Below are 72,089 nucleotides of genomic sequence, written 5' to 3' on the forward strand. Positions count from 1 at the left end.
TGTTACTGAAAAGAAGTGTCTGAATAAAACTTACAAACCAAGCAACAGCTATAATTGTTGTACTGGTAGCCTTTGCACCAGGTTGTTCAAATGTTCACTGTCAGTAAATCAAGAGTAATTGTAAATGGTGAACAACTTCTGAGATTAAAAAAAATAAAAAAATAAAAAGTGTGTATCATTGCCATTATTATACCCCAGAAGAAGAAGCTGCATGCTTTGTGAATGCATACTACCCCTTAAACAAAAATACACCGTGTGCAGCCTAAGTCAAATCAAGCTAGTTTATTTTATTCCATAATATTAACAGGTATAAAACTAACAAAATGTCCCTTTGGACAGAACATTTTCTACAGGGTGAGCTAGTTTGATAAACATGCACAAATAAGAGACATTGGACCAGAAAAAAAACAAAACAATGCATTGTCACAATTAAAAACAAATAAGTTAAAGCTTAAACATCAAAAAATAATAATGTCTGCGTATCATTGTAAAACAAGTAATAGGTCTCAGTCTTGGTTTATTCATGTAACTAGGTAAACTAACATGACGTGTAAATGAAGCATATAACTTATGTGAATAAATATCATAATTAATAGGGAATGTATAGGTCCTTTAGGTCCTGTCGATCACATCAACCCACTTCACTAGCTGCAGGCAAATTCAAATCTGGACCTTGAAGCCAGTTCCACTGCTGTTTTCCGTTGTTTTCCTCTAATCAGGCACTGATTTAGACGTGGGACACCATGTGGGTGCAATTCATTTCCCAGGTAGAACAGGTCATGGCTACGAGGACACAGTCTTTTCACAACACTTTGATACAAAGTGATTTTTGTAGCAGGTTAGGAAAGCATTTTCGCTAACCTTAACCTCAGTCTCCTAACCTGCTACGAAAAAGTCACTTCGGTATCAAAGTGCCGTGATAAGCGTTTCCCCATGGCTAGAACGGATGCAGCTAATGTCAAAGTGAGATCAAAAGTTGAGTGTTCGATGTGGCGCTGGGCGAATTTTTGCTTTTTAGCTAACCCTAACCTATTTCTCCTAACCTGCTACGTACATTTTTATAACCTGCTGCGTAAGTTCTCCTAACCGGCAAGAAAAAGGTCCCTTCTGACATTCGCTGCATCCCATCTAGTCAACCGATAGAGCAGCACTACTCTGGACCTCTAGGCTCAGATTTGAATACCCCTGCATTAGGGTACTGTTTTTTGAATTAGCATTTTTCTAATATTGCCAATATGGTGTCCAGTACAACTCTATCGCCGTTTAAAACTGAGCGACTCCACAACATGAAATTACTTCCTGTAACGCCCATGACAAAATTTCACACCATCGTCAAAGGGAGTCGCAAATTTGTCAACAAGCTATTTGCGGAAAGTAATCGCATGTTGAGTTCCTCAATTACGAACAACTCTGGCGGTATCAAGCACTGACTAGCCCAGAGATAATGTGGTAGTGGAAACCACGCTATTGAATTTGAGCGCATTCAACAGTCTGTCTTAGTTGTAGGTCAAATCACACCTATATAAATATGTGAGTACGTATGGGTTCTAGTCTGTCGACCGTGTGTGTGTGCACGTAGGGGTTCTAGTCTGTCGACCGTGTGTGTGTGTGTGTGTGTGTGTGTGTGTGTGTGTGTGTGTGTGTGCGCACGAAGGGGTTCTAGTCTGTCGACCGTGCGTGTGTGCACGTAGGGGTTCTAGTCTGTCGACCGTGTGTGTATGTGAGTACGTAGGGGTTCTAGTCTGTCAACTGTGTGTGTGTACATAGGGGTTCTAGTCTGTCGAGTGTGTGTACGTAGGGGTTCTAGTCTGTCGACTGTGTGTGTGTACATAGGGGTTCTAGTCTGTCGACTGTGTGTGTGTACATAGGGGTTCTAGTCTGTCGACTGTGTGTGTGTGTACATAGGGGTTCTAGTCTGTCGACTGTGTGTGTGCACGTAGGGGTTCTAGTCTGTCGACCGTGTGTGTGCACGTAGGGGTTCTAGTCTGTCGACCGTGTGTGTGTGTGTGTGTACATAGGGGTTCTAGTCTGTCGACCGTGTGTGTGTACATAGGGGTTCTAGTCTGTCGACTGTGTGTGTGTGTGTGTGTGTGTGCGTGCATAGGGGTTCTAGTCTGTCGACCGTGTGTGTGTGTGTGTACGTAGGGGTTCTAGTCTGTCGACCGTGTGTGTGTGCATAGGGGTTCTAGTCTGTCGACTGTGTGTGTGTGTGTACATAGGGGTTCTAGTCTGTCGACCGTGTGTGTGCACGTAGGGGTTCTAGTCTGTCGACCGTGTGTGTGTGTGTACATAGGGGTTCTAGTCTGTCAACTGTGTGTGCACGTAGGGGTTCTAGTCTGTCGACTGTGTGTGTGTGTGTACATTGGGGTTCTAGTCTGTCGACTGTGTGTGTGTGTGTGTGTGTGTGCGTGCATAGGGGTTCTAGTCTGTCGACCGTGTGTGTGTGTGTGTGTGTACGTAGGGGTTCTAGTCTGTCGACCGTGTGTGTGTGTACGTAGGGGTTCTAGTCTGTCGACCGTGTGTGTGTGTGTGTACGTGGGGTTCTAGTCTGTCGACCGTGTGTGTGTGTATGTACATAGGGGTTCTAGTCTGTCGACTGTGTACGCGCATAGGGTTTCTAGTCTGTGGACTGTGTACACACAGGGGTTCTAGTCTGTGTGTGTGTGCGTACACATAGGGGTTCTAGTCTATGTTGAGTGTGTGTGTGTGTACACATAGGGGTTCTAGTCTATGTTTCTATACATGTGCAGGTCTGTTCTCTAGTCTATGTCAAGGTCAGAGTCATCGCTCTGTGTGATGGCGGCGTTGCGGATGGTCTTAGCGACAAGGACAGGTTTGTCCGGCAGCAGCCCATACTCCTGCAGCAGCGCCTCCACATCCACAGCATAGAAGTCCTCTCCTAGCTGGTCTGTGATGCGCACAAAGTTCCCAATCAGGTCTCCTCCTTTGTACACCAGCAGGGCTGGCAAGGCGCTGCCCCTGAACTGGGCACTGGTGCCGATAACCGACCCACGCACGCTACAGAACTTGACCAGGGGGTATTCCTGTGCCAGGCACAGCAGGCTGCCCATCATGGCCTCGCAGGCAGGCACCTCGCCCTCGTAGATGTGGATCATAACCAGGCAGGCCTTGTCCTCCTTGTCCACAGCCTCCAGGAACTCCTCACCACTGTTGAGCTCGTAGACCTGCTCGAAGCGCTTACCGCGTAACACCTTCCGGCGCATCTCCTCGATGCGCTGCTTCCTGTACTGCTGGAGGAAGTCCTCGTCATCCTCGTCTTCCTGGAGCATGTTGTACTCCTGCATGGTCATCTGAGGGATGCGGAGGACACACTCAATAACAACTTTTCTGAAAAACTCAATTCCATTTTAGAACTTTTATTTGTGTGTTGGCGTCCTCAACTCAAACGTATGTCATATTGGTATACGGAACTATTATGCTGCAAAGCGTTCAGTATCCCTCTCCCCTTCTTCACTCACCTTGTGCTGGATCTTGTCCTGCATCTCTTTCTGTTTAATGGCGTCGGCTTCGTCGTCCAGGTCGGAGCGGCAGGTCATGGACAGCTTCTTGATGAGTCTCTCCATCTCCTCCTTCTGCTCCTGCTTCTGCTCCACCTTCAGCTGTTTGTACTTCCTCCAGTCATTAATCACCCCCTTGGGCCCTGCACAAGTACCATCATCATCATCACTTTGGTACAACTGTGCCAATGTACAGATGCAGCTGCCTACAACAACACTTCTTCATAGTCATGGTTGCTAGACGACTGGGGCATCTTCAACAAAATGTACAAATTGAAAACATATTGTGTAGAACAGAGATGTTTCTCAATCTCGGTCATGCAAAATAGAGAAATGTTCATAAATGTATGCACCGCAACAATGTAAACCCCAGGCGTGTGTTACCTGTGTTGACGGCACTACCGTCGGCGCTGTATTCTAGCTCAGGCTCCAGTACATCTGGGTTGCGGATGGTCTTGTGCTCCCCCTCGTCATCCTCCTTGTCACTTTCCTCATCCTCACTGCTGCTGTAGTAGTACTGCAGCTTCTCCCCCAGGATCTTGTCATCCAACGTTGTCATGACTTCACACCTAACTGGGGAAGAGTTCAGTTGTGAGAGAAGAGGACAGGGGGCAGACGATCCCTGCAGAAAATAAATACTTTGAATAGGCAAACTAATGGGGTAAGCATGATGGTGTAACGTTTCAGTGTGAGTGAACCGGGGGCAACTTTGTCAGGTCATTGTTGACATTGTGCATGCTCACTAGTCATTACACACACAGTCATTCTGAAGAGTTGAATAGAATGCCACTTAAAAATGTCCATTGTGTACATAATCACAGGCTACCTGGGCATTGTCATGATAGTGCACCTTGGGGAATGTTTTTGTGAGTGTGGGGACTGAACTGAAACGGGATAACTTCTCAAATAACAAATAGCCTAGCTTAACTAACTAGACTAAACAAATAGCCTATATTTTGGAGAATAATGTAAGTATGACGTCATAACAATGCATACACAAATTGTCAATTATGTTCTGACAAGCTAACCTAGAAGGCTACATCATTTGCAAGTAGAATAATAACTAGAAAGACGAGTTGCTTCCGGCAATGTACCAATGCTCCAGTTTAATGGTCATGCCTAGATGGGATACCGTTTATCTCAAATTGACTTGAAGTTGCATTTTAGCTTACCCTAACCTACTACAAAAAGTCAGTTCTGACCAACTGTATACCATCTAGTCAAAACACATCTTAAAACGTCAGTCGGGACAGTGGACGAGTCGGAAATGGGTGCTTCTTGCCCTAGCCTAGCTAAACATCAGCACAATTCCCGGCCGCATTTTAAGCCCTGCCCACCAGAGGGCGTCAGAATTTGAGATTTTAAAATGTAGCCTAGTACACTAAGAGAAGACTTTGCACTAAACACATTAGGGCATCACTTAAACCTTTTGGCAGTAGAACATGGGGCAATGAGACCATTAGGTCTACCACCTGTATTCAGAAGGCAGTAATCTGCTAGATTAACACAAATGTAATCTCTGTGGATTAGTTTTCAGAGCCCACACATGAAGCAATATTGTTGATCCGAGAGTTCTGACATCAACCGCACTCAAGCTAACTGACTAGTTTGCTAGATACTTCCAGACACAAATGAGATCACGCCTCACTTCGACCATTTTACTCGCCCTAGCAGAGCTGGCTAGGCTGTTTTCATGTTATCTAGAGCGTTGATGTTGGTAACTGTGCTGCTGCAACAATTTACTTTCGTTTTTTTGCAGACGTTTACTGACACTGGTCATATTCAACCGGTGTTGCGCGTTCGTAAATACGTCAATTATTCTGCGCTCTGGCACACTCACACGAGAGTGCTCTGAAATCGGAGTAAATAGCCAGAGTGAATTTACGAAAGCACTCAAAAATAAGAACTGATATTTCCTGGGAACAGAAAAAGCACCGCATTATAGGATGGCCCAGCTAAGGTAAATGGTAGCTACCTAGCTACTACTGACTACTTGCGCGAACTGTGAAAAATAAAGATACCCTGGGGAATGAAGATAACCAACTAACGTTAGCTGGTGTTCCCCATATGATGTACATGTACTTTCACTCTGGGTCTGTGATATCTGCTTTTTGCATGGATTTTCTACTGTAATTCAAAACCAAGCAGAGATTGCCAGCTAGGAATGACAAAAAGATAGCTAGAGAACTAAGTTAACGCTGAATAACTCGTTCAGTGCTAACGTTACTTAGCTAACTTAGATAGCTCTCTTGTCGTCATTCCTTGCTGGCATTCCTTTGAGCTTAACTACTAAACGAAACGAGCTGTATTGCTAATCAAGCAGATACGGTAGGCTAGTGGAAATGGGCAAGCCAATTAAAGCTGGATTTCCACCAACTAGCCTAGTACTAGGCCGTCTTGACGTCTCCACCTTTGTAGCTAGCTAGGTCAATGGAATTGATTGTTAGCTAGCTACAAGCTAGCCTGCTAACGCTCAGTGATTCTTCTACTTCGACATTTAATTGCAGTCAAATAGTTACTTTTATATGAAGCTAGATTGACAAATAATATTATAGCGACCTTACCTCGATTGAATCAACAACTGTTTCAAATCCTACTTCCCTAGCGCAGCGTTGACAAAAAAAACATGATCCGTTTTCTTCTTCTTCAAATTTGTGTTGCCGATTCGCAACCAACATCAAGGTGCATACACCGCCACCTACTGTAATGGAGTGTAAAGGCCGGTAATTCTCCTATCAAGCCCTTTTTCCGGCTACTGCTCTGGAGTGTGAATTCATTACACTTTGTGACACAAAAGGTAAGGGGAAAAGTACGGGGAAAAGGGAAGAAAAAGTGTCCTACCAGCTACCCCTACACCCATTAAAACCAGCTGCCACCACAATATCTATTTCCTGTGATTTATGTTCCATTTCAGCAGTACAGTTGATAACCATGGCAATGAACGCTAAGAAACCAACCTTACTGAAACACGTTATTTCTATCACTCTCTATTGGCCTCGGCCTACTCCCTGTGCCTCTTAGGATCCATGCACTGGACCCATCTCTTGGGCTCACAATTGGCACAGCGGTCTAAGGCACTGCATCTCAGTGCTAGAGGCATCACTCCAGACACCCTGGTTCAAATCCAAGCTGTATCACAACTGGCTGTGATTGGGAGTCCCATAGGGGTTTGGCTGGGGTAGGCTGTCTTAACTGACTTGCTTAGTTAAATGAAGGTCAATTAAAAAAAATATCCTGTAGTACTCTTTTCACTGCCTCAGCATATGACACTTGCAGGGTTGGGGTGTAATGGATTACAACAACAAAAAACGAACTGTAATCCGTAATGTTACCAGCAAAAATATTGTAATCCGATTACAGATACTTTTGAAAAAAATACATGATTACTTCTAGGATTGCTTTTAAAATTAGAAAGGATCTGACACTTTTTTGACAGCTTTCCTTTTTCTCAATTACATTCAAATCAGCGGTGAAAAAAGGCTCAAATTTAAATTTGTTCTGCCTGAGCGGGTCTGACCACAAGTCAGAGACTACTAAAATGATACACAAAATGCATTTGATGGATTGCAGGAAATAGCAGGAATAGGCTTTTGTAGGCTACTGTCCAAGCTACTGTATGTCTTCCAATGGAGCAGTGGTGATTTTAGCAAGTAAATCTTGGTACGGCAAACTCAATAATTGTTTTGCCAAAGCGCTAAACAATATATGAATTGCACTATAACGGCGACAAGCGGTGCCCACACACTGTTAGAGCCTACATAAAGCTGTCCCAACAGCAGAGCTTTCTTTCCAGCACAATGTAGTGAATTCTTACCACCGCTACACCTGTCAATCAGCGGAGCCTTGTCTGGAATTAATTCAGCCTTGTTTACTGCCTTTTTAAAAAAAACATAGCTGATATGGCTGACCATATCTCCCTGGCATATTACATCATTTATGCAACAAAAAAATACATTTTTGGATTCACCTTGTTGTGCGCAGCGATCCTTCTATGGCAAATTTTGTCATCAAAGAAAAAGATTTACAATTCCGAGTTGGATGACCGTTCAAACCGTATTTTCTCAGTCTGACTTCCCAGTTGCAATGCTTGCGGTTAGCCACTGTCACCGATTCCTTCCAAAGAGCTCATTGTTGAATTTGCGATTTCCAACTTGTTGTGTAATGTTTATGTCCAATGGCCGATGAGCACCGATACGTTTTATCTATAATTTCTCTTCATTATTTCTCTTCATATGACAGGGATTAAAAAAGGTATTGCCAGTAGATTGTGTACTTGATTTATGATGATGACTGCTAGCTAAGATTTTGAAAGTAAGATGTTGACATGATCAGTCCAATCAAAGCTACTGTAGATATAACGTGATTTGACGTCATTTTATCTGCAGCCAAAGACCTTGAGCCTCCTTGGAAGGGCACTTCTAATCTAAGTCTTTTTTGATGTCTTCCCTTACTAAAGGCAGGTGACGTAATGTCCCCATGAGTGACATTGCAATGCTGAGCCAATCACAGTGCAATGCTCCTATTTTCTGCTTGCCTGCCCCACCACCACAGAACGCATTTACATTACATTTACATTTAAGTCATTTAGCAGACGCTCTTGAGCGACTTACAAATTGGTGCATTCACCTTATGATATCCAGTGGAACAACCACTTTACAATAGTGCATCTAACTCTTTTAAAGGGGGGGGGGGGGGTTAGAAGAATTACTTTATCCTATCCTAGGTATTCCTTAAAGAGGTGGGGTTTTAGGTGTCTCCGGAAGGTGGTGATTGACTCCGCTGACCTGGCGTCGTGAGGGAGTTTGTTCCACCATTGGGGTGCCAGAGCAGCGAACAGTTTTGACTGGGCTGAGCGGGAACTGTACTTCCTCAGAGGTAGGGAGGCGAGCAGGCCAGAGGTGGATGAACGCAGTGCCCTTGTTTGGGTGTAGGGCCTGATGAGAGCCTGAAGGTACGGAGGTGCCGTTCCCCTCACAGCTCCGTAGGCAAGCACCATGGTCTTGTAGCGGATGCGAGCTTCAACTGGAAGCCAGTGGAGAGAGCGGAGGAGCGGGGTGACGTGAGAGAACTTGGGAAAGTTGAACACCAGACGGGCTGCGGCGTTCTGGATGAGTTGTAGGGGTTTAATGGCACAGGCAGGGAGCCCAGCCAACAGCGAGTTGCAGTAATCCAGACGGGAGATGACAAGTGCCTGGATTAGGACCTGCGCCGCTTCCTGTGTGAGGCAGGGTCGTACTCTGCGAATGTTGTAGAGCATGAACCTACAGGAACGGGTCACCGCCTTGATGTTAGTTGAGAACGACAGGGTGTTGTCCAGGATCACGCCAAGGTTCTTAGCACTCTGGGAGGAGGACACAATGGAGTTGTCAACCGTGATGGCGAGATCATGGAACGGGCAGTCCTTCCCCGGGAGGAAGAGCAGCTCCGTCTTGCCGAGGTTCAGCTTGAGGTGGTGATCCGTCATCCACACTGATATGTCTGCCAGACATGCAGAGATGCGATTCGCCACCTGGTTATCAGAAGGGGGAAAGGAGAAGATTAATTGTGTGTCGTCTGCATAGCAATGATAGGAGAGACCATGTGAGGATATGACAGAGCCAAGTGACTTGGTGTATAGCGAGAATAGGAGAGGGCCTAGAACAGAGCCCTGGGGGACACCAGTGGTGAGAGCACGTGGTGCGGAGACAGATTCTCGTCACGCCACCTGGTAGGAGCGACCTGTCAGGTAGGACGCAATCCAAGCGTGGGCCGCGCCGGAGATGCCCAACTCGGAGAGGGTGGAGAGGAGGATCTGATGGTTCACAGTATCAAAGGCAGCCGATAGGTCTAGAAGGATGAGAGCAGAGGAGAGAGAGTTAGCTTTAGCAGTGCGGAGCGCCTCCGTGACACAGAGAAGAGCAGTCTCAGTTGAATGACTAGTCTTGAAACCTGACTGATTTGCATCAAGAAGGTCATTCTGAGAGAGATAGCAGGAGAGCTGGCCAAGGACGGCACGTTCAAGAGTTTTGGAGAGAAAAGAAAGAAGGGATACTGGTCTGTAGTTGTTGACATCGGAGGGATCGAGTGTAGGTTTTTTCAGAAGGGGTGCAACTCTCGCTCTCTTGAAGACGGAAGGGACGTAGCCAGCGGTCAAGGATGAGTTGATGAGCGAGGTGAGGTAAGGGAGAAGGTCTCCGGAAATGGTCTGGAGAAGAGAGGAGGGGATAGGGTCAAGCGGGCAGGTTGTTGGGCGGCCGGCCGTCACAAGACGCGAGATTTCATCTGGAGAGAGAGGGGAGAAAGAGGTCAAAGCACAGGGTAGGGCAGTGTGAGCAGAACCAGCGGTGTCGTTTGACTTAGCAAACGAGGATCGGATGTCGTCGACCTTCTTTTCAAAATGGTTGACGAAGTCATCCGCAGAGAGGGAGGAGGGGGAGGAGGAGGATTCAGGAGGGAGGAGAAGGTGGCAAAGAGCTTCCTAGGGTTAGAGGCAGATGCTTGGAATTTAGAGTGGTAGAAAGTGGCTTTAGCAGCAGAGACAGAAGAGGAGAATGTAGAGAGGAGGGAGTGAAAGGATGCCAGGTCCGCAGTGAGGCGAGTTTTCCTCCATTTCCGCTCGGCTGCCCGGAGCCCTGTAACGCACTGAGCTAGCCTGAAACACTTGCATTTTGGAGCTGCCTGTTTGTATGCGGCTTTATTAACACAATTATATATTATTTTTTTTACATAGTTTGCAAACTGATATGTGACACGTATTAATGCCAAAATAACATGCTAAACAGGCAAGCCCCCCCCCATTTTTACACCCAAGTCCCATATATACACCCATTTTATTTGTTTATTTTTTTGCAAAAAATGTGGGGTTCAAAACAAGCTCTGCCCCACCTGCCCTGAATGACGGGTCGCCACTGCAATGGCGTGACTGCTGTTTGCATCCAAAGATTATTACATTTGACATTTTCGTCATTTAGCAGACGCGCTTCTCCAGGACGCTTGCAGGCAAGGTTGACAGTAGTGCTATCACTTGATATCAAGGCTACATAGCACATTGATGTGAATCGCACCGCTGCTCTCTCATTTAGCTATTTGCGCCGTACGGATTGTGGATGTTGTGAATATGGATGGCTGTTCACAAATGTATATGTGTATTTTAATCCAATAATGGTTGAATTGAAAAAGTTTAAGCTACCTATAAATCATTGTTTTTGCGACCAGGTGTGTATTCATTAAGGAAACCGTTTACTGTTTAAGAACCAAACAGAAGATAAAAAGAGAGCAAATAATAGTTTCTATTGTACAAATTCAGGTAGGTCCCTCCCGTTTCGTTGCGTTTGCTTCCATTTAAGAAACATTTTGCAACAGAATTGGCAATGTAAAAAAGTTTGAGGGAGTTCCTCCCTTCTCAACTCCCCCGTTGTATTGTGCTGCATACTGTCAAAAACAATTTTAATTTAAGAATATTTTAATTTAAGAATACCGCGAGTGGGGATTTTATTGCTGAATCGAGTGCTGATTAAAATCATATGCCTAATGAACACATGCTGAAACTTGTGCAATTTTGATAGACTTACAATGCTGCAAATTATCAAGATATCAAAGTGTCACCAACAAAAGCGTAAACAATAGGTCTCTATAGAAAATGCAACATATGGCATACATTTTTCACATGTAAAAAGTGCTTTTCAAGCATGACATTCCTAGAGCAGCATTTATTTTTCAACTCAAAGCAATGAGCCCAATCAGTCATCCATGACAACAAAATCATAAACAACATAGTAGGCTAATTAGTCCTTCATTTTTGGGTTATGCTCAGGTAAAACAATTTGGCTGATCTACAGTAGCTTCGGGAAAGTATTCAGACCCCTTGACTTTTTCCCCCAAAAAATGTCTGCAGCACTGAAGGTCCCCAAGAACACAGTGGCCTCCATCATTCTTAAATTGAAGAAGTTTGGAACCACCAAGACTCTTCCTAGAGCTGGCCGACCAGCCAAACTGAGCAATCAGGGGAGAAGGGCCTTGGTCAAGAACCTGATGGTCACTCTGACAGTGCTCTAGAGTTCCTCTGGAGATGGGAGAACCTTCCAGAAGGACAACCATCTCTGCAGCACTCCAGCAATCAGGCCTTTATGGTAGAGTGGCCAGACAAAAGCCACTTCTCAGTAAAAGGCACATGACAGCCCGCTTGGAGTTTGCCAAAAGGCACCTAAAGGACACTCAGACCATGAGAAACAAGATTCTCTGGTCTGATGAAACCAAGATTCAACTCTTTGGTCTGAATGCCAAGCTCCACGTCTGGAGGAAACCTGGCACCATCCCTACAGTGAAGCATGGTGGTGGCAGCATCATGCTGTGGGGGTGTTTTTCAGCAGCAGGGACTGGGAGACTAGTCCGGATCGAGGCAAAGATGAATGGAGCAAAGTACAGAGAGATCCTGGATGAAAACTGTCACGTTGGTATAAAGGGTCGGGAGATATACGCAAAAATGCGTAATAGGGCTTTTTATTACCCCAAATTACAGCGTGCCATGTAAAGGCACGGGCACGAAGACTAAACAAAAGATACAAAACACAGGGTAGAAACAAAACAAAAGAGCCGTGTGATAATCGCACAATGATTATCACACGGGACAGGACGGGACAGGACCCGTAATCATCTGCACAATATACGTGGCACAAAAGCCAAAACACACAGCACAGGTACTCACACGACCAACGGACATAGTAACAATAATCGCCAGGACAATGGTAAACCAAGGACACACTTCTACAATTACGAATCACTGGGAATAGGGGCCAGGTGTGCGTAATGAAAGTTCCGGAGGGATCCGTGACTGTACCACCCCCCTGACGCGCTGCACAAGCAGCGCAACGACACCGGCCTCAAGGACAATCACAGGAACGCAGTGCGGGTCGATCAGGACCGGATGCAGCTGCCAAAGTTGCGTCGTCATCAGACGGGCCAGTTGCCGCTGCCAAAGTTGGATGACCAGTAGCGGCAGACGACCAGTAGCAGTGGACGGACCGGTTGTGGCGGCGTCGGACAGGCCAGTTGTGGCTGCTAGTTGACGGCAACGGCTCCCGGGTATGTTCGAGACGTTGCACACAGCGAAGAACCTCTTCCAATGCCATCCCCAGTTGTGCCAGCTGGTCATGGTGTTGACGTAGAAGGTATCCCTGCTCGTCGACCGCCTGGGAGATATTCTGTTTTCCTGCTGCTTCCATTGTTGGAGTCAGTATTCTGTAACGGAGACGCTGAGAGTCGAGAAGCAGGTGAAACGTTTAATAAAACAACGAACATGGACCGCGACAACATAAAAGTAGCATCTACGCATAAACACAGGAACAATACTGACTGGGGAAAGAACCTAAGGGAGTGCCAAATATAGGTGAGGTAATACGTGAGGTAATGGAGTCCAGGTGTGCCCGATGATGACTTGCAGGTGTGCATAATGATTGATGTCAGGTGTGCGTAATGATGGATCCCAGGACCGGTCGTTAGTATACAGGCGACGTCGAACGCCGGAGTGGAAGTAGACGTGACAGATGAAAAACAAAAAGAACTGGAGGAACTTATTCAAGAAAGATCAAGTGTAATATATTATAAAAATTATGCGAACTGAATGGAATATTGTGAAAAATGCACCAAATAATTTTTAAATCTTCAACATAGAAATGCTACCAAAAATAATTTACTGAAATTTGTTACAAATGACAGAGTCACCCATACTTTTTTCTATTAATAATATAAATTAACAGCTGTACAGAAAGACTCATGTGAAGGCCAAATTACAGAGGAGGAATTTCTATATGCAATTAAAGCCTTTAAGTATGGGAAAACTCCAGGGCTGGATGGCATACCAGTTGAGGTATATCAAACCTTTTTTTATGTACTCAGAGGTCCGTTATTAGCATGTTTTAACCACTCCATTAAAAGCGGTACATTATCAGATACTCAGCATAGAGATATGATTTCACTATTACTGAAACAGGACCCAGGAGGTAAATATAATCAAGTCCATTTTTTTTAAATGGGAGGCCCCTTACACTTCAGTGTTGTGATGCATAATGCATAGTGCATAGAATAAAAAGGTATTGTTGGATATTGGTCATCCTAATCAGGCAGGTTTTTTACATGGATGATTTTTGTATTTTTATTAACCTTTATTTATACAGTTTTTCTCATTGAGATGAAATGTCTTTTTCAAGAGAGACCTGGTCCAACAGCAGCAGGGGGAACAAAGTTAAAGCCTTTAACGATACATTGTAGATAATATAAGACAAGTATTGGAAACAATAGAACACTATGAAACATCTGGGAAACAAGGCCTGGTATTCATAGCTAACTTTGAAAATGCCTTTGATAAAGTACGACTGGAATTTATATATCATTTTGGAGAATCTGCTATACAATGCGTTGAAGTTATGTATAGTAACCCCAGGTGTTAAATAGTAAATAATGGGTACTTCTCAGAAAGTATTAAAAACCTCTTAGGGATCCCTTAACGCTTGAATCCCGTTAGCAGGATAGATTTGACAACATCCGGTGAAATTGCAGAGAGCCAAATTCAAACTACAGAAATATAAATATTTAACATTCATATAAATACAAGTGTAATACATCAAAATAAAACTTAACTTCTTGTTAATCCAGCCGCTGTGTCAGATTTCAAAAAGGCTTTACGGCGAAAGCACACCATGCGATTATCTGAGGACAGCGCCTCGCATACAAAAACATGAAAACCATTTTTCAACCAGGCAGGTGCGACATCAAAGTCAGAAATAGCGATATAATAAATGCCTTTACCTTTGAAGAGCTTCATCTTTTTGCAATCCCAAATGTCTCAGTGGCACAATGAATGGTCGTTTTGTTCGATAAATTCGTTCTTTATATCCCCAAAATGTCCATTTATTTGGCGCGTTTATTCAGAGATACACCGGTTCCAACTCGCCCAACGTGACTACAAAGTATCAAATAAGTTATCTGTAAACTTGGTCTAAACATTTCAAACAACGTTTCTAATCCAACCTCAGGTACCCTAAAATGTAAATAATCGATCAAATTTAAGATGGGATAAACTGTTTCCAATACCGGAGAAAAATAACGAGCTCCTGTTCACGCACACCAAAAGACTTGAGTCCATCTGAGTGACACATGGAAAGAATAGGACTACTTCTTCATTTTTCAAAAGAAAAACATTGAACAATTTCTAAAGACTGTTCACATCTAGTGGAAGCCATAGGAACAGCAATGTGGGCCCTAATAAATCAGATTTCCCATAGAAAAGCATTGGAAAACACAATGACCTCAAAAAAATATTTCCCTGGATGGACTGTGCTCAGGGTTTTGCCTGCCAAATCAGTTCTGTTATACTCACAGACATTATTTTAACAGTTTTAGAAACTTTAGAGTGTTTTCTATCCAATACTACCATGCATATGCATATCTTTGGGCACGCTTTTCATCCGGACATGAAAATACTGCCCCCTAGCCCAAAGAGGTTTAAAATAGCTGTGCAAAGTTGCTAATTTTGGCGGGAACTGGTACACGCTGTGGTACACGTCAATCCAGAGCATCCCCAAACATGCTCAATGGGTGACAAGTCTGGTGAGTATGCAGGCCATGCAAGAACTGGGACATTTGCAGTTTCCAGGAATTGTGTATAGATCCTTGCGACATGGGGCCGTGCATTATCATGCTGAAACATGAGGTGATGGAGGCAGATGAATGGCACAACAGTGGGCCTCAGGATCTCGTAACTATATCTCTGTGCATTCAAATTGTGCTCATTGTCCGTAGCTTATGCCTACCCCACCGCCACCATGGGGAGCTCTATTCCCAATGTTGAAATCAGCAAATCACTCGCCCCCACACGATGCCATACACGCTATCTGCCATCTGCCCGGTAAAGCTGAAACCGGGATTCATCCGTGAAGAGCGGCTCAAGACCCTGGTGAGGACTACAAGCATGCAGATGTGCAGAAATTCTTCAGTTGTGCAAACCCACACTTTCATCAGCTGTCCAGTTGGCTTTTCTCAGACGATCCTGCAAGTAAAAAAGCCGGATGTGGAGGTCCTGGGCTGGCGTGGTTACACATGGTCTGCAGTTGTGAGGCCGGTTGGACGTACTGTCAAATTTTCTAAAATGGCGTTGGAGGTGGCTTATGGTAAAGAAATGAACATTTAATTCTTTGGCAACAGCTCTGGTGGACATTCCTGTAGTCAGCATGCAAATTGCACGCTCCCTTAAAACTTGAGACATCTGTGGCATTGTGTTATGTGATAAAACTGCATATTTTAGAGTGGCTTTTTATTGTCCCCCAGTACAAGGTGCACCTGTGTAATGATCATGCTGTTTAACCAGCTTCTTGATATGCCACACCTGTCAGGTGGATGGATTATCTTGGCAAAGGAGAAATGCTCACTAACAGGGCTGTAAACTAATTAACATTTTAGAGAAATAACCTTTTTGTGCTCACAAAAAATGTCTGTGATATTTTATTTCAGCTCATGAAACCTGGGACCAACACTTTACATGTTGTTTGCTCAGTGTACTCATGGCACTGCCTACATCTAACGACTTGTTTTTTAAATTATATGAACAAAAATGATTCCACTTTATGTGGAACTGCAAGCCAGACAAAATTAAACGGGCCTATTTATATAATGAATATGAATTCGGAGGGCAGAAATGATTAAATATACAAGCATTAGACCTCTCACTAAAGGCGTCAGTCATACAAAAGTTATACTTAAATCCGAACTGGTTCTCCAGCAGATTAGTAAGAATGGCCTTTTTCCCTTTATTCAGATTACAACGTCTCACTTTCGGTTATTTGAAAAATCTGGTTGCAATTTCAGTTTAATCAAATCAAATTGTATTTGTCACATACACATGGTTAGCAGATGTTAATGCGAGTGTAGCGAAATGCTTGTGCTTCTAGTTCCGACAATGCAGTAATAACCAACGAGTAATCTCACCTAACAATTTCACAACAACTACCTTATACACACAAGTGTAAAGGGATAAAGAATATGTACATAAAGATATATGAATGAGTGATGGTACAGAACGGCATAGGCAAGATGCAGTAGATGGTATAGAGTCCAGTATATACATATGAGATGAGTAATGTAGGGTATGTAAACATATAAAAGTGGCATTGTTTAAAGTGGCTAGTGATACATGTATTACATAAATATGGCAAGATGCAGTAGATGGTATAGAGTACAGTATATACATATGAGATGAGTAATGTAGGGTATGTAAACATTATATTAAGTGGCATTGTTTAAAGTGGCTAGTGATACATTTTTTACATCAATTTTTCCATTATTAAAGTGGCTGGAGTTGAGTCAGTATGTTGGCAGCAGCCACTCAATGTTAATGTTAGTGGCCACTGATGCAAACAGTTCATGATGATAATTGCGCATCACAAATAGCCTACGAACCAACACTTCGGACTAAATGTCCAATTGTTGCCTTGGTTAGCATTTACTGGTAGACATCATCAGTTGATATGTCTTTCTTACCCTACCGGCTACCGATGTCATTCTTCTGTGAGCTGCTCCATGCCAAAACCAGTAGAGCGCTGCTGTTAGTGGAATTAAATTATTCCTCTAATGTACTCATTAGTTAAATTCAATCTGTCTATTTATAAGAATTTGTAAGATACTTATTAACATAAAATAGACAGGATACAGTCTTATTAAAATTAGATAATATAATTTATTCTCGGAGCACGCTCCCATTTGATCATAAACACAGGTTTATATACAAGATATGACGTCATAGGTTACAGAATAAGTCTCATTGTCCTGACAAATAGAAAACAGGTTCAAAAGTTCATTCCAACTTCACAGCGCACACACATGACACACAATATAATCAATTATCCTGAAGGCTCACTATAATTTATTACCACTTTAGCAGACAACTCAAGATAATGGAAGACCTAAAAAGTTACCCACAGCCTTATCTAAACATCTCAGGGCTAAGTTGGGTCAGTTCAACCATAGTTTAATGACCCTTTCTGCTTACTTTATAACCCACAACACAAATCTCTTTTCACCAGGCGTGCAGAGTTCAATTAGTTATAGTTTTATCTAAATCTAGGAATTGTTTTAATTATTTATTAACAAAATTCCTAACAGCTGCACACTCTTGTTGCCTGCAGATGATATCCCGCTGTAACTAGGCTATGTGTGCTGCACGCATGTGAATATATTTCACGGTCGTTGCAGTCGTGTAGGCTACTTTGTGCATGATTTCTCTATTGTACTACATAATTGATCATTTATTTTTTACATGTTTTTATTTAACCTTTATTTAACTAGGCAAGTCAGTAGATAAGTCGTATACCTCCACTTCGCTACTTTGAAACGCAGCTATTAAGTAGTGAGTATATGCAATGCCCACTGAAAAAAAAGTGGGTTTAAAGCATACACCTGCATATACCCTCCACTACACCACTGGCCCTTTGTGTTCTACAAAAAGTGCTCCCTCCTACATGAGTGCTCTGGTATTATGATTGCTGTCCTTTCAGAATTACCAACCTGTGACTCTCCTACATGAGTGCTGTAAGCGCTGTGTTAATCGAATCCAGTATCAGGATAAATAAAAAGCAAGGTCTGCTAACTTTCTTTAATTGTGTTTAATTAACGCAAGCAATAAATGGCAAATGCAATTTTCATATATACGGGTTCGCTGTATCACCGCGCAGGGTAAAAACTGTGCGCAAACAACAGTTATTATACTATGACAGCCATAGTTCCAACCTGTCCGTTGGCCTATCACAAGCAGAGGCTGAGCGTGGTTTAAACTTTGCTCAGCCTATCGCTGGCACTCAGACTGGTCCCAGTCTCTTGGTGCTCTCAGGTGTCTGCATCTGGTCTTTGGGTAGATTAGATCTGTCTTTTGCCGCTCCCCAGATGCTACACTCAAACAGTTCCTTTTATGGTATTGTCCAGTGTCCTACCCTCCCTGGTTGGCCTAGAGATATGCACCCCTCCCCTCTCCAGATTGACCACAGCTTTTATAGCATGTCACTCTATGTTGCTCAGTCTTTACACACATACACACACACACAAACAATGCAGATGTAACAAAACAATATTCATCTTCATACAATATGGTAGCAGGCTATAGTGCATAAACATAAATCCTAACAGTGCGCTGGTATTACCGTTGCTGTCCTTTCAGAATCACAAACCTGTCACACACTGAAGGCCTATAAGTTCGCCACTGCGCAAACATGTCTATAATAGACGTAAAGATTGTTAAGATATTAATGTTTCAAGAAAGGAGTGTATATATTTGGCTTGGATAAGCGGTTTTATAGCTGATTGAATGGAAGCTGATAATTATGAGTTTTTTACTCCGCTGGTCTCAGGAAGAAATTGCATGTTCTCACTGTCCGAAACAATGTCAAGTACAACCAAGTACAACCAAGTCAAGTACAAATGTATCCGAGACACTCAATATGTGGTCTCGAGACCGGACTCGAGACAGAGACCGTTCTCGAGTACTACAACACTGCGCACTACCTTCTGTAGCGCCTTGCGGTCGGATGCCTAGCAGTTGCCATACCAAGTGGTGATGTAGCCAGTCAAGATGCTCTCAATGGTGCAGTTGTAGAACTTTTTGAGGATCTGACGGCCCATGCTGAATCGTTTCACACTCCTGAGGAGGAAGAGGCATTGTCATGCTTTCTTCACGACTGTGTTGGTGTGTGTGGACCATGATAATTCCTTCAAGAGAAACTTGAAGCTCTCGACCAGTTCCACTACAGCCCCGTCGATGTGGATGGGGGTGCGCTCGGCCCTCCGTTTCCTGTAGTCAACGATCAGATCCTTTGTCTTGCTGACGTTGAGGGAGAGGTTGTTATGCTGGCACAACACTCCAGGTCACTGACCTCATCCCTATAGCTGTTTCATTGGTGATCAGGCCAACCACATCGTGTCGTCAGCAAACTTAATGATGGTGTTGGAGTCTTGCACGGCCACGCAGTCGAGGGGTGAATAGGGAGGGCAGGCGGGAATAAGCACACACCCCTGAGCAGCCACCGTGTTGATGGTCAGAGTGGCGGATGTGCTCTGAGTACGCGTCCTGGTAATCCGTCTGGACCCGCGACCTTGTGAATGTTAATCTGTTTAAAGGTCTTACTCACATCGGCAACAGAGAGTGAGATCACACAGTCGTTCGAAACAGCTGGTGCTCTTATGCTTGATTCAGTGTTGCTTGCCTCGAAGCAACCATAGAAGAAATGTAGCTTGTCTCGTAGGCTAATGTCACTGGGCAGCTCACGGCTGGCTCGCAGCAATACTATTTATTTCTGATAATTCATACAAAATACAACATTTCATGTTGTTGTGAATAAATTAATTAATGTTATTTCCAAATAAGACTGCTTTGGTGAACAAACACACATAGGGACCACAACTGCTTCCATCAATCTGAGCTTTGAAATTCCCACAACAATGACACAATTCATATTTCAGAACACAATGTCCACAAACTTTCCATGTATTCATTTAATGACAGATATTTCTGTAGTGAGTGAAGAATTCCCGCCAGTTCCTTCTCATACTGCTTTAAGGAGTCCATTATTTTAACATTCAATGTTATACTATTGCGAGCACGTACTTGATTTTCATGTTGTGAGGGAAATGTTATCCTGTAAAGAGACTTGTTAATCTTGTCTTTCGTAAATAATCGTTGGTTCCTGCCTGTGCTGGTCATCTGTCAGAATGCCCAGAATATGTTCTAAAAGTTAAGATAGGATACGGTGCCAGACACATGCAGGAACCAACCCTATGAACCACGCCTATGAAACTTGATTTATATACAGTTGAAGTCGGAAGTTTACATACACTTAGGTTGGAGTCGTTAACTAGTTTTTCAACCATTCCAAACATTTCTTGTTAACAAACTATAGTTTTGGCAAGTCGATTAGGACATCTAGTTTGTGGATGACACAATTAATTTTTGCAACAATTGTTTACAGACAGATTATTTCACTTATAATTCACTGTATCACAATTCGAGGGGGTCAGAAGTTTACATACACTAAGTTTACTGTGCCTTTAACAGCTTGGAAAATTCCAGAAAATGATGTCATGGCTTTAGAAGCTTCTGATAGACTAATTGGCATCGTTTGAGTCAATTGGAGGTGTACCTATGTATGTATTTCAACGCCTATCCTTCAAATTCAGTGCCTCTTTGCTTGACCATGGGAAAATCAAAAGTAATCAGCCAAGACCTCAGACAAAAAATTGTAGATCTCCACAAGTCTGGTTCATTTTTGGGAGCAATTTCCAAACGCCTGAAGGTACCACGTTCATCTGTACAAACAATAGTACGCAAGTATAAACACCATGGGACCACGCAGCCGTCATACCGCTCAGGAAGGAGACGCATTCTGTTTCCTAGAGATGAACGTGCGTTGGTGCGAAAAGTGCAAATCAATCCCAGAACAACAGCAAAGGACCTTGTGAAGATGCTGAAGGAAACAGGTACAAAAGTATCTATATCCACAATAAAACGAGCCCTATATTGACATAACCTGAAATGCCGCTCAGCAAGGAAGAAGCCACTGCTCCAAAACCGCCAGACTACGGTTTGCAACTGAACATGGGGACAAAGATCATACTTTTTGGAGAAATGTCCTCTGGTCTGATGAAACAAAAATTGAACCGTTTGGCCATAATGACCATTGTCATGTTTGGAGGAAAAAGGGGGATGCTTGCAAGTCGAAGAACACCATCCCAACCGTGAAGCACGGGGGTGGCATCATCATGTTGTGGGGGTGCTTTGCTGCAGGAGGGACTGGTGCACTTCACAAAATAGATGGCAACATGAGGAAGGAAAATTATGTAGATATATTGAAGCAAAATCTCAAGACATCAGTCAGGAAGTTAAAGCTTGATCGCAAATGGGTCTTCCAAATGGACAATGACCCCAAGCATACTTCCAAAGTTGTGGCAAAATGGCTTAAGGACAACAATGTCAAGGTATTGGAGTGCCCATCACAACACCCTGACCTCAATCCTATAAAAAAATGTGGGCAGAACTGAAAAAGCGTGTGCGAGCAAGGAGGCCTACAAACCTGACTCAGTTACACCAGCTCTATCAGGAGGAATGGGCCAAAATTCATCCAACTTATTGTGGGCAGCTTGTGGAAGGCTACCCAAAACGTTTGAGTTAAAGTTAAAGAATTTAACAATTTAAGTTAAACAATTTAAAGGCAATGCTACCAAATACTAATTGAGTGTATGTAAACTTCTGACCCACTGGGAATATGGTGAAAGAAATAAAAGCTGAAATAAATCCTTCTCTCTACTATTACTCTGACATTTCACATTCTTAAAATAAAGTGGTGATCCTAACTGACCTAAGACAGGGAATTTTTACTTGAATTAAATGTCAGGAATTGTGAAAAACTGACTTTAAATGTATTTGGCTAAGGTGTATGTAAACCTCCGACTTCAACTATATACTGAGATCATGTGACTCTTTATTTAACTAATTATGTGACTTCTGAAGGTAATTGGTTGCACCAGATCTTATTTAGGGGCTTCATAGCAAAGGGGTTGAATACATATGCACGCACCACTTCTCCGTTATTTTTAAGTCATTTTTGTAATTTCACTTCACCAATTTGGACTATTTTGTGTATATCCATTACATGAAATCCAAATAAAAATCAATTTAAATTACAGGTTGTAATGCAACAAAATAGGAAAAATGCCAACGGAGGTGAATACTTTTGCAAGGCATTGTACATCGACACTGAAAGCCAGTGGCATGTCATTAGTAAATATTGAAAAAAGTAAGGGGCCTAGACAGTTGCCCTAGGGAATTCCTGATTCTTCTTGGATTATGTTGGAGAGGCTTTCGTTAAAGAACAGCCTCTGTGTTCTGTTAGACAGGTAACTCTTTATCCACAATATAACAGGGGGTGTTACGCCATAACACATACGTTTTTCCATCAGCAGACTATGATTGATAATGTCAAAAGCCGCACTGAAGTCTAACAAAACAGCTTTTAATTTTTTTTTATACTTTGTTTTTATTGTAGGAACACAAAGAAAGTACAAATAAAGTAAAATAAAAGAACAAAAAAGATCTGGCAGTTACAGTGCACTTCATACCTTCATCATCATATCATCATATTAGTTACATTAGCATCTTTGAATTAGACCTTTTCCAAGTATGAAACTCATTTCTCCCAGTATTCCTGACCTCTCTCCTGTTGAGTTCTTAAAGCAAAGGTCATACGCTCCATGTGGTGTATTTCTTCTACAATGTCTATCCATTGTGTCACTGTGGGAGGGTCTTTTTGTAGCCATTTCCTAGTGATAGCCTTTTTACTGGCTGCCAGTATGTCACGATCGTCTATGGGTGAGAGAGAGGACCAAGGCGCAGCGTGTGCAAAATACATTCTCCTTTATTTAGAGAAAGGAAAAAACACGAAACGAACACTGATAACAAACTAAACAAAAACAACCGTGAAGCTAACGACGTAGGTGCATACACAAGCAACAAACGTTCAACATAGACAATTACCCACAAAACCCCAATGCCTATGACTGCCTTAAATATGGCTCTCAATCAGAGACAATGAACCACAGCTGCCTCTAATTGAGAACCAATCTAGGCAGCCATAGACATACAAACACCTAGACAAGCCACTGACCCATATACCATACAAAACCCCTAGACAATACAAAAAACAGATACATTCCCCATGTCACCCACTGACCTAACTAAAATAATTAAGAAAGCAAAGAATACTAAGGCCAGGGCGTGACAGTACCCCCCCCCCCCCCCCCCCCCAAAGGTGCGGACTCCGGCCGCACAACCTGACATTGAAGGGGAGGGTCCGGGGTGGGCCTTATTATGGCGGCGGCTCGGGTGCGGGACGTGGCCCCCACTCCACCATAGTTAATACCCGCTTTGGTGGCGCCTCTGGAGCGGCGACCCTTGTAGCAAGTCCCGGACTGAAGACCATCCCAGAGGGCGCCACCGGACGGATGGGTAGCTCCGGACTGAGGGGTAGCTCCGGACTGAGGGGTAGCTCCGGACTGATGGGGTAGCTCCGGACTGAGAGACGGCTGCTCATGGCTGGCTGACGGATCTGGCTGCTCATGGCTGGCTGACGGATCTGGCTGCTCATGGCTGGCTGACGGATCTGGCTGCTCATGGCTGGCTGACGGATCTGGCTGCTCATGGCTGGCTGACGGATCTGGCTGCTCATGGCTGGCTGACGGATCTGGCTGCTCATGGCTGGCTGACGGATCTGGCTGCTCATGGCTGGCTGACGGATCTGGCTGCTCATGGCTGACTGGCGGATCTGGCTGCTCCTGGCTGACTGGCGGCTCTGGCAGATCCTGGCTGACTGGCGGCTCTGGCAGATCCTGGCTGACGGATGGCTCAGATGGCGCTGGGCAGACGGATGGCTCAGATGGCGCTGGGCAGACGGATGGCTCAGATGGCGCTGGGCAGACGGATGGCTCAGATGGCGCTGGGCAGACGGATGGCTCAGATGGCGCTGGGCAGACGGATGGCTCAGATGGCGCTGGGCAGACGGATGGCTCAGATGGCGCTGGGCAGACGGATGGCTCAGATGGCGCTGGGCAGACGGATGGCTCAGATGGCGCTGGGCAGACGGCATACTCTGGCCGGCTGAGGCGCACTTTAGGCCTGGTGCGTGGTACCGGAACTGGAGGTACCGTGCTAAGGACACGCACCTTCAGGCTAGTGCGGGGAGAAGGAACAGGGCATACTGGACCCTGGAGACGCACATTAGGCCTAGTGCGTGGTGCCGGCACTGGTGGTACCGGGCTGGGGACACGCATCTCAGGGCTAGTGCGGGGAGCAGCAACAGGACGCACAGGATTCTGGAGACGCACAGGAGGCGTGGTGCGTGGTGTAGGCACTGGTGGTAATGGGCTGGAGACACGCACCATAGGGCTAGTGCGTGGAGGAGGAACAGGGCTCTGGAGACGCACAGAAAGCCTGGTGCGTGGTGTAGGCACTGGTGGTACTGGGTTGGGGTGGGGAGGTGGCGTCGGAAATACCGGACCGTGCAGGCGTACTGGCTCCCTTGAGCACTGAGCCTGCCCAACCTTACCTGGTTGTATGCTCCCCGTCGCCCGACCAGTGCGGGGAGGTAGAATAACTCGCACCGGGCTATGTAGGCGAACCGGGGACACCATGCGTAAGGCTGGTGCCATGTAAGCCGGCCCGAGGAGACGCACTGGTGGCCAGATGCGTTGGGCCGGCTTCATGACATCCGGCTCAATCCTCAATCTAGCCCTGCCAGTGCGGGGAGGTGGAATAACCCGCACCGGGCTATGAACACGTACAGGAGACACCATGCGCTCTACTGCGTAACACGGTGTCTGCCCGTACTCTCGCTCTCCACGGTAAGTACAGGGAGTATGCGCAGGTCTCCTACCTGACTTCGTCACACTCCCTTTTAGCCCCCTCCCAAGAATTTTTTGGGGCTGACTCACAGGCTTCCTACCGCGTCTTCGTGCTGCCTCCATTCGCCGGTATCCCTCCTCGCACTGCGCCAGAGAATCCCAGGCGGGCTCCGGCACTCGCCCTGGGTCGATCGCCCACCTGTCGATCTCCTCCCATGTAGTGTATCCCAGATCCTGCTCCCATTTCCATAAATCCTGTGTGTATTGCTCCTGTTGCCGCTTGACACGCTGCTTGGTCCCGTTTTGGTGGGTAATTCTGTCACGATCGTCTATGGGTGAGAGAGAGGACCAAGGCGCAGCGTGTGCAAAATACATTCTCCTTTATTTAGAGAAAGGAAAAAACACGAAACGAACACTGATAACAAACTAAACAAAAACAACAAACGACCGTGAAGCTAACGACGTAGGTGCATACACAAGCTACAAACGTTCAACATAGACAATTACCCACAAAACCCCAATGCCTATGACTGCCTTAAATATGGCTCTCAATCAGAGACAATGAACCACAGCTGCCTCTAATTGAGAACCAATCTAGGCAGCCATAGACATACAAACACCTAGACAAGACACTGACCCATATACCATACAAAACCCCTAGACAATACAAAAACACATACATTCCCCATGTCACCCCCTGACCTAACTAAAATAATCAAGAAAACAAAGAATACTAAGGCCAGGGCGTGACACAGTTGGACCTTCAAGAGGTACTTTTCTCCATTATGTAAGTTATCAGGTATTTCACCCAAGTACAAAGAAATGAATGTTTGTTCTATGTCAAGTCCCATTATTTTTCCAATGTTAGATCTTATTTCTCCCCAGTAAGTTTCGATTGCGGGGCAGGACCAAAAGATATGAGAGTGGTCCGCCCTCAATAGACCGCATTCTCTCCAACAAGGGTGTGGTGAGCCAGTCTGTTTTGATTTCAGTTTAGGTGTTATGAAGAAACGTATAACATTCTTCCAACAGAATTCTCTCCATGATCTTGAGTTGGTGGAGCTTTGTTGAGTCTCTAATATGTTCAACCATGTTTCATCAGTTATTTCAATGTTAAGTTCCTCCTCCCATTTCTTTTTAATATAGTTTGTAGAATGTTTCTTTGAGGATTGAATACCCAAGTAGAGATTTGAAATTGTTTTTTTGTTACTCCCCAAGTTGTATGCGTTAGTGAATACTTGGATTAATTTTGGAGGTGCTCGAGGGTCAGTCACTTTTATCTCCCTTAAGAAATAGTGTCGGACTTGTAGGTATCTGTAAAAATCTTGTTTATCCAAGCCATGTTTTTTACTTAGGTCCTGGAAGTTATCTAGGTTCCCATTCCTTATAATTGTACTGAATGATGTGATGCCTTTCTGCGTCCATTGTTTAAATCTGCTGTCCTGAGTTGCAGGGATGAAGCTGGGGTCGTATGCGGGCCAACTCAGCAGTTTGATCTCTCTGTCTAAATTATTTTGCTTAACTACCCTAAACCATGTCTTCAGAGAGAAATTAATCCACTGATTTTGTCTATTGTATATTTCTTTTACCATGTCCTTATTTCCCAAAACTGACTGTATGGGTATCTCTGTCAAAGTAGTCTCGATGTCTTTCCATTTGGATTCGTATTCTGAATTGCACCAACAAACCAGAGGTCTCATTGGGGTGACACATAATAATCTTTTAGGTTTGGTAAGGCCATACCCCCACAGTTTTTTGGTAATTGTAATGTTGTATATCTAGTTCTTGGTCTCTTACTGTTCCAGATAAACCTTGATATCCGTTTATCCCATTCCCTAAACTGTTTAGGTGGAATTTCTATGGGCAGTGATTGGAACAAATACAGTAACCTCGGCAGGATGTTCATTTTGATTGTTTCAATTCTACTACTAAGATCTAAGGGAAGTGAGTTCCACCTGTCTAGGTCATCATATATTTTCTTGTTGGTGTGATCGTAATTCATGCAATAAAGTTTGGGTGTATCTTTTGGTAGGTATACTCCAAGATATTTAATGGATGAAGAGGTCCAGGTAAAGTTATACCTACTCTTCAGCTCTTCCTGTGGGGTATAATTATATACTAGGGCTTGGGTCTTGTGTACGTTAAGCACATACCCTGAATATGTTCCAAATGTTTGTAGAACATCCATCAATCTAGGTACGCTTGAGCCTGGGTCTTTAAGGAATAACAGAACGTCATCAGCATACATGCATATCTTATGTTCACAATCTCTTATTGTTATTCCCTCTAAGGTTGGGTCCTGTCTTATTGCCTGTGCTAATGGTTCGAGGTACAAGGAGAAGAGCGTGTGTGAAAGATTACAGCCTTGTCTTGTCCCTCGCTCTAATTTTATCGTTCGTGTCAAATGTCCATTTATCTTTATTCTAGCGGTCGGACATGAATACAGTGTTTTGATGCACTGTATCACTTCTTTGTTGAAACCAAATCTTTCCATAACTTGGAATAGGTAATCACTGAATCAAATGCTTTTTCTGCATCTAGACTGATTAATATTGCACTTGTCTTATTCTGAGTAATGTGGTCCATGACATGTAGTATTCTCTTTATATTGTCCTGTGTCTGCCTATTTTGTATGAAACCAGTTTGATCTCCGTCAATCAATTCTGGGATTATGTTCTCCATTCTTTTGGCCAGTATTGATGCATATAGTTTATAATCTGTGTTAAGAATTGCGATAGGTCTATATGAACTGCATTCTTTCTTATCTTTACCCTCTTTTGGGATTACAGATATGATGGCCTCTCTCCATGACGGTGGGAGACCCCCCCTCCCTCAGAGTCCAGTTAAAACAGGCCTTAAGTAGAGGTGCTAATTGTTCTCTGAAGGTCTTGAACCATTCTGAAGGGAAGCCATCAGTGCCTGGAGACTTGTTGACTTTTTGTTGAGATATTGCTTTATTAATTTCTTCGGTGGATATTTCTAAAGTTAGTCTATCATTTTGCTCTGTCCCAATTGAGGGGAGCTCAAGTGAGTTCAAAAAGTGCTCTATTGTCTGTGCATCTGCCTTCTCTGGTTGTTTGTACAGATTTGTGTAATATGATTCAAATGCATTCTGTATTTCATCTAATTTGCATGTGATCTTTTTTGTTTTGGGGTCTTTTATTTTAAAAATGGTATTCTGTGCTTGTTGTTTCCTGAGTCTCCATGCTAATAATTTGATTGCCTTTGAGCCTGCTTCATAATATCGTTGTTTCAGGAACCTAAGCTTTTTCTCTACTTCTTCTCTATAAATCTGGTCAATTTCCTGTTTTACCTTTTGAATCTCTCGTAATATAAGAGGGTCTTTGTATTGACTATGAGATCGTTCTAAGTTTCTTAGGGTTTCCTGTAATTTCAGCAGTTTCTGTGCTTTAATCTTTTTCTTGAGAGACGATGTGGCTATGATCTTTCCTCTAATAACCGCCTTAGCTGCATCCCACAATATAGCAGGAGATACTTCCCCATTATCATTATTCTCCAGATAGATGTTAAATTCTGTCTTTATTGATTCCTTGAATGCTGGATCATTCAGCATGCTTGTATTACGTCTCCATATGGTGTTTCTTGGTTTGCTATCAAGGTGTAGGGTGAGGTAAACTCCATTATGATCTGATAAGTCGCTCTGCCCAATCCTACAATCCTTAAGCCTGTGTCTATCTGCACTGTACATAAAAAAGTAGTCTAACCTGGAGTATTCAGTGTGGCGGGCTGAGTAAAAAGTATATTCCTTATCGGTCTTGTGGGTGTCACGCCATACATCGAGCAGTCCTAGATCCTGCAGTATCCTATTGATCTTTTTGGCAACTAGGCTCATTTTCCTATTTTGATTTGTGCTGTCCAATTTTGAGTTTAGAATTGTGTTAAAATCCCCTCCACAGATAAGAGTGCCAGTGGTTTCTGTGGCAATTAAATCAAACACCTTCCCGTAGAAGACCATGTCACTCCCTGGGGGTGCGTATACATTAAATAATGTAACTTCCTTGTTATCCAGTTTACATTTAACAAGTATAAATCTACCCTCCTTGTCTTTTATTTCTGACATAAACTCAAAATTAACTGAATTTGGGATCAAGATTGCAACTCCCCTTCTACCCTTTTTGTAAGAAGAAAAAAAAGTGTTCCTATATCCCATTTTCTTGAGTTTCTCGTGTTCAGGTGTGGATAAGTGAGTTTCCTGCCAGAATAGTATGTCAACTCTCTCCCGTTTCATCTTTGCTATTACCTTACTTCTCTTGATGGCACTCCCCAGTCCGTTTACATTGAGACTTATGACCTTAAATTCCCGATGATGCATCGATATAAATAAAAAAAACTGTGCACCATATCTGCCTGCTTATCATGAACCTAAAAATGAACGAAAAATCAAGAACGATAATAAAGTAAACCAAAGTGGGAAAATACTTTGGTATTTGGACTCCCATGTCAGAGGACTGTCTCTTGCCTCTGGGGTTTGAGGGGATGAGCCTGTCCGCAGGATGGGCCCCTCGCTCAGATATTGTCACGCCCTGGCCTTAGTTATCTTTGTTTTCTTTATTATTTTAGTTAGGTCAGGGTGTGACATGGGGGATGTTTGTGTGTTTTTGTCTCGTCTAGGGTGTTTGTATTGTCTAGGGGGGTTTTGTAAAGTTTATGGGGTTGTGTTCATTGTAGGTGTTTATGTAAGTCTATGGTTGCCTAGATTGGTTCTCAATTAGAGACAGCTGTCTATCGTTGTCTCTGATTGGGAGCCATATTTAGGCAGCCATAGTCATTAGGTAGGTTGTGGGTGATTGTCTATGTCTTTACGTTAGTTGCTTGTGTCTGCACTTTCGTTTTATAGCTTCACGGTCGTTTGTTGTTTTTGTATAGTTTGTCAGTGTTCGTTTCATGTTCGTCTTCGGTAAATAAAGAAGATGTACTGTTATCACGCTGCGCCTTGGTCCTCTCTTTCACCCGAAGACGATCGTGACAGATATGAAAATGCGTGACGTAGTCACAAACAAGACTTGGTGGAACCGAAAATAATAAGGGCGCCTATTTCGTCGCTTATACACATCGGTTAATTACAAGTTAAAACTATATCGGTCATGCGTGCATATCATGAATCCTCCCCTTGATATGCCCTTCTGTCGCGCCGTTGTCAATGTGTAATTCATTCTTAGCTAATACATATGTTATTAACGTGACGCTACTTAATGTGTTCATAAAGAACACATGCTTTTGGCTACTCACCCTTGTTCAGCATTGGGGGAAAATAGGAGAGATATTTTATCTATTGCAATGTCAACCGTAACAACCCAAAGTCTTAACAGCTGCGGTAACTATTAATTCTGTTTAATCCGATTTAGTGTCTTACATCTTCCCGTTGGAAATGCCCGAGTCTCTCTCGGATGTGAACGTCCTCTCGCCGAGATGGTTTCCCTCTTTCTCCATGACCCTGCTTGTCGACAACGATCCATGGGAGAGCCTGCTCGAGTCTTTCCGCTGGTGATGTCGCCTTTCTCCTGGCGGTATACTCCACTGGGAAGCCCCTTGACTACAGGTCCTCAGCCGCCTCATAAGCATGCTCGTATGTAACCGGGCCATTTTTCAGAAATACCCGCATTTTTGCCGGGTATGGTGTTTGGAAGCGAATACCCTTCTCTTTAAGTGCTTTCTTAATGGGGGTGTATTCTTTCCTTCTTTTCAGTATCTCTCCCGCGTAGTCATGATCAAAGAACACTCGTTGGCCTTGGAAGTTAACAGGCTTTTTCCAGGTAGCATGTAAAACTTTCTCTTTGACTGAGAATTTTAGGAACCGTACTACTATGGATCTTGGTGGGGCGCCGCTGGGGGGTTTTGAGGCCAGAGCTTTGAGGCCAAACCCCCAACAAAACAGCTTTTACAATCTTTTTCTCATCAATTACTCTCAGCCAATCATCAGTCACTTGTTGAAAGTCCTTCCCTATAAGTGTGCTGAAAGTCTGTTAATTTGTTTATAGTAAAATAGGATTGTCATACACAATTTTTTCCAAAAGTTTAAGGTTTGGTAACAGGCTGATTGGTTGGCTATTTGAGCCAGTAAAGGGGGCTTTACTATTCATGGGTAGCGGGATAACTTTTGCGTCCCTCCAGGCCTGAGGGCACACACTTTCTAGTAGGCTTAGAATGAAGATATGGCAAATAGGAGTGGCAATATCGTCCGCTATTATACTCAGTAATTTTCCATCCAATTGGTCAGACCCCGGTGGCTTGTCATATTTTTTTCACGTCTTCTAAACTCACTTTACGGAATTCAAAATTACAATGCTTGTCTTTCATAATTTGATCAGTTATACTTGGATGTGTAGTGTCAGTGTTTGTTGTTGGCATGTCATGCCTCAGTTTGATAATCTTGCCAATGAAAAAAATCATTAAAATAGTGTTGTGTAGGGGCTTTGCTGGCATGCATCTAAAAAAAAGTTGGTTTTATTCTCCACCACGATTTACATGCTAAAATCGCAACTGAGCTAGATGTAGTAGGCCAATGTTAATTAGCGTGCTCATCATTGTCTGTAGTAGACTAACCATAGGTGATTTAATAATGTTGAAATGGTGCTGGAATAGTGGAGGCAGCTCCTGTTTTCTTTGCGACTTACGAGAACTCTCCGTGGTTCTAAATCAATATGCTAGTTGTTTAGTAGTGAAGAAAGTTGGAAACATTAACTTGCTTGACCATGCTGTAGGTCATGTAACTGTTTGTTACATTCAATATGTTTTGTGGACTTCACCGGACAGAGGTTGCTCTCCAGTTTTGTGATGAAACAAAGGAATGGTTGAATTTATTATTTTATTTATTTATTTTATTTAACCTTGATTTAACTAAGCAAGTCAGGTAAGAACAAATTGTTATTTACAACGACGGCCTACCAAAAGGCCTCCTGCGGGGACGGGGTCTGGGATTAAAAATAATCACGACAAGAGAGACAACACAACACTACATAAAGAGAGACCTAAGACAACAACATAGCAAGGCAGCAACACATGACAACACAGCATGGTAGCAACACAACATGACAACAACATAGTAGCACCACAACATTGTAGCAACAACATGATAGTAGCACAAAACATGGTACAAACATTATTGGGCACAGACAACAGCACAAAGGGCAAGAAGGTAGAGACAACAATACATCAGACAAAGCAGCTACAACTGTCAGTAAGAGTGTCCATGATTGAGTCTTTGAATGAAGATATTGAGATAAAACTGTCCAGTTTGAGTGTTTGTTGCAGCTCGTTCCATTCGCTGGCTGCAGCGAACTGAAAAGACGAGCGACCTAGGGATGTGTGCTTGGGGACCTTTAACAGAATGTGACTGGCAGACCAGGTGTTGTATGTGGAGGATGAGGGGTGTTGTATGTGGAGGATGAGGACTGCAGTAGTTATCTCAGATAGAGGGGGGTCAGGCCTAAGAGGGTTTTATAAATAAGCATCAACCAGTGGGTCTTGTGACGGGTATACAGAGATGACCAGTTTACAGAGGAGTATAGAGTGCAATGATGTGTCCTATAAGGAGCATAGGTGACAAATCTGATGGCCGAATAGTAAAGAACATCTGGCCGCTCTAGAGCATCCTTATCTGCTGATATATAAATTATGTCTCTGTAATCTAGCATGGGTAGGACGGTCATCTGAATCAGGGTTAGTTTGGCAGCTGGGGTGAAAGAGGAGCGATTACGATAGAGGAAACCAAGTCTAGATTTAACTTGAGCCTGCAGCTTTGATATGTGCTAAGAGAAGGACAGTGTATCGTCTAGCCATACTCCCAAGTACTTGTATGAGGTGACTACCTCAAGCTCTAAACCCTCAGAGGTAGTAATCACACCTGTGGGGAGAGAGGCATTCTTCTTACCAAACCACATGACCTTTGTGATGGAGGTGTTCAGAACAAGGTTAAGGGTAGAGAAAGCTTGTTGGACACTAAGAAAGATTTGTTGTGGAGCGTTTAACACAAAATCCGGGGAGGGGCCAGCTGAGTATAAGACTGTATCATCCACATATAAATGGATGAGAGAGCTTCCTACTGCCGGAGCAATGTTGTTGATGTAAATTGAGAAGAGCGTGGGGCCTAGGATCGAGCCTTGTGGTGCTCCCTTGGTGACAGGCAGTGGCTGAGACAGCAGATGTTCTGACTTTATGCACTGCCCTCTTTGAGAAAGGTAGTTAGCAAACCAGGCCAAAGACCCCTCAGAGACACCAATACTCCTTAGAATGGAATGGTCTACCATATCAAAAGCGTTGGCAAAGTCAATAAAAATATGAGCACAATATTAGTTAGAATCAAGGGCAATGGTGACATCATTGAGGACCTTTAAGGTTACAGTGACACATCCATAACCGGAGTGGAAACCAGATTGCATACCAGAGAGAATATTTTAGACATCAACATAGCCAGTCAGTTGATTATTGACAAGTTTTTCCAACACTTTTGATAAACAGGGCAAAATAGAAATAGGCATATGACATTTAGGATCAGCTTGATCTCCCTCTTTAAATAAAGGACTAACCGTGGCTAACTTCCAAGCAATGGGAACCTCCCCATTGCTTGGAAACCACAGCCCCCACACCACTAGAGGGATATCTTCAACTAACAACTTACCATCCTGAGACAAGGCCGAGTATAGCCCACGAAGATCTCCGCCACGGCACAACCCAAGGGGGGGCGCCAGTACTGAATGAAGAAGTCCCCCCCCCCCCCCCCCCCCCTCCAGGTTCCTAAGCATGTGTAGGGATCTGAATAGTGCCGTGCTGAATAGTGCTGAATTTGGTTTGTGTTTATTTTTTATAATAAAAAATATATAAACAAGTAATTAGTATGATTTGTTCATCCAAAACATGTTTCGTTTTTGGTGTATTTTTTATTATCCCGTACAGTAGGTGGCGGCATTACACCTTATGAGTGTAGTCGGCCAATAAACCTCAGAGAAGAAGAAGATTAGGGGAGGAACTTTTATTTGGAAAATGTCGGAAATTCCGTGACCCGGAAGTACTATTTTAGCGTTGCTGACGCTGTTGAAGAAAGATGGCAGCAGCTGGAAGAGCATTTGTGCAGGTATACAATATTTAAGAATAGGAAAACGTAGATTTGTTGCTTCGTTTAGGGTATAGCTTGTGTATTCCACATTCTGTAGCCTATCCATATTGCCAACGCGCTATTTTACGCGTTAATGTTCGTTCTAGTTCAGTGCATGTCGGTAGACTGTTTGAAAGGGTAGCGCTAGCTAGTTTCATTCAGTCATTTCTTACTCACTCATCATTCATTCATATGATATAATTTCAAGAAAATGTAAAAGCAATATATGAGTAGCCTAACTATGATTTTAATCCACCAGGCTGTGCGCCTTCACTCGCCACTTATAAAGTTTCCTAATCGCCTTAGTGACCCAAGACCCAATGGTAAATTTCAATTCTTCAACTCAAACTGTATATTAGTATGACATGCGACAGGCATCTTGCCTATACTGGAAAAAATAGTGTGTAAAAACATTTGTCACGTGCTGATTTTTGTCCAAGTCGAGCACTAACACACATAATATAGCTAATCAACTGCTCATCAAGATTAGTTGAACCGCACGTAGGGAGAATCTCAATTGGTTAAAGTCCGTCCTCGACTCCTCCCTGACCTGGAGAGTGTCAATGTCAAAAGGTGAATGGAGGACTGTCCTCTGCCTCGAAACCCCCTTTGAATCAGCTGTTGAATACTCGAAGGAGAAAAGCATGCACATATTTTAAAATGATATGCTACTTATCCTTTTATCTATACTACTTTACATGTATTTTGGGATTGAAATCACTGTACACATAATTTGCATGATGACACGCATGTTAAGGAGAGTTTCATTTAATACAAAAACATTTGTTTCCGCATTCTCTCCTCCCCTCAGTTACTTTTGATGTTTTTCAAAAGGAAGAGAGGACGGAAGAGTAGAGCAAACCAATTGAGAATGTCCCATAGTCAACCTCTGGGATCAGGGTTGTGACCACCTACACCTATTATAGCCTGGTGGTTCTTGACAGAGATTGGGTCTCCGTCTAGCAATATAACTCTAGCCCACCGTGCAACTTATTTACCAACCTGTGTCTATGCCTTTTTGGCAACGCTTTTCCCACTTCGTTAGGCATATCTGTGGTCGGTGGACCGTTCTGATAAAGAATGCGTTGTTTGCACACTGAGCGGTGCCCAGGAAACAATTCAATCCAATTGTTAGATGCTACCACCCTCCTAATGAAAACCAAACATGGATGTCAATGTTTGCATGCACACGCTTCATTCTACTTCTTGTCTACTTCCTGTCTGCGGTAGCATGGTGCTCGTATTACAAGGCTGATTTAGCTAGGACAAACAGGTGTGAAACACAGACAGCTGTGCGCGCGAAGCGAAAACATAACATGAAATCTATGTTTGGTTTTGATTTGGAGGGGGGGATGGTAGCATCTAACAATTGGATGTCATTATTTCCTGGGCACCGCTGGACGATCTCCTAATCAGAACCGATTACCCATATTCCTTTAGAAGTGGGGAAAGTATCGCCGCACAGGCAAGGGTCGGCAAATAACTGGCAATGTGTTCTAAGACTAGAACTGGGGTCTAAACCGGGCTATACCTATTGTAACCTATTCAGTCCAAGAGGTGCTGAAAATGGGAGTTGCCGCAGCACAGCAGTCCAGTGGTACACATAGTTCACCTTTGACCTCTGCACCATCACCCCTGACTCGCCTCCCGGGAATCTCAGATACCGCTGCAACTATCAGAGATCTTCCCCAGAGGTATCGAAGAAGGATAGTTGCTCCAGAGGAGATGGAGTACATCCAGGTAAGATATGTACAGTCAACCACAATGGGGTTCAACCCCAGCTTCAGAGTTCAACAATACCACTACAGGTACTTGTCATCATAGAAGATATAAATTAAAGTATTTTTCTGCTGTAACAGTCAAGAATATTTTTTCTTACAGCGTGGTGGACCAGAGTAACAGACATCTTCACTGATAACCTGCCAAACCATTCTCTGGATATTTACTCAGTACTGTATAGCTTTTTAGGAGTGTAACTGCCAGAGATTCCAATATAAAATGCACAAAGAAACATTTATCATTTATTAATATTTATCCTGTTGGATCAGAGCGCTGAAATGTTTATTTTTATGTTCAAGCAGTGCTGATAACCTCAAATGCTTTTTTGAATGTATTGTGATATGTGATGGGAAGTATGCAGATTCAAGCATTGTCTAGTTGTCATCTAATAGCCTATGTATTGTGCAAAGTAAAGCGAAAAACTGTAAACGCTCCGTTGTCATGGCTATCAGTTATCTACCTGATAACAGCTACAGTGCCTTCAGAAAGTATTCTCACCTCTTCACTTTTTTCACATTTTGTTGTTACAGCCTGAATTTCAAATGTATTAAATGGAGTTGTTTTCACTGATCTACAAAATACCCCATAATGTGAAAGTGGAATTATGTTTGTAGGAATGGTTACAAATGAAAAGCTTAATTGTCTCGAGTCAATAAGTAGTCAACCCTTTTGTTATGGCAAGCTTAAAGTTCAGGAGTAAAAATCTGCTCAACAATCCACATAAGTTGCATGGACTCAACTTGTGTGCAATAATAATGTTTAACATGATTTTTAAATGACTGACCCATCTCTGTACCCCACACATACAATTATCTGTAAGGTCCCTAAGTTGAGCAGTGAATTTCAAGCACAGATTCCACTTTGCGAACCAAGGTTTTCCTATGGTCCGCAAAGAAGAGCACCTATTGGTAGAGGGTGCAGTTATGAATTTTACACTTTGGATGGTGTATCAATACCCCCCAGTCACTACGAAGATAGTCGCCCTTCCTAACTCAGTTGCCGCAGAGGAAGGAAACCGCTCAGGGTTTTCACTATGAGGCCAATGGTGATTTTAAAACGGTTACAGAGTTTAATGGCTAAAATGACAGATTAACTGAGGATGGATCAACAACATTGTAGTTACTCAAATACTAACATACACTATCAGTGTGAAAAGGAAGGCTCTACCGAATAAAACATATTTTTTTTTATAAATAAGAAACGGAATAGAGCTAAGCACAGACAAAATCCTAGAGTAAAACCTGGTTCAGTCTGCTTTCCACCAGACACTGGGAGATTAATTCACCTTTCAGCAGGACAATAACCTAAAACACAAGGCCAAATCTACACGAGTTGCTTACCAACACATTTCTTTTTTTGTCTTTCCTATATATAGCTCTTTTATTTTTTATTTAATGTAATATCTTATGTTCTTGTCTATTACTGTTCTGTACTTTGTCATGTATTTGTATGTTTTGTGTGGACCCCAGGAAGAGTAGCTGCACCATTTGCAGTAGCTAATGGGGATCCTAACAATCTAAACCAAGAAGACAGTGAATGTTCCTGAGTGGCCGAGTTAATGTTTTGACATAAATCTACTTGAAAATCTATGGTTGTCTAGCAATGATCAACAACCAACTTGACCGAGCTTGTACAAAGTTTACTCAGGGGGTGTGAATATTTATGTAAATTCATTTTCCCAAAAATGTCAAACATTTCTAAAAACACGTTTTCACTTTGTCATTATGGGGAATTGCGTGTAGATGGGTTAATAAAAATAAAAAAATCATTTTTAATACATTTTTAATTCAGGCTGTAACACAACAAAATGTGGAGTAAGTCAAGGGGTATGAATACTTTCTGAAGGCACTGGAGTTGCTTACCAGTGAATGTTCCTGAGTGGCCTGGTTTCAGTTTTGACTTAAATCGTCTTGAAAATCTATGGCAAGACTTGGAATTGGCTTTCGAGCAATGATCAACAACCAACTAGACAGAGCCTGACAATTTTTTAAAAAGAATAATGGACAAATATTGTTCATTACCGGTGTGCAAAGCTTTTGGAGACTTACCCAGAACGACTCAGCTGTAATCGCTGCCAAAGGTGATTCTAACATGTATTGACTCAGGGGGTTGAATACTTATCTAATCAAGATACAGGTACAGTGGGGCAAAAAAGTATTTAGTCAGCCACCAATTGTGCAAGTTCTCACACTTAAAAAGATGAGAGAGGCCTGTAATTTTCATCATAGGTACACTTCAACTATGACAGACAAAATGAGAAAAAAAATCCAGAAAATCACATTGTAGGATTTTTTATGAATTTATTTGCAAATTATGGTGGAAAATAAGTATTTGGTCACCTACAAACAAGCAAGATTTCTGGCTCTCACAGACCTGTAACTTCTTCTTTAAGAGGCTCCTCTGTCCTCCACTCGTTACCTGTATTAATGGCACCTGTTTGAACTTGTTATCAGTATAAAAGACACCTGTCCACAACCTCAAACAGTCACACTCCAAACTCCACTATGGCCAAGACCAAAGAGCTGTCAAAGGACACCAGAAACAAAATTGTAGACCTGCACCAGGCTGGGAAGACTGAATCTGCAATAGGTAAGCAGCTTGGTTTGAAGAAATCAACTGTGGGAGCAATTATTAGGAAATGGAAGACATACAAGACCACTGATAATCTCCCTCGATCTGGGGCTCCACGCAAGATCTCACCCCGTGGGGTCAAAATTATCACAAGAACGGTGAGCAAAAAATCCCAGAACCACACGGGGGGACCTAGTGAATGACCTGCAGAGAGCTGGGACCAAAGTAACAAAGCCTACCATCAGTAACACACTACGCCGCCAGGGACTCAAATCCTGCAGTGCCAGACGTGTCCCCCTGCTTAAGCCAGTACATGTCCAGGCCCGTCTGAAGTTTGCTAGAGAGCATTTGGATGATCCAGAAGAAGATTGGGAGAATGGCATATGGTCAGATGAAACCAAAATAGAACTTTTTGGTAAAAACTCAACTCGTCGTGTTTGGAGGGCAAAGAATGCTGAGTTGCATCCAAAGAACACCATACCTACTGTGAAGCATGGGGGTGGAAACATCATGCTTTGGGGCTTTTTTTCTGCAAAGGGACCAGGACGACTGATCCGTGTAAAGGAAAGAATGAATGGGGCCATGTATCGTGAGATTTTGAGTGAAAACCTCCTTCCATCAGCAAGGGCATTGAAGATGAAACGTGGCTGGGTCTTTCAGCATGACAATGATCCCAAACACACCGCCCGGGCAACGAAGGAGTGGCTTCGTAAGAAGCATTTCAAGGTCCTGGAGTGGCCTAGCCAGTCTCCAGATCTCAACCGCATAGAAAATCTTTGGAGGGAGTTGAAAGTCCGTGTTGCCCAGCAACAGCCCCAAAACATCACTGCTCTAGAGGACATCTGCATGGAGGAATGGGCCAAAATACCAGCAACAGTGTGTGAAAACCTTGTGAAGACTTACAGAAAACGTTTGACCTCTGTCATTGCCAACAAAGGGTATATAACAAAGTATTGAGATAAACTTTTGTTATTGACCAAATACTTATTTTCCACCATAATTTGCAAATAAATTCATTAAAAATCCTACAATGTGATTTTCTGGATATTTTTTTTCTCATTTTGTCTGTCATAGTTGAAGTGTACCTATGATGAAAATTACAGGCCTCTCTCATCTTTTTAAGTGGGAGAACTTGCACAATTGGTGGATGACTAAATACTTTTTTGCCCCACTGTATATTAGTGTAATATTTTGGAGGGTGGGGGTACTTTTTCTTCCACTTTGAGTATTTTGTGTAGATCGTTTGCAAAAAATGACATCCATTTTAATCCCAATTTGTAATACAACAAAATGTTAAAATAGTCAATAGGTGTGAATACTTTCTGAAGGCACTGTATATATATATACCCCCTTCCATATGTGTTGGACAGTGAAGCAAAATGGTTTTATTTGGCTCTATACTTCATTTTGGATTTGAGATCAAATGTTTCATATGAGGCAACAATACAGAATGTCACCTATTTATATGAGGGTATTTTCATACATATGTTTTACCATTTAGAAATGAAAACACTATGTATCTAGTCCCCCAAGTGAATAAGTCGTGTATTTGGACAAATTTGCTTATAGGGTATTAAAGTAATCAAAAGTTTTGTATTTAGTCTCATATTCCTTACACACAATGACTTCATCAAGCTTGTGACTCTAAAAATGCATTTGCAGTTTGTTTTGGTTGTTTTTCGGCCTAATCTCGTTCCCAGACACTTCTGCTCAAATGCGCGAAGAGTCTTGTGGACCAACGCTCAAACTTGGCCTTCGTTAGAAAATACAGGGAGGCTTAATCTACCAACCAATCAATCATCTCCCACAACACCTTCCCCCTAACACTCCCCTGTACGTGTCTTGTGCAGCTTTGTTTACAGAGCCACAGCTCACATTCATGTGATTCTCTAAAATTAAATTATGACAAATACTTTACTCAGTAAGGTCACTCCCATAGAATTCTAATGTCACTCTTTGAATCGTTGATGTCACAGGTTTATATGTACTGTGCGTAATAGCCTGGAGATGAGGTTATGTTTTGCCCAATAGTATCTGAATGGTGTATGCTGACTGGAGTAATTTCCTTTTAAGTGTTTCTGAACACTTTTTAAATCATGTTGATGCTGCCATGATTAAGAAAAATCATGAATTAATCATGAATAATGAGTGAGAAAGTAACGGAGTCTACAAGAAAACATTCTAACCTCTCCTCAGTTTTGACTACTTTAACCCTTTACTCTCCTACCTGTATCAGGGTTGAAAATGGCAGATTTGGGCACTGATAAGCACCTTAATTGGAACGTAGTGGCTGTACAGTATTTTCAGATGTCGTTATCAAATGCGGCAAAATGTAAAATGCACATAAAATCAAATGGTATAATTTTACATTTTATTAGGCAAATCAGTTAAGAACAAATTGTTATTTACAATGACGGCATACACCGGCCAAACCCGGACGATGCTGGGACAATTGTGCGCCGCCTTATGGGACTCCCAATCACTGCCGGTTGTGGTATAGCCTGGAATCGAACCAGGGTGTCTGTAGTGACGCCTCTAGCACTGAGATGCAGTGCCTTAAACCGCTGCGCCACTCAAGAGCCCAAATGTTTGGGTTGAACTGCTGTCCTCAATTTTGGTCTAATAATTTTGCCATAATCGCCAATTGCTACCATGCTTATGCTTTTTATATTTCTTCTGTAAGACAGTTCAATTTAGCCCTATCCATGTAGGCCAATTCCCACGAGTATAAAGGGCTAATACACTATGTGAATTTGTCCAAATACTTATGACTTCTTCAAATGGGGGGGGGGGAAATACTAGATACATAAAGTGCTTTAAGTTCTAAATGGTAAAACAGATACAGTATGTATGAAAATACCTTCATAAAAGCAGACATTCTGTCATTTATGCATTTCGCGACACTCGCATTAACATCTGCTAACCATGTGTATGTGACCAATAAAATGTGATGTTGCCTAATATGAAATGTTCTCTCTAATCTAAAATGCTGGAGTATAGAGCCAAATGTAACATTTTAGCTGCACTGTCCAAATACATATGGAGGAGTGTATTAGTCATTTCCGTGAGTGTCATTTCACAGTCTAGCCTTGACCAGCTTCAACTTCAGCCTAAACTTAATTTGCGGACTTGATTCATTGAGGAACATTTTGTCCTCAAGGGCTTTCTCCATCATAACAAATTTAGAGACGACCTGGTAGAGAACAAGTTTGACAGAAATTATACAAAGCAAGAGTTTTAATTAAAAAACAAAATGCAATTGTACACTACATTAAGTAATGTACAAACCTAATTCACAATATGCAGAATGTTTATGAAGTTCATAAAAAACAGGTTGGCATTCCATTGAAATAGGTACTTCATCTACAGTATGAAAATGTGTCTTAAGTCTTACAATAAAGTTCTAGCACAACCTCCATCTAAGTAAAAAGACTGATAAAAAAAAAATTGTGATACCCTCAATTAAAATAATGTTTGTCTGCCATTGTTATTACCCTGACTGAAATCCACACACCCTTCTTCAGGTTAATAACCACCTGTCGATAAGAAAAACATTGAAAATCCAGTTCCCAAATACACCTAATAGTTAACATTTCAGCAACTTAACATTTTATAGTGGTATGGTTAAGGAACATACTAGTTCCTTTTTGACTTTCAAATACCAAACTACTGTACAATAATTTCCACTGCAAATTCACATTTCAGTTCATTGAACATTGGTATCACTTGAAGATCTATTCAAATATTATTACTTGTAGAATTGATCAGTTGAAGGCCTATCAAAAGGTAATTAGATCTACGTACAGTCCTACACATTTCATTGTTGGTAATGATCAATTCAGGACCACTCGTATGCTCTGTTCTTTAGAAAGGTGAGAAGTGAGAACAATGTCCATGTCATGTTTGATACAGTCAAGGATTCATTAACCAAAGGATCCAAAACTACAGCAAGGCTGCTGGCACACATATTAGCCAAGGTTTGACTTGGTGGGAAAACTAACCAATATCAAACCAAGTCTTTTATCCATATTTCCATCAAACCAATTCTCCAGCCCCATTTCCATATATCCAGAGCTAAATGTTGGACAGTTGGCTCCAAAAATAACATTTGGTATCGTGCTTCTACACCTGCATTGCTTGCTGTTTGGGGTTTTAGGCTGAGTTTCTGTACAGCACTTTGAGATATCAGCTGATGTACGAAGGGCTATATAAATAAATTTGATTTGTATACCAGTTGTTGGATTCAAACCTAACACAGTATTTGGTTTGGTGTACTAAAGATGAAGGTGCTGCAAGGGAAGCATTCAGCTTACATTATCTTATGTTTTGACTGTGGAACAGCACAGTTGGTTTAGATGACTTCAGTCCATTTACATTGGGTGTTATGATTCACTTTGATGGATCCCAGTCCATTTCAACACTGGATGGTCTCAAGGAAAATAGAACAGCTTGTATATTGGGCTCATATGGTGACGTCTATGATATACTACAGTACAACCAAAGACATTCCTACTACACCAATAAATGTCCCAAATAATGAACACTAGGAACTACAACCAGGTGGAGTCTCACACTGCATTATTGGTGTCCGTAAATAATGTTCCAGGTGGCCTTATGCCACCATTCATAAAACTTTCCAAAATACTACACAATGGCCTGTATTCAATCAAAGACATGTTGTATACAAGTGCACAGTGCTTGACATTTAAAAGATAATTTCCTCATGAGTCGACATCTTCAGCGTTTTACCGTGAAAGCGATCTTCATTGTCTGTAGTGAAATGGGCTTGTCTACAACGCATCTCTGATTGAATCCTGGTCAATGTCATTATCACTTGCCATAAGCATGTAAATTGCAAAAACATTTCCAAAATGTTATGCCACATCTTTACATGCCTCATGACAAAGATTATCGGCATAAAAAGCACAGCATGCCTGTCGCAAGCACTATAACACATCACACTGACTTCTTAAAGGCTTTACAAATGACTGCGTATAACACCACCAAACTAATCCCTTTTCTGATATATCCAGGGTCGTGTTCATTAGGCACCAAATGGATTGAAACAGGGAGGGAATTTTCACTTTCCGTTGCAAAGCGGTTTAAACCGCTTTCCGTTGCGTACTCTAATGAACATGACCCAGGTCTCTCAGGCACAGCTTCAGGGGTCTGCTCTTTCTATAGTCCTCCTCAGCCTTCCTCCTCTTCATACGCTTCAATGAAGTCGGCAATGGTCTCCACCACGTAATCTGGCACGAAGTCCTTCCGCTCGGGGTCGTCACTGTCCTTGTAGCCGCGCGCCTCCTCTAGAGTGGACACTCCGGTCAGGGTGAGCATGGTGTCCAGGCCACAGTTAGCCCCAAACAGGATGTCAGTCTCCAGGCGGTCACCCACCATGAGGGACTGGCTGGGGTCCAGGTTGAACTGGCTGGCGATGCACTCGAACATGAAGCAGCTGGGCTTCCCGATCACCGTGGCTTTCCTGCTGCTGGCTGTCTCCACAGCGGCCGTGAGGCTTCCTGAACCTGAGGGAGAGGAGGAAGCGGCGCCAGAGAGTCAGGGAAGATTACCAGTTACTACCTTTTCAATTTTTTACTTGTAAACGGCATACTGACGTACAGCAGTGGTCTGAAACCTTCATTCTTAAGGTTTCTAAGCTTTTGTTCCAGCCTAGCACGAATATTCCTGATTCAGCATTACAATTCTGCAAAGCAATGACTTGGGGCTGTTTTGAAGCCACACTAAAAAATTAAAATAAAACAACATTTTTTATTTGTAATGCCTGTTGTCAACTGGAGCTGCTTGATATTTGTATTGTCAAGTAAAATAAAACCAATTGGTGAACTGCACTGCTATTCAACAGAGCTTACACTCATTTGATGTGCTCTTATTAGGAGTTGACTGTACCTTGATAAGATGCCTGCACTCAAAACCTAATATCCAACTAGACACCAGTAGCTCTCCAGGACCAGTACAGGTGACCACTTAGCCAGACAGTGAGGAAATGCCCGAAACAACCTTTGTCAGGGTTCAATTTATAAACAACATTATGAGCAGTATCCTTCATTTCATGAACAGAGCAGCACGTGCGTGTTGCTGGGAGCAAAAACAGGTTGAGTTGCACTGCACACAGCATTCAAAGCCATTCTACACAACTGCCCATGTCTACCAAATACTGACAACATCTCTCTGATACAAACTGTAATTGTTTAACCAACAGGTTTGCATGACAGGTCACAATGAATGTGGATTCTGTATGTCCAGGCCCCATAGGGCTAAAATGTAGTAAACCCTTTCTACATGGTATCCCTATTCACCCTGTTACATTGAGGTGAAATTGAAGTAGATAATGTTCACCTTGCACAGGTCCCCTGGGCAACTACAGGATGTGCACGCTTTCCTTCCAGCCCAGCACTCACACACCTGATTCAACTAATCATGATTAGTAGGTGTCCAAATCATTAAGGACTTAAAATGGTCCACACACACACGCAGTCGTTATAGAAGGCACGACAGCGCCTCTTCCCCCTCAGGAGGTTGAAAAGGTTTGGCATGGGCCATCAAATCCTCAAAAAGTTATACAGCTGTACCTCTCCCCTGTAACTATTCCCCAGGTCGTTATTGTAAATGAGAACGTGTTCTCAGTCAACTTACCTGGTAAAATAACGGATAAAAAAAAAAAAAAAAGTTGAGAGCATCTTGACTTGCTGCATCACTGCTTAGTATGGCAATAGCACTGCCCTCGACCGCATGGTGCTACAGAGGGTGGTGCGGACAGCCCAGTGCATCACTGGGTCCAAGCTCCCTGCCACATCCTGGACCTCCATATCGGGCGGTGTGAAAGGAAGGCCTGGAAAATCGGTAACCAGCCACCCAAGCAATAAACTGTTCTCTCTGCTTCCACACGGCAAGTGGTACCGGTACATCAAGTCTGACACCAACAGGCTCATGAACAGCTTCTATCCCCAAACCATAAAACTGCTAAATAGCTAACAAAATGGCTACATGGACTGAGTTGACCCTGAGTTGCACAGTATCTATGCACACTCACGCACACTGACACACACACACACCATAATTTGCTCACTCATAATATACATTTATACTGACTCTATATACACACAGTCATCATATACGCTGCTGCTACTCTGTTAATCATATCCTGATGCCTAGTCAACTTACCCCTATACATATCTACCGCTTTGTGTCAATGCGTAGTACATACTAGAGATATTACGTTTGATACCGGAGCTCAGAGGCATGCATAGATATCGCTAAGCGGCTAACTTCGAAGCAGTGTGTCGATGCGTGCATCACTTTATCAGAAGTACGTCATCAATGATGTCCAAAGCTTCGTTTGATCATTTGCTATTGCAAACAGATTGTTGCAAAATCTGAGATCCCATTGATTTCACAGTGGTTCTGGTGCTTTCTTTGACTCCAAAGCTGCTTTCAAAACACTGACTTCTACTGGACACCATACTTACAAATATAGGTAGCTTAGCTGGTAGAGTAGGGAACTATGGGACATTAAGGGATGTGAGGGTATGAGGTCAAATCCCATTAAAGACATACTATAAAAAAAATAAAAAAAAGTGGAACCAGACTTTCTGCACTGTTATTCAATTAATTTGTTTTATTTAATATAGTATTAACTTCTGTCTTAAGCATCCTAAATAATGCCACACAAGCATTTCCCTACACCATCAATAACATCTGCTAAAAATGTGACCAATAAAATTTGAAATTCTTTATTTATTTATTAAGTAAACTAGAAGGCAAAATGGAATTCCAACTGATTATAAGCTACTAAAGCCAACAATTTATCGCTGCGCCAGAGTTTCGATGAAAACGGAAGAGAAAAAACATCTGATAATCCACTGCAGCTATTTATTGCTGACCAGCAGTCACTAATGTACATTGAGAAGGGATAATGAAGCGCCGAGTAATTAACTGTGTTTGGCACAATTTGGTGAAAGCGGCAAAGCCTTCAGTGTTTCCCCATCGCTAGTTCGTACATGCATAGTCTATGAGCAGAATTACTGTTTTACCTCAATTAGCCACAAAAGCCCTAGTTTGAAAGTGACTGTTTTCTGGAAGCTGCAAGGTTCCCTACATCCTCCCCCCATGTGGGCCAGCCCCTTAACAATTCGAGTTCTAGCCAATGAGCTTCAGCCCCCTCGCACATAGTACACCATTTTCAGGGACCACTTTTAGCTCGTGAGTGCTACTTTCAGAACTACTGGCTAATAAGTACAAAACAGTACTGGAGAATCTCTTTAAAATCAGCTGTACTAGTGCTGGGCAGGAACAAAAGCCAGTAGGACCCTCACTAGTGACACACCTACCTGGTGTTATTCTGCCTCCTCGCAGTGGGTGCCAGGGGTCAGGGTCAGTGGCCAGAAACAGGCACTCAGTATTCTGTAAGTAGCAGCAGGCTTTGGCCAGTTTAATGAAATCAAATTTCTCGTCATATCCCACCAGCACTGCCTTTACGTCTGGGTCCAACGGGTAGTCGTAAATGGTCCCAGTAGGTGCGTCAGCGTCCTCCTCCACTATGGAAACCCCAGCCTCCCGTAGCTCCTTCACAACGCCCTGGCACCCTATGACATACACCTTACCCTGCAACTTCGCCACGTCTCGCAGATAAGCCGCAGAGCAGTACGCCGAGCTGAAGATCTCCTCCTCTGCGACATCAGTGAAGCCCAACCGGATAAACTTCGTTACGTAGCTCGCTCTGGGCCTAGTACAGTTGTTGGTGATGAAAAATACCCTTTTGCCTTGCTGTTTCAGTAGCGTCACCACTTCTGGCGCGCCTGCCACGACCGTTTCGCCATTCCAGATGACTCCGTCGCAATCAAAAAGGACGTTGAGCTTGGAGTCGAGGAGTTCTCTTATTTGGGAACCCCTGATTTTGTGACACCCTCTGCTACTCACCAGCCCAGCCATTCTGAACGATGCGTTGAGGAACAACCTCGCGTGTGGTTGTCTACAGAAATATATGATTACGCCACTCAAATAGAACGAACTACGACAGTTAGTTCCCTGTAATTCTAGTTCCACCACACTTGTGCACAACGGTGATAAATGGACATTATATTACATGAAACTGAAACGTCCCCGTGTTCTATACAGCTCATTCTATTCGTTTCATTGGCGCTGGCATTTAAGACCCACCCACCAAGCATATTTTGCAATAACACGGCGCTTCCTCTTTAACCATTTGGCCTATTGACCGGCGATTATAATCACCGTTTACAACATTGAGTTACATGTAACACTCCTGACAACTTGCGGAGACAGTAAAAACAGTGAAACTTGCCCGTTACAGTTTATGTGCGGCTAAGCCATATTGGTAGAGGTATAATGCTTCCCGGTTCCAGGAACGTCACCGCATAGAAAATCCAATATAGCTGCCAACGCAATGCCATATATGGACATGTGTATGTGACGTCCGAACTCAGTAGCTCTACTCTCATTGGTCCTAAAGATTTGTTTAAGTGTTTTGCATGTAGCTTGCAACACAGACGTCAAGGCATCATGGATAAGATCAAAGGATCATCAGCAATGGGTACAGATAGATGGCTAGATATATAGCTAGTTAGTTTGCAACAAAAACATATTTTAAAATAAAAAAGCAAATCTGAATGCCATGCACAGGAGTTCTATTCACAAAACGACCAGCTGGCGATTGTTTAGTTTATTAGCTAGCTACAAATAGTTAGATGGGTGATGCATATTTAGGGGAAAGAGTGTTAGAAGTGGTTTTATATTACATTGATCTGCACATATTCCTAGGTACCTGCCTGTACCTATAGTGTAGAGATAAGCAGTGTCTTGCAAGTCAAGATCAGAGCTACAGCAAATTTGTTTTGAGACCTAGCTAGGTAGCTAATGTAACAGATGTAAATCGTACTCTCCTTGCGTTGTGTTTTGTCCAAATAAATCACATAAGCCAGTGGTCCCAGTTGAGCATCATTTATTTCTGTTGCTGTTGTTAAATAGGAAACAGCACGTTAGTTGTGCAGGGCTTAACGGTATTGATGGCTGTCGATGGCAAAATCCCTTGCACACATTTTTATACTGGGAAGACCTGTTACACTAGCAAAAAAAACTGTGTGTACCAATACCAATTTAAAATAGAAAAACAACACACCACAACCAGACATTTCCTTAATCCCACCTGGTCTATCAGAGACAAAGATGGAGCTACAAGCATATTGCTTACATCTTTCCAATACTTCCAGATCTACACAACAAGTTTCTAAGGGCTACTGGTTTATTTGTGTTTCAGAGATTAGTGCCAATGGACCAAGACCCTGGACTCTCAGTCCAGGCCCAGATCAACACTGCATTTATTTGGTCTAACGGCCAACCCTACAATAACAAGAGACTATCTGTGCTATTAAGTATAGTAGGCCTGCCTATACTAGGGTTAGTAGGGATCATGCTTTCCTGACCTGTCACGGGGTGTGCAGGATTATTTCCCAGCTAACACTATGAGGGCTAATACACTGGAGGGTTTGTAAGTGTTGGGCCTGACCCTCACTGCTTACCACACAGCTCCATATGGTGTCTAATGTCCTGTTGCAGGTAGGCATGCTATATAATTATTCTACAACATAGCTACAGGTATAAGAGCATGTATGCCATCCAATTGCAATCGATATACTCTTAATATACAGGAGAACTATCGCCTTATGGTGAGAATAGCCGTGTTGCAAGCACAGCTTCAGATGCAATCGTTAGGCAAGGGCAATTTGAGTGTAGGAAAGGATGTAACAGCGTCTGTGCCACCAGTAAGTAGAGGTAGTAGTATAAATCCCTCCGCACAGTCCCCGCAGCCAGACAATTTTCTCAAGGCTTCTGGAAAGAAATGCTGTCGGCATGCTCAACCGGTGTCGCTCATTCAGCCGACAGAAACTTTCAATCGGTTCTCCCCATTAAGCAATGAGTCAGAGTCAGAGGCCAAGCCTTTTCAGGTCTCTCCTCCACTCGTTACAGGGTTTGAGCCACCAAAGCCTCCCACCATTAGCTCTGACAAATTGAAAACCCTAGTCATTGGCGACTCCATTACCCGCATGTTAGACTTGAAAATAATCATCCAGCGATCATACACTGTTTAAAAGGGGGCAAGGCTACCAAAGTAAAGGCTAATCTGAAGATGGTGCTGGCTAAGGCTAAAACTGGCGAGTGTGGAGAGTATAGGGATACTGTTATCCACTTCGGCACCAACGATGTTAGGATGAAGGTCACCAAGAGCAACATAGCTTCAGCGTGTAAATTAGCTAGAAAGATGTGTCGGCATCAAGTAATTGTCTCTGGGCCCCTCCCAGTTAGGGGGAGTGATGAGCTCTACAGCAGAGTCTCACAACTCAATCGCTGGTTGAAAACTGTTTTCTGCCCCTCCCAAAAGATAGAATTTGTAGATGATATGCCCTCTTTCTGGGACTCACCCATGAACAGCACCAAGCCTGGCCTGCTGAGGAGTGACGGACTCCATCCTAGCTGGAGGGGCGCTCTCATCTTATCTATCAACATAGACACGGCTCTAACTCCTCTAGCTCCACAATGAGATAGGGTGCAGACCAGGCAGCAGGCTGTCAGCCACCCTTCCAGCTCGGTGGAGTCTGCCACTAGCACAGTGAGTGTAGTCCGCTCAGCTATTCCCATTGAGACCATGTCTGTGCCTCAATCTAGGTTGAGTAAAACTTAACATGGCAGTGTTTGCCTTAGCAATCTCACTGGAATAAAGACCTCCATTCCTGTCATTATTGAAAGATATTGTGATATCTCACTTCTCAGAATAGTGCTACTTTATGTTAGATCCCTCACTTCCAAGGCAGTAATAGTCAATTAACTATTCACTGATCATAATCTTGATGTGATTGGCCTGACTGAAACATGGCTCAAGCCTGATGAATTTACTGTGTTAAAAGAGGCCTCTCCTCCTGGTTACACTAGTGACCATATCCCCCGCACATCCCGCAAAGGCGGAGGTGTTGCTAACATTTATGACATCAAATTTCAATTGACCCCGCCCAAAAAATTACATAATTTTTGTCTTTTGAGCTTCTAGTCATGAAATCTATGCAGCCTACTCAATCCACTTTGAATAGCTACTGTTTACAGGCCTCCTAGGCCGTATACAGCGTTCCTCACTGAGTTCTCTGAATTCCTATCGGACCTTGTAGCCATGGCAGATAATGTTGTAATTCTTGGTGACTTTAATGTTCACATGAAAAAGTCCACTGACTCTGTGGGTTTTGTCCAACATGTCTCCAGACCTACTCATTGCCACAGTCATACCCTGGATCTAGTTTTGTCCCGTGGAATAAATATTGTGGATCTAAATGTTTTTCCTCATAATCCTGGACTATCGGACCACCATCTTATTACGTTTGCAATCGCAACAAATAATCTGCTCAGACCCCAACCAAGGATCATCAAAAGCCATGCTATAAATTCTCTGACAACCCAAAGATTCCTAGATGCCCTTCCAGACTCCCTCCACCTACCCGAGGACGTCGGAGTACTGAGGATCTAAATTGAACCTTGCGTAATACCCTAGATGCAGTGGAAAACATTTGTTACAAGAAATTTGCTCCCTGGTATACAGAAATACCCGAGCCCTGAAGCAAGCTTCCAGAAAATTGGAATGGAAATGGCGCTCCACCAAACTGGATATCTTCCAACTAGCTTGGAAAGACAGTACCGTGCAATATCGAAGATCACTAACTGCTGCTTGATCATCCTATTTTTTTCAACCTAATTGAGGAGAATAAGTACAATCCCCCCCCCCAAAATGTTGTTACTGTCGCAATGCTAACTAAAAAAGCAGCATTCAACAAGAGAGGATGGCTTTCACTTCAGCAGTGATGAATTCATGAAAAATCATGATCATTAGAAAGCAAATTACAGACTCCTCTTTGAACCTGCGTATTTCTCCAAAGTTTAGTTGTCCTAAGTCTGCACAGAACTGCCAGGACCTAGGATCAATGGAGACAGTCAAGTTGTTTAATCCTGTATGTACAGTGGGGAGAACAAGTATTTGATACACTGCCGATTTTGCCGATTTTCCTACTTACAAAGCATGTAGAGGTCTGTAATTTTTATCATAGGTACACTTCAACTGTGAGAGACGGAATCTAAAACAAAAATCCCGAAAATCACATTGTATGATTTTTAAGTAATTAATTCGCATTTTATTGCATGACATAAGTATTTGATACATCAGAAAAGCAGAACTTAATATTTGGTACAGAATCCTTTGTTTGCAATTACAGAGATCATACGTTTCCTGTAGTTCTTGACCAGGTTTGCACACACTGCAGCAGGGATTTTGGCCCACTCCTTCATACAGACCTTCTCCAGATCCTTCAGGTTTCGGGGCTGTCGCTGGGCAATACGGACTTTCAGCTCCCTCCAAAGATTTTCTATTGGGTTCAGGTCTGGAGACTGGCTAGGCCACTCCAGGACCTTGAGATACTTCTTACGGAGCCACTCCTTAGTTGCCCTGGCTGTGTGTTTCGGGTCGTTGTCATGCTGGAAGACCCAGCCACGACCCATCATCAATGCTCTTACTGAGGGAAGGAGGTTGTTGGCTAAGATCTCGCAATACATGGCCCCATCCATCCTCCCCTCAATACGGTGCAGTCGTCCTGTCCCCTTTGCAGAAAAGCATCCCCAAAGAATGATGTTTCCACCTCCATGCTTCACGGTTGGGATGGTGTTCTTGGGGTTGTACTCATCCTTCTTCTTCCTCCAAACACGGCGAGTGGAGTTTAGACCAAAAAGCTCTATTTTTGAATCATCAGACCACATGACCTTCTCCCATTCCTCCTCTGGATCATCCAGATGGTCATTGGCAAACTTCAGACGGGCCTGGACATGCGCCTGCTTGAGCAGGGGGACCTTGTGTGCGCTGCAGGATTTTAATCCATGACGGCGTAGTGTGTTACTAATGGTTTTCTTTGAGACTGTGGTCCCAGCTCTCTTCAGGTCATTGACCAGGTCCTGCCGTGTAGTTCTGGGCTGATCCCTCACCTTCCTCATGATCATTGATGCCCCACGAGGTGAGATCTTGCATGGAGCCCCAGACCGAGGGTGATTGACCATCATCTTGAACTTCTTCTATTTTCTTCTATTTTCTAATAATTGCGCCAACAGTTGTTGCCTTCTCACCAAGCTGCTTGCCTATTGTCCTGTAGCCCATCCCAGCCTTGTGCAGGTCTACAATTTTATCCCTGATGTCCTTACACAGCTCTCTGGTCTTGGCCATTGTGGAGAGGTTGGAGTCTGTTTGATTGAGTGTGTGGACAGGTGTCTTTTATACAGGTAACGAGTTCAAACAGGTGCAGTTAATACAGGTAATGAGTGGAGAACAGGAGGGCTTCTTAAAGAAAAACTAACAGGTCTGTGAGAGCCGGAATTCTTACTGGTTGGTAGGTGATCAAATACTTATGTCATGCAATAAAATGCAAATGAATTACTTAAAAATCATACAATGTGATTTTCTGGATTTTTGTTTTAGATTCCGTCTCTCACAGTTGAAGTGTACCTATGATAAAAAATTACAGACCTCTACATGCTTTGTAAGTAGGAAAACCTGCAAAATCGGCAGTGTATCAAATACTTGTTCTCCCCACTGTATCTCTTGACACATTCATGAAAATAGTCATGGCCTCTAAACCCTCAAGCTTGGGGTGGCAGGTAGACTAGTGGATAGAGCGTTGGGCCAGTAACCGAAAGGTTGCTGAATCAAATCCCCGAGCTGACAAGGTAATAGAAATCTGTCGTTCTACCCCTGAACATGGAAGTTATGTTCCCCGGAAGGCCGTCTGTCATGTTTTGTCTTTGATCTTCATGTCTTGTCCCTGTGCTTCCCTCTGCTGGTCTTATTAGGTTCTTTCCCTCTTTCTCTCTCTCTCTCTCCTCCTCCCTCTCTCCCTCTCCCGCTCTCTCTCTCTATCGTTCCGTTCCTGCTCCCAGCTGTTTCTCATTCTCCTAACGACCTCATTTACTCTTTCACACCTGTCCCCTATTTTGCCCTCTGATTAGAGTCCCTATTTCTCCCTCTGTTTTCCGCTTCTGTCCTGGTCGGATTCTTGTTTGATGTTTGCTGTTCCTGTGTCCTTGTTCCGCCCTGTCGTGTTCTTTGCCTTCTTCAGATGCTGCGTGTGAGCAGGTGTCTATGTCAGCTACGGCCAGTGCCTTCCTGAAGCGACCTGCAGTCTGTGGTCGCGTCTCCAGTCGTTCCTCTCTATTGACGAGAGGATTTCAGTTCCTGTTTTGGATTGACCATTGATAATATCCAGGAGAATCATTATTTGTTTAATACTGGAATAAAGACTCTGTTACTATTACGTCGCTTTTGGGTCCTCATTCATCAGCATAACAGAAGAATCCGACCAAGATGGACCCAGCGACTATGGATTCTCTCAACACTGCCGTCGAGTTCCAGGGAGCAATGCTCGGCAGACACGAGCAGGAATTGTTTGCTGCTCGTCATGCCGTTGAGACCCTGGCCGCTCAGGTCTCCGATCTCTCTGGACAGTTTCTGAGTCTTCGTCTCGTGCCACCAGCTACTTCCTGGTCTTCCGAGTCTCCGGAACCTAGGGTTAATAACCCACCATGTTACTCTGGGCAGCCCACTGAGTGTCGCTCTTTTCTCACCCAGTGTGATATTGTGTTCTCTCTCCAGCCCAACACGTACTCTAGTGAGAGAGCTCGGATCGCTTACGTCATATCACTCCTTACTGGTCGGGCTCGGGAGTGGGGCACAGCTATCTGGGAGGCAAGGGCTGAGTGTTCTAACGATTATCAGAACTTTAAAGAGGAGATGATACGGGTTTTTGATCGTTCAGTTTTTGGGAAGGAGGCTTCCAGGGCCCTGGCTTCCCTATGTCAAGGTGATCGATCCATAACGGATTACTCTATAGAGTTTCGCACTCTTGCTGCATCCAGTGACTGGAACGAGCCGGCGTTGCTCGCTCGTTTTCTGGAGGGACTCCACGCTGAGGTTAAGGATGAGATTCTCTCCCGGGAGGTTCCTTCCAGCGTGGACTCTTTGATTGCACTCGCCATCCGCATAGAACGACGGGTAGATCTTCGTCACCGAGCTCGTGGAAGAGAGCTCACGTTAACGGTGTTTCCCCTCTCCGCATCTCAACCATCTCCTCCCACCGGCTCAGAGACTGAGCCCATGCAGCTGGGAGGTATTCGCATCTCGACTAAGGAGAGGGAACGGAGAATCACCAACCGCCTTTGCCTCTATTGCGGTTCTGCTGGACATTTTGTCATGTCATGTCCAGTAAAAGCCAGAGCTCATCAGTAAGCGGAGGGCTACTGGTGAGCGCTACTACTCAGGTCTCTCCATCAAGATCCTGTACTACCTTGTCGGTCCATCTACGCTGGACCGGTTCGGCTGCTTCCTGCAGTGCCTTGATAGACTCTGGGGCTGAGGGTTGTTTTATGGACGAAGCATGGGCTCGGAAACATGACATTCCTCTCAGACAGTTAGGGAAGCCCACGCCCATGTTCGCCTTAGATGGTAGTCTTCTCCCCAGTATCAGATGTGAGACACTACCTTTAACCCTCACAGTATCTGGTAACCACAGTGAGACCATTTCCTTTTTGATTTTTCGTTCACCTTTTACACCTGTTGTTTTGGGTCATCCCTGGCTAGTATGTCATAATCCTTCTATTAATTGGTCTAGTAATTCTATCCTATCCTGGAACGTTTCTTGTCATGTGAAGTGTTTAATGTCTGCTATCCCTCCTGTGTCTTCTGTCCCCTCTACTCAGGAGGAACCTGGTTTGACAGGAGTGCCGGAGGAATATCATGATCTGCGCACGGTCTTCAGTCGGTCTAGAGCCAGCTCCCTTCCTCCTCACCGGTCGTATGATTGTTGTATTGATCTCCTTCCGGGGACCACTCCCCCTCGGGGTAGACTATACTCTCTGTCGGCTCCCGAACGTAAGGCTCTCGAGGATTATCTGTCTGTTTCTCTCGACGCCGGTACCGTGGTGCCTTCTTCCTCTCCCGCCGGAGCGGGATTTTTCTTTGTTAAGAAGAAGGACGGTACTCTGCGCCCCTGCGTGGATTATCGAGGGCTGAATGACATAACGGTTAAGAATCGTTATCCGCTTCCCCTTATGTCGTCAGCCTTCGAGATTTTGCAGGGAGCCAGGTGCTTTACTAAGTTGGACCTTCGTAACGCTTACCATCTCGTACGCATCAGAGAGGGGGACGAGTGGAAAACGGCGTTTAACACTCCGTTAGGGCATTTTGAATACCGGGTTCTGCCGTTCGGTCTCGCTAATGCTCCAGCTGTCTTTCAGGCATTAGTTAATGATGTACTGAGAGACATGCTGAACATTTTTGTTTTCGTTTACCTTGACGATATCCTGATTTTTTCACCGTCACTCGAGATTCATGTTCAGCACGTTCGACGTGTACTCCAGCGCCTTTTAGAGAATTGTCTCTACGTGAAGGCTGAGAAGTGCGCCTTTCATGTCTCCTCTGTCACATTTCTCGGTTCTGTTATTTCCGCTGAAGGCATTCAGATGGATCCCGCTAAGGTCCAGGCTGTCAGCGATTGGCCCGTCCCTAAGTCACGTGTCGAGTTGCAGCGCTTTCTCGGTTTCGCTAATTTCTATCGGCGTTTCATTCGTAATTTCGGTCAAGGGGCTGCCCCTCTCACAGCTCTGACTTCTGTCAAGACTTGCTTTAAGTGGTCCGGTTCCGCCCAGGGAGCTTTTGATCTCCTCAAGAAGCGTTTTACATCCGCCCCTATCCTTGTTACTCCTGACGTCACTAAACAATTCATTGTCGAGGTTGACGCTTCAGAGGTGGGCGTGGGAGCCATTCTGTCTCAGCGCTTCCACTCTGACGATAAGGTCCATCCTTGCGCTTACTTTTCTCATCGCCTGTCGCCATCGGAGCGCAACTATGATGTGGGTAACCGCGAACTGCTCGCCATCCGCTTAGCCATAGGCGAATGGCGACAGTGGTTGGAGGGGGCGACCGTCCCTTTTGTCGTTTGGACTGACCATAAGAACCTTGAGTACATCCGTTCGGCCAAACGACTTAATGCACGTCAAGCTCGTTGGGCGTTGTTTTTCGCTCGTTTCGAGTTCGTGATTTCCTATCGCCCGGGAAATAAGAACACCAAGCCTGATGCCTTATCCCGTCTCTTTAGTTCTTCTGTGGCTTCTACCGACCCCGAGGGGATTCTCCCTGAAGGGCGTGTTGTCGGGTTGACTGTCTGGGGAATTGAGAGACAGGTAAAGCAAGCACTCACTCACACTGCGTCGCCGCGCGCTTGTCCTAGTAACCTTCTGTTCGTTCCTGTCTCTACTCGTCTGGCTGTTCTTCAGTGGGCTCACTCTGCCAAGTTAGCTGGCCACCCCGGCGTTCGGGGTACGCTTGCTTCTATTCGCCAGCGGTTTTGGTGGCCTACTCAGGAGCGGGACACGCGTCGTTTCGTGGCTGCTTGTTCGGACTGCGCGCAGACTAAGTCAGGTAACTCTCCTCCTGCCGGTCGTCTCAGACCGCTTCCCATTCCTTCTCGACCATGGTCTCACATCGCCTTAGACTTTATTACCGGTCTGCCTTCGTCTGCGGGGAAGACTGTGATTCTTACGGTTATCGATAGGTTCTCTAAGGCGGCACATTTCATTCCCCTCGCTAAGCTTCCTTCCGCTAAGGAGACGGCACAAATCATCATTGAGAATGTGTTCAGAATTCATGGCCTCCCGTTAGACGCCGTTTCAGACAGAGGTCCGCAATTCACGTCACAGTTTTGGAGGGAGTTCTGTCGTTTGATTGGTGCTTCCGTCAGTCTCTCTTCCGGGTTTCATCCCCAGTCTAACGGTCAAGCAGAAAGGGCCAATCAGTCGATTGGTCGCATATTACGCAGCCTTTCGTTTCGAAACCCTGCGTCTTGGGCAGAACAGCTCCCCTGGGCTGAGTACGCTCACAACTCGCTTCCTTCGTCTGCTACCGGGCTATCTCCGTTTCAGAGTAGTCTTGGGTACCAGCCTCCTCTGTTCTCGTCCCAGCTCGCCGAGTCCAGCGTTCCCTCCGCTCAGGCTTTTGTCCAACGTTGTGAGCGCACCTGGAGGAGGGTCAGGTCTGCACTTTGCCGTTACAGGGCGCAGACTGTGAGAGCCGCCAATAAACGTAGGATTAGGAGTCCTAGGTATTGTCGCGGTCAGAAAGTGTGGCTTTCCACTCGTAACCTTCCCCTTACGACAGCTTCTCGCAAGTTGACTCCGCGGTTCATTGGTCCGTTCCGTGTCTCTCAGGTCGTCAATCCTGTCGCTGTGCGACTGTTTCTTCCGCGACATCTTCGTCGCGTCCACCCTGTCTTCCATGTCTCTTGTGTCAAGCCTTTTCTTCGCGCCCCCGTTCGTCTTCCCTCCCCCCCCCCGTCCTTGTCGAGGGCGCTCCTATTTACAAGGTACGGAAGATCATGGACATGCGTTCTCGGGGACGTGGTCACCAGTACTTAGTGGATTGGGAGGGTTACGGTCCTGAGGAGAGGAGTTGGGTTCCATCTCGGGACGTGCTGGACCGTTCGTTGATTGATGATTTCCTTCGTTGCCGCCAGGGTTCCTCCTCGAGTGCGCCAGGAGGCGCTCGGTGAGTGGGGGGGTACTGTCATGTTTTGTCTTTGATCTTCATGTCTTGTCCCTGTGCTTCCCTCTGCTGGTCTTATTAGGTTCTTTCCCTCTTTCTCTCTCTCTCTCTCCTCCTCCCTCTCTCCCTCTCCCGCTCTCTCTCTCTATCGTTCCGTTCCTGCTCCCAGCTGTTTCTCATTCTCCTAACGACCTCATTTACTCTTTCACACCTGTCCCCTATTTTGCCCTCTGATTAGAGTCCCTATTTCTCCCTCTGTTTTCCGCTTCTGTCCTGGTCGGATTCTTGTTTGATGTTTGCTGTTCCTGTGTCCTTGTTCCGCCCTGTCGTGTTCTTTGCCTTCTTCAGATGCTGCGTGTGAGCAGGTGTCTATGTCAGCTACGGCCAGTGCCTTCCTGAAGCGACCTGCAGTCTGTGGTCGCGTCTCCAGTCGTTCCTCTCTATTGACGAGAGGATTTCAGTTCCTGTTTTGGATTGACCATTGATAATATCCAGGAGAATCATTATTTGTTTAATACTGGAATAAAGACTCTGTTACTATTACGTCGCTTTTGGGTCCTCATTCATCAGCATAACACCGTCATTGTAAATAAGATGTTGTACTTAACTGACGTGCCTAGTTATATAAAGGTTAAAAAGCTGCATACCACTGCAGTGCTCTACTCTCCGGCTGCCCGTATAAAACACTAAATAAGCTTCAGTTGGTGCTAAATACGGCTGCTAGAATCTTGACTAGAACCAGAAAATGTGAGCATATTACTCCAGTGCTAGCCTCCCTACACTGGCTTCCTGTTAAGACTAGGGCTGATTTCAAGGTTTTACTGCTAACCTACAAAGCATTACATGGCTTGCTCCTACCTATCTCTCCGATTTGGTCTTGCCGTACATACCTACACGTACGCTACGTTCACAAGACGCAGGCCTCATTATTGTCCCTCTAAGCAAACAGCTGGAGGCAGGTCTTTCTCCTATAGAGCTCCATTTTTATGGACTGGTCTGCCTATCCATGTGAGAGATGCAGACTCGGTCTCGAACTTTAAGTCTTTACTGAAGACTAATCTCTTTAGTAGGTCCTATGATTGACTGTAGTCTGGCCCAGGGGTGTGAAGGTGAGCGGCAACTCACTTGAGTGGGTTGAGTCACAGACGTGATCTTCCTGATACCATATAATGACGCAGGAGGCGATGGCAGCCGTTTTACGGGCTCCTAACCAACTGTGCTATTTTGTTTGTTGTTGGCATTGTTTGTAACTAATTTTGTAACATGCTGCTAATGTCTCTAATGACCGAAAAAAGCTTCCGGACATCAGAATAGCGATTTCTTTCTTTAATGAGTCCGATGCAAAGGGTATACTGCTTTGTCAAGACAAGGCCCAAATCCCCATCATCAGCGTGAAGAAAAGATGTAGGAAAAGGGGGAGGAGGGTGGGGTGCCTTATAAGAATTTTCCCGACGAGTAGGTAAACCACCACTATCCTCCGTATTATTGGCCAATGTGCAATCATTGGAAAACAAACTAACGATCTACGATTAAGACTATCCTACTGGGGGCGCGAGTGCGCATGCATATGGAGTATATGTGTTCCTTCAGATCTCCTCTCCTCTTATTTAGAAATCTTTAATTGCTACCATTTTAGTTCCAAGTTTGCAAAAAATATATATATAAACGTTGTTTAGTATATAACCCAGGCACTATCTAGCAGCGAAAAAGTGAAATATGTCAGAACAGCTAACGCAAAGTCCCAGGCCCAACAAGCAGCAGCTAGCATCATTTTGGCTGAAGATGACAACACTCCAGACACCCAGCAACAAGATTCTGCCACAGCAAAGTGTCAACATATGAAAGAGGCTGTAATGAAAACTATCAACGATCATTTTGACAGGCTTGAAACAAAGTTTGAGTCTCTAAAGACAGCACAGAACTGAAGAGCCGCATGTACACAGCCGATGAGGCCCTGTCTGACCATGACACCTGGATCGGAGGCCTGGAAACCACCTGCGTGCAACTTTTTTTTAAAGAACTAGGCGCTCCAAGCCAAGGTTCTCGATTTAGAAGGCAGAAGTCACAGGCTGAACATCAAACTTGTGGGGATTTTGGAGGACGAAGAAAAAGGTAAACCCACAGAGTTCGTGTCCAAGCTCATTCCCAAGCTGCTGGACGATGACAACTTCCCAAAGCCCCTCATCATTGACCGTGCACACCGCTCTCTACAGGCGAAGCCCTCACCAGGTGCCAAGCCGCGCACCATAATCGCAAGGGTACATCCCTTTCAGGAAAAGGAGCTCATTCTACGACTTGGACGACAGCGAGCTATGGAATACAAAGGCCAAAAGGTTCTTATCTTCCCCGACTATACCATGGAGGTGATGGCGCAACGGTAAGCATGCCGAGATGTGATGCAGACCATGAGAGAGGCGATAGTGAAATACAGCCTGCATTTTCCAGCAAGCTGCATGTTCATCACTACAGCATGACACAAGTCTTAAGAGGCTGCAACCTACTTATCAAAACCACAGCCACCCCTCTGAAAGGGTGAAATCACTCGCCACACATTTCTGGGATATTGATTGAGAAAACAGTTGATTCAATGTTTTTTCATAAGCGTTAACGTATTAATTTGTTTTCTGACAACCGCGGAGAGGGCTGTTAACGGATACTCAATGTGCTTAATTCAAAACACCATAGCATCTTAATAAGCGACCACAGTCCAATTATGTTGTCCCTCAATCTTTATTTACCAAAAAATAATGACAGTTGCTCACAGACCAAGCATTCATTGACTGCATGACAGCCAAGTTGAATGAGTTCCTCAAGACTAATGACACAGGAGTGGTGTCTGATTCTACGCTATGGGAAACGTTTAAAGTGGTTATGAGATATTATTTCAGTCTGCCATAAAAAAAGGGAATCGCAGCCGGTTGGAGGAGACATATAGAACTTCACTCCCTCAGGTTGACTACAACAATATTTTGAAATTAAAATATGAATACAATTCTATTCTTGGTTCACAGGTCAGTAACCTCCTACTAAAGCTGAGACAAAAACAATTTGAACTAGGGGACAAACCGGAAAGGCTAGACAACTAAAGGGTGCACAGGGAAATAGAGCAATCCATAAAATCCGGTCTAAGTTGGGCACTTTGCTGACAGACCCTAAAAAGATAAAGAAATGCTCCAAAGAATTTTACTCATAGTTATATTCTTCCAGATCAAATGCTTCTAGTTCTGATTCATCAGCCTTCTTTGATTCAATAAGCCTGAAAAAACTTGATGATGGCCCCAAAAAATTATTGAACTTCAATTTCACAACAGCGGAAATAATGGAGGCAATAAAAGCTTTCCCACCTGGAAAGGCTGCAGCCCGGATGGTTTCGGCTGTCAATTTGATAAAACCTTCAGTGAAGCTCTTGCTCCGCTCTTACTCAGGATGATCACTGATTCAACAGAAAAAAAGTATTTTGCCGAAATCATTGTATGAAGCCAATATTTGCCTTCTGTTAAAAAAAGGCAGAGAGGCAACAGATCCTGCAAATTATAGACCGATAGCATTGCTTGATTTCTATAAAAAAATGATCACCAAAGTGCTTGCTAATAGGTTGAACAAACATGTAACAACCATTATTCACACGGATCAGACAGGGTTTATCCCCGGCAGGTTCTCTTTTTCTAATGTGCACAGGCTGCTGAACATTTTTTATGCAAATCAGTGGAAAGGCTCCAAGGCAGCTGTTATATCGTTAGATGCTCAAAAAGTGTTTGACCAAATAGAATGGTCATATATGTTTGAAGCACTCACTAGGTTTGGATTTGTTGACTCATTTATCACCTGGGTCAAAATGCTCTACGTCTGCCCAACATCCTCTATTCTGACCAACAGAGACAAATCCAGTCCCTTTGAACTACATCAGGGTTGCCCACTCATCAGGGTTGCCCACTCAGTCCTCTGCTCTTCGCTGTCGCCCTTGAACCCCTGGCGATACAAATAAGGGATCATCCTAATATCCAAGGTCTTAAAGTAGGAAACATAGAAATCCGCATTTCGTTATATGCAGACAATGTGCTTTTATACCTCTCGGACCCAGTAGCCTCTGTCCCTAAACTACTAGACTTAATCAATTAATTTGGCAAACTATCTGGCTATTCAATAAATTGTGTAAAAAGTGATCTCATGTGTATCTCAGATAATTTTACAACAAGTAAGCTAGAGAGGATACCATTTAAAGTGGTGCATGACCACTTAACTTACCTGGGACTAAAAATATCTAGAAATCCAAAGCTCATCTTTAAGCTAAACTACAGTGAACTGGTTGCAAAGCTAAAACAAAACATAGACAGCTGGAGAACATTGTCTCTTGCTATGATGGGGCACATTAATGCTATAAAAATGTATTTTTCTCCTCAGGTTCCTTTATCTTTGACAGAATCTCCCAATTTGTATTACCTCATCATTGTTTAAGACTTTGGACTCAATAATCTTTTCATTTGTCTGGGGTTACAAAAACCACCGTATTTGTAAAGTCCACTTGCAAAAGCCCAAGGAAATTGATGGCTTAGGCCTACCCATCTTTAAGCATTATTACTGGGCTGCAAATTCCAGCGCATTAACTTACTGGCAACTGGGTTTCCCTGATAAGTTGGACACTGTTGCCCCCCTATGGCTAAATATGGAACTCAAGTCTGTCACAAATTCCTCTCGTTCAGCCTTGCTTTTCTCCAGAGCAGGTTGCCCAAACAAACAGACAGGCAACAACATTGCTCTGACAAATTCTTCAAGAATTTTCAACCAGATTAAGCATGTTTGTAAGGTGCCTGATATCTCTGTGTATACCCCGATATGCTTTAATCATTCTATTGTTCCATCTCGGTCTGATATGGTGTTTCTTGAATGGAGGGAGAAGGGACTGGCCACAATTGAAGACGTATACATAGATAAGCAATTAGCATCATTCATCCAATTAAAGAATACATTTAATCTCTCCTATTCACATTTTTCCATTACTTACAAGTCAGACACTATATCAAAGGGAAAATTAAAAATGCTGTCACCCTCCCTGTATAAAATGTGTTTTATGATTTGCTACAGCGTCCTCCCAATTCAAAACACCACATCACACAGTTTGTCTCCTTTTTCTCCAACTACACAGAGGCCTCTACTAGTCATCTCAAGGAGACCTGGGGTAAAGAGTTAAATATTGAGATCTCACATGACCTATGGGGAGAAGCCCTGTTTAGAATTCACTCCTGTTCCATCAATGCCAGATATCAATTAATACAATACAAAGTCATGCATAGACTTCATTACTCCAAAACCAAATGACATAGAATTTACTCACAGGTCCCCCCACTGTGTGACAAGTGTAAAGCCTCAGAGGGTTCCTTAACACATATTTTTTGGTGCTGCCCCCTACTCAATAATTATTGGAGGAACATCTTTGATTGGTACTCAAAGTTATATGAGGGGGTCATTGACCCTGACGCAGAACTCACTCTTTTTGGCTGCTCAGAGTCTGTTCTAAGATCGTCCTATCAGGAACAACAGGCTCTGATGTTTGGAATGGTGGCTGAAGAAAAATAAATCCTCACAGAATGGAAGTCACCCACCCCACTTGCTTCAGTAGATGGCTAGCAGAAATAATTAACACCATTAACTTGGAAAATATTCATTTTTTTAGGACCAACTCCTCCAGCAGATTTCTCAAGGGTTGGAGTCCATTTCTGGACCATCTGGACAGAAACTGACTGTGGAAACTGACTAGGAACACTTACTGTTGTAACCCATTCTTGCTCTATTCTTCTCCCATGTCTTGCCTAAGAAATACTTAATTTCATGTCTGGCAGCTGTGTTTTTTTCTTTTTTTCTTGTGTGCTTTAGTTTTGTACTAAATTACAAAAGAAAATCTTTTAAAAGAAAATATATAAAAAATATAAAAAGACTATCCTACCAATGGAACATTAAAACTGTAATATCTTATGTTTCACTGAGACGTGGCAGAACGACGACACGGATAAAACATTTATTTATTTATTTCACCTTTATTTAACCAGGTAGGCTAGTTGAGAACAAGTTCTCATTTGCAACTGCGACCTGGCCAAGATAAAGCAAAGCAGTTCGACACATACAACAACACAGAGTTGTTACAGTAGAAAAAGTCAAAATACAGTATGTGCAAATGAGGTAGGATAAGGGAGGTAAGGAAATAAATAGACCATGGTGGCGAAGTAATTACAATTTAGCAATTAAACACTGGAATGGTAGAATTGCAGAAGATGAATGTGCAAGTAGAGATACTGGGGTGCAAAGGAGCAAGATAAATAAATAAGTACGGTATAGGGATGAGGTAGTTGGATGGGCTATTTACAGATAGGCTATGTACAGGTGCAGTGATCTGTGAGCTGCTCTGACAGCTGGTGCTTAAAGCTAGTGAGGGAGATATGAGTCTCCAGCTTCAGTGATTTTTGCAGTTTGTTCCAGTCATTAGCAGCAGAGAACTGGAAGGAAAGGCGGCCAAAGGAGGAATTGGCTTTGGGGGTGACCAGTGAGATATACCTGCTGGAGCGCGTGCTACGGGTGGGTGCTGCTATGGTGACCAGTGAGCTGAGATAAGGTGGGGCTTTACCTAGCAGAGACTTGTAGATGACCTGGAGCCAGTGGGTTGGGCGACGAGTTTGAAGCGAGGGCCAGCCAACGAGAGCGTACAGGTCGCAGTGGTGGGTAGTATATGGGGCTTTGGTGACGAAATGGATGGCACTGTGATAGACTGCATCCAATTTGTTGAGTAGAGTGTTGGAGGCTATTTTGTAAATGACATCGCCGAAGTCGAGGATCGGTAGGATGGTCAGTTTTACGAGGGTATGTTTGGCAGCATGAGTGAAGGATGCTTTGTTGCGAAATAGGAAGCCGATTCTAGATTTAATTTAGGATTGGAGTTGCTTAAGGTGAGTCTGGAAGGAGAGTTTACAGTCTAGCCAGACACCTATGTATTTGTAGTTGTCCACATATTCTAAGTCAGAACCGTCCAGAGTAGTGATGTTGGACGGGCAGGTAGGTGCGGGCAGCGATCGGTTGAAGAGCATGCATTTGATTTTACTTGCATTTAAGAGCAGTTGGAGGCCACGGAAGGAGTGTTGTATGGCATTGAAGCTCGTCTGGAGGTTAGTTAACACAGTGTCCAAAGAAGGGCCAGAGGTATACAGAATGGTGTCGTCTGCGTAGAGGTGGATCAGGGAATCACCAGCAGCAAGAGCGACATCATTGATTTATACAGATAAGAGAGTCGGCCCGAGAATTGAACCCTTTGGCACCCCCATAGAAACTGCCAGAGGTCCGGACAACAGGCCCTCCGATTTGACACACTGAACTCTATCTGAGAAGTAGTTGGTGAACCAGGTGAGGCAATCATTTGAGAAACCAAGGCTGTTGAGTCTGCCGATAAGAATGTGGTGATTGACAGAGTCAAAAGCCTTGGCCAGGTCGATGAATACGGCTGCACAGTAATGTCTCTTATCGATGGAGATTATGATATCGTTTAGGACCTTGAGCGTGGCTGAGGTGCACCCATGACCAGCTCTGAAACCAGATTGCATAGCGGAGAAGGTACGGTGGGATTCGAAATGTTCGGTAATCTGTTTGTTAACTTGGCTTTCGAAGACCTTAGAAAGGCAGGGTAGGATAGATATAGGTCTGTAGCAGTTTGGGTCTATAATGTCTCGCCCTTTGAAGAGGGGGATGACCGAGGCAGCTTTCCAATCTTTGGGAATCTCAGACGATACGAAAGAGAGGTTGAACAGGCTAGTAATGGGGGTTGCAACAATTTTGGCAGATATTTTTAGAAAGAGAGGGTCCAGATTGTCTAGCCCGGCTGATTTGTAGGAGTCCAGATTTTGCAGCTCTTTCAGAACATCCGCTATCTGGATTTGGGTGAAGGAGAAAGGGGGAGGCTTGGGCAAGTTGCTGTGGGGGTGCAGAGCTGTTGACCGGGGTAGGGGTAGCCAGGTGGAAAGCATGGCCAGCCGTAGAGAAATGGTTATTGAAATTCTCAATTATAGTGGATTTATCGGTGGTGACAGTGTTTCCTAGCCTCATTGCAGTGGGCAGCTGGGAGGAGGTGCTCTTATTCTCCATGGACTTTACAGTGTCCCAGAACTTTTTTGAGTTTGTGCTACAGGATGCAAATTTCTGCTTGAAAAGCTAGCCTTAGCTTTCCTAACTGCCTGTGTATATTGGTTCTTAACTTCTCTGAAAAGTTAAATATCACGGGGGCTATTCGATGCTAATGCAGAACGCCACAGGATGTTTTTGTGCTGGTCAAGGTCAGTCAGGTCTGGAGAGAACCACGGGCTATATCTGTTCCTGGTTCTAAATTCTTTGAATAGGGCATGCTTATTTAAGATGGTGAGGAAGGCACTTTTAAAGAATAACCAGGCATCCTCTACTGACGGGAGGAGGTCAATATCCTTCCAGGATACCCGGGCCAGGTCGATTAGAAAGGCCTGCTCGCTGAAGTGTTTTAGGGAGCGTTTGACAGTGAGGAGGGGTGGTCGTTTGACCGCAGACCCATTACAGATGCAGGCAATGAGGCAGTGATTGCTGAGATCTTGGTTGAAAACAGCAGAGGTCTATTTGGAGGGCAAGTTGGTTAGGATGATATCTATGAGGGTGCCCGTGTTTACGGATTTGGGGTTGTACCTGGTGGGTTCATTGATAATTTGGGTGAGATTGAGTGCATCAATCTTAGATCGTGCATCGACAGGACAGAGCAGCTACATCTGGTAAGATGAGGGGCGGGGGTGTGTGTCTATTTGTCAATAACTGCTGGTGCACGATGTCTAGTATTAAGGAAGTCTTGAGGTATTGCTCGCCTGAGGTAGAATACCTCATGATAAGCAGTAGACCACACTATCTACCAAGAGATTCGTAGCTGTCTATTTACCACCACAAACTGATGCTGGCACTAAGACCGCACTCAACGAGCTGTATAAGGCCATAAGCAAACAAGAAAATGCACATCCAGAAGCGGCACTCCTAGTGGCCGGGGACTTTAATGCAGGCAAACTTAAATCTGTTTTAGGTCATTTCTACCAGCATGTCACATGTGCAACCAGAGGAAAAACAACTCTAGACCACCTTTACTCCACACACAGAGACACATACAAAGCTCTCCCTTACCCTCCATTTGGCAAATCTGACCATAATTCTATCCTCCCGATTCTTGCTTACTAGCAAAAACTAAAGCAGGTAGTACCAGTGACTACGCTACAAGACTGTTTTTCTAGCACAGACTAGAATATGTTCCGGGATTCATCCAATGGCATTGACTTCATCAATAAGTGCATCGAAGACATCATCCCCACAGGGGCCGTATGTGCATTTCCCAACCAGAAGCCATGGATTACAGGCAACATCCGCACTGAGCTGAAGGCTATAGCCCCCGCTTTCAATGAGCGGGACACTAATCTGGACGCTTATAAGAAATCCCTTTATACTAAACCGGCTCTGACACTCGTCGGATGTGGCAGGGTTTTAAAAATATTACGGACTACAAAAGGAAACCCAGCCGCGAACTGCCCAGTGACGCGAGCCTATCAGACGAGCGAAATGCCTTTTATGCTCGTTTTGAGGCAAGCAACACTGAAGCATGCATGAGAGCACCAGCTGTTCCAGACGACTGTTTGATCACGCTCTCCCTAGCCGATGTGAGAAAGACCTTTAAACAGGTCAACATTCACAAGGCCACAGGGCCAGACGGATTACTAAGACGTGTACTCAAAGCATGCGCGAACCAACTGGCAAGTGTCTGCACTGACATTTTCAACCTCTCCCTGCCCGAGTCTGTAATACCTACATGTTTCAAACCACCATAGTCCCTGTGCCGAAGACAATGAAGGTAATCTGCCTAAATTATTACCGACCTGTAGCACTCACGTCGGTAGCCATGAAGTGCTTTGAAAGGCTGGTCATGGCTTACATCAACACCATCATGCCGGAAACCCTAGACCTACTCAAATTCACATACCGCCCCAACAGATCCACAGTTGACGCAATCTCAATCACACTCCACACTGGCCTTTCCCATCTGGACAAAAGGAACACCTATGTGAGAATGCTGTTCATTGATTACAGCTCAGAGTTCAACACCATAGAAGCCTTGTGGTTAGAGTGTTGGGCCAGTAACCGAAAGGTTGCTAGATTGAATCCCTGAGCTGACAAGGTAAAAATCTGTCGTTCTACCCCTGAACAAGGCAGTTAACCCACTGTTCCTAGGCCATCATTGTAAATAATCATTTGTTCTTAACCGACTTGCCTAGTTAAAACTTCTTGTCAATATGGGGGCGCTGTTTTCACTTTGTAAAAATTCGTTCCCAAATTAAACTGCCTCGTACTCAATTCTTGCTCGTACAATATGCATATTATTATTACTATTGGATAGAAAACACTCTCTAGTTTCTAAAACCGTTTGAATTATATCTGTGAGTAAAACAGAACTCAAGTTGCAGCTAACTTCCTGTCAGGAAGTGAGAAATCTGAAATCGGGCACTCTCGGGCACTCTGTTCCAGGGTCAGTTTATTAATTTGCATGTAATCTATGAGTCGACATGCACTGCATACGATTTCCCCTAGATGTCAGTAAGCAGTGAGAATTGGAATGGGGTTGCTAGGTAGATCTGAGGCCATATAAAGGCTCTTGGAACGTGGGGTGCACTCTTTTCAACGTTCGTCATGGCACAAGACAGACCTCAGGATGGCATTCTGAAAAGCTCTCGTTATAGGCCTTAGATATATCCGGCTCTGATTTTATTCGATATAGGTGTTAAAAACATCATAATGTAGTTATTTTAAACCGAGTTATATCAGTTTATATCAGTATATTGCGATTTTCGGAATTTTCTTTGTGCTGCGTTATGAAGAGTTGGACACGTCTGGGCCACATAGCTAATGTTTACTGCTAATTCCTAAGTTGAAGACGACAATCTACAACCGAGCAACGATGATTCTGGACAAAGGACAACTTGCACAAGATTCTGATGGAAGCTCATCAAAAAGTAAGAACTATTTATGATGTTAATTCGTTGTTCTGTTGAAAAATGTTACACTACTATTCCGCCATTAATTTCGGTGCGGTCTCGCTTTAACGCACGCTGTATGTCGTAGTAACGTTAATTTTAAAAATCTAACACAGCGGTTGCATTAAGAACTAATGTATCTTTCATTTGCTGTCCAACCTGTATTTTTTAGTCAAGTTTATGATTAGTTATTGATTAGATTAGGTGCCTCTCCCAAGATTTCTCCCGACATTTTGTTGGCAGCTTGGCTACTATTCTCATTGTATAACCACGATTTGTGCCGCTAAATATGCACATTTTCGAACAAACAATATATGTATTGTGTAATATGATGTTATAGGACTGTCATCTGATGAAGTTTTGAGAAGGTTAGTGAAAAATTGTATATCTTTTGCTGGTTTATTCGCTATCGCTTACGTGCATGAATCAATGCTGCTGTGTGGTTGGCTATTGTAGTAAGCTAATATAATGCTAAATTGTGTTTTCGCTGTAAAACACTTAAAGAATCTGAAATATTGGCTGGATTCACAAGATCTTTGTCTTTCATTTGCTGTACGCTGTGTATTTTTCATAAATGTTTTATGATGAGTATTTAGGTAATTCACGTTGCTCTCTGTAGTTCTTCTAGTTGCTTTGGTGAGAGTTGTGATGGTGGCTGCAATGTAAAACTATGATTTATACCTGAAATATGCACATTTTTCGAACAAAACAAAACATATCCTATACAATAAATATGTTATCAGACTGTCATCTGATGAAGTTGTTTCTTGGTTAGTGACTATTTATATCTTTATTTGGTCGAATTTGTGATAGCTACCTATGCAGGGAAAAAATGGTGGGGAAAAAAAGTTGTGTCTTTTGCTATGGTGGTTAGCTAATAGAAATACATATTGTGTCTTCCCTGTAAAACATTTTAAAAATCAGAAATGATGGCTGGATTCACAAGATGTGTATCTTTCATTTGGTGTCTTGGACTTGTGATTTCATGAACATTTTATTATATGATATCCCTGTGGCTTTAGGCTAGGCTATGCTAGTCAGCTTCTTTGATGGGGGGGATCCCGGATCCGGGTTTGTGACTCGTAAGGTGAAGGGGAAAAAATGAACATGTAACAAAATAAAAATATATATTTTTATGTTAATTGCGCTAAATACTTGTAAATATTTGTGCGCAAAATTACTTAAATAAGTGTCGTTTGAAAAAAATAAAATATGTGTGAGGAAGTGAAATCAATTGAGTTCAAGGTACTTAAAGCAAAACAAATGTTATACTTATAAAAATCAGGTTTTGTTATGTTACAATTGCATTACAAGCAAATTAATGTTCAATGTACAAGCTGTCTTTTGTTATATGCACTTACACAACTAAGCTATTGTCACTTACAAATAATATGTTACAAGTAGTTAAAAGTGTGTAATTGTTTAGGTCAACTTAAAAATGTAAAGTTCACATGACTTCTCATCAAGTTGTGTCAGTACCACTTAAAGTCTTTGAGTGTGTGAAATATTTGGAAATATTTCATTTCAGTCTACTCAGTATATTTGTGTTAGTAAAGCATAAGGGTTTACAGTGTACTACCATACCCCTTTCAAAGGCACTTAAATATTTTGTCTTGCCCATTCACCCTCTGAATGTCATACATACACAATCCATGTCTCAATTATGTCAAGACTTAATAAGGATCCGCCCCTTTTTTTCAATTTTCGCCTAAAATGACATACCCAAATCTAACTGCCTGTAGCTCAGGAACTGAAGCAAGGATATGCATATTCTTAATACCATTTGAAAGGAAACACTTTGAAGTTTGTGGAAATGTTAAATTAATGTAGGAGAATATAACACATTAGATCTGGTAAAAGATAATACAAAGAAAAAAACGTGTGTTTTTTGTATTTTTTTTGTACCATCATCATTGAATTGCAAGAGAAAGACCATAATGTATTATTCCAGCCCAGGTGCAATTTAGATTTTGGCCACTAGATGGCAGCAGTGTATGTGCAAAGTTTAAACTGATCCAATGAACCATTGCATTTCTGTTAAAAATGTTGTATCAAGACTGCCCAAATGTGCCTAATAGGTTTATTAATACATTTTCAAGTTCATAACTGTGCACTCTCCTCAAACAATAGCATTGTATTCTTTCACTGTAATAGCTACTGTACATTGGACAGTGCAGTTAGATTAACAAGAATTTAAGCTTTCAGCCAATATCAGATATGTCTATGTCCTAGGAAATGTTCTTGTTACTTACAACCTCATGCTAATCACATTATCATACGTTATCTCAACCGTCCCGCGGGGGACCAACTGATCCTGTAGAGGTTTTAACAAGTGACATACAAACACACACATACATACACACTATACACACATGTACACCTGGATTGTGTTGTAGTAGGGTAGTGCCTGGAGGGCACACACTTAATCTATTGTGAAATGGTATTATTATGTATATGCCTTAATGTTTGCTGGACTCCAGGAAGAGTAGCTGCTGCCTTGGCAGGAAGTAATGGGGATCCATAATAAATACAAATACATCAATAAGGGATCAAAGCTTTCACCTGGATTCATCTGATCAGTCTATGTCATGGAAAGAGCAGGTGTTCATAATGTTTTGTACACTCAGTGTATATCAATCAAGTAACTTCTCAAACACAAATCTAAGGGCAGTGTGATCCACCGTCTCCTCCTCTGACAGGTCCCGAGAGGTGGTGAGGACCTGGGCTCCCCCGTCTTCTTCTTTTCCCCCAGAACCAGACTAAAGCTGAAACCACAAAGTATGTTATGGTCATTGTTTCTGTACAATTTCAAAGATATTTCAACAGATATGCTTGTGACAACAATATTTTCACTCATATGAAGGTATTTGCATTATCCACAGGTCTGACAAATGTATCATCAGGCCTGTACCCACTTGTTTGATTTTTCCAAGAACTTACATTTTTTTGCCCTCACCGAAAAGGTTTGGACACAGCTTGGACACGTATTTTGTTGTTGT

At 43.4% G+C, this 72,089-nt stretch overlaps 3 protein-coding genes across 5 annotated transcripts; 1 reads left to right on the plus strand and 2 right to left on the minus strand.

Annotated features, from left to right (window-relative positions):
* Window positions 1-267: 267 nt before the first annotated feature.
* Window positions 268-6,231, minus strand: pdcl (phosducin-like). Of its 3 annotated transcripts, none has more exons than XM_071349575.1 (4): window positions 6,083-6,231; window positions 3,903-4,087; window positions 3,480-3,661; window positions 268-3,311 (listed from the first exon to the last, which is right to left on the minus strand). In XM_071349575.1, exons 2-4 carry the CDS (start codon window positions 4,075-4,077, stop codon window positions 2,760-2,762), a joined length of 909 nt encoding a protein of 302 aa, XP_071205676.1. In that variant the 5' UTR covers window positions 4,078-4,087; window positions 6,083-6,231; the 3' UTR covers window positions 268-2,759. The 3 variants fall into 3 exon arrangements, with proteins under 3 accessions (XP_071205676.1, XP_071205675.1, XP_071205674.1); XM_071349574.1 differs by having other exon boundaries at window positions 3,903-4,091; window positions 6,083-6,225; XM_071349573.1 differs by having other exon boundaries at window positions 3,903-4,140; window positions 6,083-6,169.
* Window positions 6,232-33,883: 27,652 nt separating this feature from the next.
* Window positions 33,884-36,395, plus strand: LOC139543477 (alpha-ketoglutarate dehydrogenase component 4-like). The gene is made up of 4 exons (XM_071349577.1): window positions 33,884-34,014; window positions 34,295-34,358; window positions 35,585-35,775; window positions 35,917-36,395. The coding sequence occupies exons 1-4, from the start codon at window positions 33,985-33,987 to the stop codon at window positions 35,932-35,934; spliced, it is 303 nt and encodes a 100-aa protein (XP_071205678.1). The 5' UTR covers window positions 33,884-33,984; the 3' UTR covers window positions 35,935-36,395.
* Window positions 36,396-42,883: 6,488 nt separating this feature from the next.
* On the minus strand, window positions 42,884-47,800 carry pdxp (pyridoxal (pyridoxine, vitamin B6) phosphatase). The gene is made up of 2 exons (XM_071349576.1): window positions 46,734-47,800; window positions 42,884-43,910 (listed from the first exon to the last, which is right to left on the minus strand). The coding sequence occupies exons 1-2, from the start codon at window positions 47,332-47,334 to the stop codon at window positions 43,576-43,578; spliced, it is 936 nt and encodes a 311-aa protein (XP_071205677.1). The 5' UTR covers window positions 47,335-47,800; the 3' UTR covers window positions 42,884-43,575.
* Between the last annotated feature and the right edge of the window lie 24,289 nt (window positions 47,801-72,089).

Source organism: Salvelinus alpinus, chromosome 18 (genome assembly GCF_045679555.1).
Source record: "Salvelinus alpinus chromosome 18, SLU_Salpinus.1, whole genome shotgun sequence".
NCBI classification, from domain to species: Eukaryota; Metazoa; Chordata; class Actinopteri; order Salmoniformes; family Salmonidae; genus Salvelinus; species Salvelinus alpinus.

Bases quoted from the DNA above. Each gene is read 5' to 3' on its own strand.
- pdcl (XM_071349575.1), bottom strand. From the start codon at position 4,077: ATGACAACGTTGGATGACAAGATCCTGGGGGAGAAGCTGCAGTACTAC. The intron at 3,662-3,902 runs GTAACACACGCC...GTACTTGTGCAG, and splicing joins CGGTAGTGCCGTCAACACAG to GGCCCAAGGGGGTGATTAAT. The intron at 3,312-3,479 runs GTGAGTGAAGAA...CGCATCCCTCAG, and splicing joins AGGACAAGATCCAGCACAAG to ATGACCATGCAGGAGTACAA.
- LOC139543477 (XM_071349577.1), top strand. From the start codon at position 33,985: ATGGCAGCAGCTGGAAGAGCATTTGTGCAG. The intron at 34,015-34,294 runs GTATACAATATT...TTAATCCACCAG, and splicing joins CTGGAAGAGCATTTGTGCAG to GCTGTGCGCCTTCACTCGCC. The intron at 34,359-35,584 runs GTAAATTTCAAT...TAACCTATTCAG, and splicing joins TAGTGACCCAAGACCCAATG to TCCAAGAGGTGCTGAAAATG.
- pdxp (XM_071349576.1), bottom strand. From the start codon at position 47,334: ATGGCTGGGCTGGTGAGTAGCAGAGGGTGTCACAAAATCAGGGGTTCC. The intron at 43,911-46,733 runs GTAGGTGTGTCA...CCTCTCCCTCAG, and splicing joins AGGAGGCAGAATAACACCAG to GTTCAGGAAGCCTCACGGCC.